Genomic DNA, 72,089 nt, shown 5'->3' with positions numbered 1-72,089 from the left:
TGTATATTGCAAAGATCATGGCTAGTTAGGCATGCTTTTCCCTATTAGTGACGATGCAACTAAAGGTGGCTAATGCAAAGGCTTTCTCAAAGGATGGACATCTAAAGAAACCATTGAACTTGAACTAGTATAATCAGAATATTTTATAAGTGCATGCTTCATTAAATGGATGACTATAATAGCACATGGATGCCCATGTGCTCCTTATGGTAGCATTCAACTGCACAAAAACATCGATCACATGGTTACTACAGTGCACAATATCAAACCTAGCTTAATGTAGATGTGCTCCTATTTAAGCCTGGGGAGAGGGATAGAATCGGATCATAATTCACAAAGAAGCCATGCCGCATACCGACGGTTGAGCAAGGGGTTGAGCTCGACCTTTGTTAGTTTCGTATAAGTATACACCATGAGCGTAGGGTGCATAGATTTTTTTACTTCATTGGAACTGCTTTACTATGCCATTGAAACACACAAATATCCTAGGACTTAGAAGCATCAGGATGTGTGACCGCGATGACCTAGATCTTTGAGCCATGTAACAAGACCATGACGGTTAGGATAAGCATCACCCTTGTACGGACTTCAGGCATTTGTGTACTGCACTGGATAGTATCGGTTGACCTTTAACCAGGATTTCAATCTTTGCTACTATTTTATTGATACATTGCTAAGTAGAAGATGTTAACTTTAATGTTGTATCTTGACCACCCATTGAGTCTGTCAGAGAACATGAAATGGGGCCTATTAAGAGGTTTGCAAAAACTGATGAGCTTTTAGAAAAGATGTCTATTAGTGAATGTGTCATTTAAAATTTTGGAGTGTTAGCTCTTGACTGGCCACCAACAGATTGTGCACTGTGCACCTTCTTCCTTCCTTTCTTCTTCCTCCTGCGCCGCCAACTAATGTCGCCATGTCGGCCTAGTCGTCTGCTCCAACCTCCCACGTCCGGCAATGTTATCGGCCCCACCACATCCTCCTAGAAATTTCCGCCCACCGATGTAATGCTGCCGCTCCAACCATCCCTCTAAAGCCCTGTTCTCCAATAGCAGCGACGACCCTAGCACCGCGGCGTCTGCTCCGGCTTGTTCATAGCTCGCACTGGCCATGGAGTTTGTGGCCCGCCGGTCTTGGGGTCAAGGTAAAATGGAAAATTGACTGACGCGTAAAAAGAAACGTTGGACGCCTTATGTTAAGCGAAGAGAAAATTGAAGGCATGGGTTCAACCATTTGAAAGTTTCCTCCACCTCTTGCAGTCATGCTTACGGATGGCTTGCCAAAGCACCTCTCGCTGCTACGCTATTACTTTTGGGTTTAATACTGTGCTCAGTCGCCTCTAGGCGCCAATTAAGTACATGCTGACTTTAGCGGGCCTAGTGTGTTGTGACCTCATCACTGGCTTTGAGAACGCCGCGGGGGAAAAGACGCCAAATGGCCTCTCTCTTTGGGCGATTGCGTGGCGCCTTCACACTGCTACCTCGTTTTCAGCTTGTACTGATAAACCAGTACACCGGTAATTTTGGTCAGCACATTCTCTCAACCTGCTACTCGTCAGTACACCGGCATTCTCTCAACCCGGAAGCAAAGGGGCACCATTAACTGGACTCTAAAGGGTGATTCCCCTACTGTGTACTTCTTTGCCATAGCTGTTAAATTGTGAGCCAAACTATACCGTATTGGACTAGACGTAGTACAAACGGTGTGGGCTTTTGCGTTGGTACCGGCACGTACGAGTACAACTCGTTTACTTGTCCTACAAGGACTCTCATGTATTGCCCTCATATATACTCCATGTAGTCGCACCTCAGACGATCTGTCGTCTCGTGCTTGTAATACTCCCCCATCATAGTGATTGCGCCTTCGTGCGTCCGTGGTTTTCTCCCGCAAGGGTTTCCATGTAAAAATCTGTGTGCTCTCGTGTCTCGTTTATTCTTGTTATTATCTAACAAGTGGTATACAAAGCCAAGTTGAATATACGAGATTTGAGACGAAAGTTAGGGTTGTGTTCTGTGTGCTATCGCCGCCGCAAGTCGCTGAGACCGACAGGCGGTCGATTTTGACCGGGTCCAGATCAAGTTCGGAGATTCCTCTGCTTGTCCGAGATCGATCGCTACTAGCTGTTCGAGCTGCTGCGCCGCCGTGTTAAAACGCTCAAGACCCGAGGAGGAGCAATATATCTATCCGGTCGCTGTTCCTTCACGTGAAGCCGTCCACACCTTTTGTTTGGCGCTGATCGGCCACGCATCAAGTTCACGTCCTGAGATTTATCGACTCATGGCATCCATGAAGTACGATCTTCCGCTGCTGGATCGTGACACAAGGTTTACCCTATGGCAAGTCAAGATGCGGGCGTTGTTGGCACAGTCCGACTACGATGAAGCACTGGATAGTTTGGGGAAGAATAGAATTCAGGACTGGACTGATGAGGAGAAAAGAATTGATTTTAAGGCTTTGTCACAAATTCAACTCCATTTGCATAATAATATTTTGCAGGTAGTTTTGAGCGAGAAAACTGCCGCCGCTCTATGGTTAAAGCTGGAAGGCATTTGCATGACAAAAGATCTTACCAGCAAGATGCATCTAAAGCAAAAATTATTCCTGCATAGGTTACCCGAGGAAGGTAATGTTTTGAATCATATTTCAGAATTTAAAGAGATCATATCTGAACTAGCTGCAATGGAGGTTAAGTATGAAGAGGAAGATACTGCTTTAATGTTACTTTGTTCACTGTCAAGTTCTTATACCAATTTTAGAGACACCATATTATACAGTCGTGATACTCTCATGCTTAATGAAGTTTATGAAGCTTTGAACTCTAAGGAGAAGATGAAATTAATGGTGCCTCATGATGGTTCAAGTTCATCCCAAGCCGAGAGATTATCTGTTCGTGGCAGGACAAAGGAGAAGAACTCCAATAATGGAAACAGAGGCAAAAGTAAGAACGGCCAAAGGGGCCGGTCGCAATCCAGAGACAAGAAATATTGCACATATTGCAAGAGAGACGGGCATGACATCTCAGAATGTTTCAAATTACAGAATAAAGAAAAGAGGAAAGGTAACAAACAAGGTGAAAATTCTGCTAACGTTGCTCGTGATGATAGTTCCGATGATGCTCTTGTCATTATTGTTGGATGTGCCAAGACCAATGATGAGTGGGTACTTACACCGCATGCACTTTTCATATGTGTCCACATAGAGATTGGTTTAATACTTTTGATTCCACTACTTCTGCTGGTTCCGTTTTGGGTTTTGATAATTCACCATGCAAGATTGAAGGCATAGGTTCTATTCGAATCAAGATGTTTGATGGCATAATCAGAACTTTGACAGATGTTCGGTGTATTCCGAAGATGAAGAGAAATCTTATCTCTGTTAGTGCCCTTGATGCAAAGGGGTACAAGTATTCAGGTGGAGATAGTGTTTTGAAGGTCACCAAAGGCTCTCTTGTTGTGATGAAAGGTGACTTAAGTTCGACCAATGGTCTTTATTACCTTCGAGGTTCTACAGTTTCAGGTAATGCTACTCCAGTTGTTTCAAAGAATTCTGAATGTGATGCTTCTAACCTTTGGCATATGCGTCTTGGACATATGAGTGAACTTGGTTTAGCAGAGTTAAATAAGAGAGGTCTTCTTGATGGATATGAACCTGGTAAATTGAAATTTTGTGAGCATTGTATCTTCGGCAAACACAAGAGGGTGAAGTTCAACACTTCGAGTCATACAACTGAAGATAATCTTGATTATGTGCATTCCGATTTGTGGGGACTATCTCGCAGAAAGTCACTAGGTGGTGCTAGTTACATGCTGACTATTATTGATGATTATTCGAGAAAAGTTTGGCCTTATTTCTTGAAGCATAAATATGAAGCATTCTCAGCATTTAAGGAGTGGAAGATTATGATTGAGAGACAAACTGAAAAGAAGGTAAAGATACTTCGCACTGATAATGGTATGGAATTCTGTTCTAGGCAATTTAATAATTATTGCAAGTCCGAAGGCATTGTCAGACATTACACCGTTCCTTATACTCCTCAACAAAACGGTGTTGCTGAGCGTATGAACAGGGACATTATTTCCAGAGCCCGTTGCATGTTGTCCAATGCAGGTTTGCATAGGCGTTTTTGGGCTGAGGCCACTTCCACTGCTTGTTATCTCATTAACCGTTCACCATCTATTGCTCTTAATAAGAAAACTCCAATTGAGGTATGGTCTGGTTCACCTGCTGATTATTCACAGTTGAGAGTTTTTGGTTGCACTGCTTATGCTCATGTTGATAATGGAAAGTTGGAGCCTAGGGCTGTTAAGTGCATCTTTCTTGGATATAAGTCTGGTGTTAAAGGTTTTAAATTGTGGAATTCTAAAACCCAGAAGGTTGTTATTAGCAGGAATGTTATCTTTAATGAATCTGCTATGTTACATGATGTTTCATCTACTAATGTTCCCGTTGAGAGTGAACAACAGCCTATTGTTCAGGAGCCTACTGTTCAGGTGGAGCATGTTATTGATTTAGGTGATACATCTGGTAATGAAATTGTTGCACATGATTAAGCCATCATTGGTGATGAACATGTCACTCCCACTCCAAATCATCCTATTGTTCCACACAGTTGGAATCTTGCACATGACAGAGTTAGGCGGGGTATTAATAAACCTGACATGTTAATTGAAGAGTGCAATATTGTTTCTTTTGCTTTATCTGTTGTAGAAGAAATTGAAGGTAACACTGAGCCTTCTTCATATTCCGAGGCTATTATTTCTGGTGATAGTAATAAGTGGATGGCCGCTGTCGGTGTCAAAACCGGCGGATCTCGGGTAGGGGGTCCCGAACTGTGCGTCTAGGCTGGATGGTAACAGGAGGCAAGGGGCACGAAGTTTTACCCAGGTTTGGGCCCTCTCGATGGAGGTAAAACCCTACGTCCTGCTTGATTAATATTGATGATATGGGTAGTACAAGAGTAGATCTACCACGAGATCAGAGAGGCCAAATCCTAGAAGCTAGCCTATGGTATGATTGTTGATGTGTATGTTGTCCTACGGACTAAAACCCTCTGGTTTATATAGACACCGGAGAGGGTTAGGGTTACATAGAGTCGGTTACAATGGTAGGAGATCTGAACATCCGTATCGCCAAGCTTGCCTTCCATGCCAAGGAAAGTCCCTTCTGGACACGGGACGGAGTCTTCAATCTTGTATCTTCATAGTCCAGGAGTCCGGCTTGAAGGTATAGTTCGGCTATCCGAACACCCCCTAATCCAGGACTCCCTCAGTAGCCCCCGAACCAGGCTTCAATGACGATAAGTCCGGCGCGCAAATTGTCTTCGGCATTGCAAGGCGGGTTCTCCTCCAAATTCCGTGTACCTGTTTGAATAAAGTACGATTTCTTGTAGATGTTGCGCTCCTTAGCTTCTACGCCCAATAATGGCTGTTTCCCACGTGTCAAACAAATATGAAAAGTCTGAGTGTTTTTTCGTTCACACCCCTAGCCGCATAAATGAGCTGCCCTATTTAAGGGGACGAGGATTTAGATCCAATCCACACCTTCTCCCCTCCACGAGTGTTCATCAGAGCGCATCCGACAAAGGTCCATTCCACCATGGCCAGCCGCCGCAACTCCTCCGCTCACCCTTCCAGCCCTAAGCCTGGATATTGGGAGAGATGTTCCACTCCGCATAGCGAGCTAGTGACGCTCCAGACCAAGGGATTTCTCCCCCCGGCCTATATGGTCCCGGTTCGAGCCGGTCTTGCCGTCTACAACGGCGGAGAGCAAGCAGAGAATGCCCCTAATCCATCCAAAGGAGAGCGGGTGTGCCTTGTCCCTTACTTAATAAGGGGGCTCGGATTTCCCATCCACCCATTTCTCCGAAGGCTGCTGGAGTTCTACGGCCTCCAGCTACATCATCTCACACCTGCCTTAGTATTGCATATCGCGGGCTTTGTAGCCCTTTGCGAGTTGTTCTTGGGTATTGAAGCTCATTTCGGACTATGGAAGGAGCTGTTTTGCCTCGTGCCCCATTCCAAGAAAGGGTCAATATATCAAGTGGGCGGAGCCGAAGTATGGCGCATCGCCGGGGCCGGATATCTGTCCGGAACTCCAAAGAAGGCGTCCGAAGATTGGCCCTCGGAATGGTTCTATATAGAAGATGTCCCGCTGCTGGATCCTATCTGGATCGGCCTCCCAGAATTCGATAGTGCTCCCTTAAAGAAGCGCCTAAGCTAGCGTCCATGGAGCCCTCAAAGGGAAAGTGACAGGAACATCGTTTACCTGATGGGCCGAATAAGATTGTTGGCCCATTCCGGACTAACCATGATCGGAGTTATGGCTGAATGCATCATGCCGGGGGTGCAGCCGCTTCAGTATAGAAGCCACCCCATGTGGGATTTCAACAGGGAGGACGACGCCACCCGCTACGGCCGTAAAGGGCCAGATTTAGTTGCCGCTCTATTAAAGATCTTGTCCACTTTGTACAAGGGAGAAGAGGAGGAATTTCTCCGCGTCAACCCACAAGGTGGATTATCTATGCACAATCCCCCAAGCTGGGTAAGTGGTCGCATCTACTTGCTCATCCGTTTAGTGTTCCCATTGTTAAATACTTAGTCTGATGACCTCAATGCAGGAACTGCGCCGGGCTGTTAAGGAAATAAGCAGCCCGCCTCCACAACCCGAGGACCCAGGACGGTCTCTCGACCCGGCCTCTCAAGAGGATCCGGACATATATGTGGATCTGATTGATGGAGTGTTCCATCAATTGAGCGAGGACGACACCTTGCTGGCCATTACAGCCGATTACCCAGGGCTAATCCCGACGCCCCAGGTACCTGAGATCGAAGTCCCAGTACCCCGGATAGGGGTCCGTCCATGCGTGTTCAATTTCCTGATTGCAACCGAACTTTGCAGGGGAGGTTGTTGAGGCGGAAGGCCGAACCTGCAGCGGCAAGCCAACGAGGGGCCGCAGGGCCCCGTGGGCAGAAAAGAGGTGCAGTCCGGACCGAGGCATCAGCGCAAAGGTATGGTGCGCCCCTCTATCCCAGTTGTTATACCTTCGAGGCACATTTGACACTCGCACCCTCTTCAGGACAAAGAGACCTCGCTGGACTATATCCGGAGAGGCTGCCAATCGCGCCTCCACCAGCCAGGCTCCAAAGCCTGGTCCGGGGGCGAAGGAGAACGCAAGGCGCGTGCCAGACGTTCCTCCGACGGAGGATGCGGACGGGTTGTCTGCCACCAACTCTGAGGTGGAAAGTTCCATGAACCACAGGCGTCGCCGGACAATTCTTCGCGACGCTTGCTTCTCCCAAGAGGCATTAGATGCCTTCAATTCGGGAGATGCGCACCTCCGTGCCGCTCAAAATGGTCTAGCCAGAGCCACGGAGCAATATGTAAAAGACATACGGGTAAGAAAATTTTGGTAAATATATATGTAGCAGTAGCCCCCGAGACTTGAAACAGTTAGAATAACTGGTTTAAGGATCATTTGATATGCAAGTTCTTACAGAAAAGAATTCCCTACTGTCCCAGGAGCTGGAAGAGTGCAAAGCCCAACTGGAGGCCGCACTAGCCGCGGCAGGGGAGCCTAAGGAGGCCCCCTCTGGTAATATACATTTTGAAAGATAAGTATTTTGCGAAGCACGGCTTTGGTGTGAATCTGACAAATAAAATTGCAGATGGCGCCGGATTGAATCCGGAAAAGCAACATCTCCTACGCCAGCTAAATGCTAGTGAGAGGGTGCTATTAAAGGTGATGGGGGAGAAGAACGTTCTCCAAGATGCCAACACCCAGCTGGGCGTCGAGCTGAAAGATGTTCGTGCCCAGCTATCAGACTCCGTGAAGGAGAATCAGCGGCTTCGGCGCGGCATATTTAGTAAGTGCTTGAACGAACCATTTGAAAGAAAGTTCGGCGGGGAAGTCGACTGACAGAGCAATGTCTGTAGGTGTGTTAACAGGTCGTCCGGTGGAGGAGATGCCCAGTTCTACGGGTGACCTTCTTCCCGAGCTCTCGCAACTGCTCGATCGAGTTCGGCAGGAGATGCGAGGCGTCGCCCAGGCCCTGTGGCCATCCGTCTCCATGCCCGAAGGTATTGGAGAGCTTGCGGAGAAGCTAAAGGGAGTACGGCGGCGCTTCCAATTGTGGAAGATATCAGCCTGCCGTCAAGGCGCTACGGAGGCCTGGGCCATGGTGAAGACGCGGTACTCAAAGGCTGACCCCAACCACATGGCCGAGGTCGGTCCTATAGGGCCCGATGGGAAGGAGATCCCTGTAAGCTTAGTGTACGGCCAAGTAGAGTTGGCCGCAAAGTACTCCCAGCAGGACTGTAAATTAGACAGCCTGTTAGATGGTATTGAAGAGGAATATAATCAGTCAAAATGACTATGTAATCGAATTGACATTTATAATGCCTTCTAGCCGGATTGTAGATCATTTGTCATGGCCGACCTTTTCGCTTCAACCTCGGGGCCTGATGGTCCGGAGTGTGTCCGAATTCCCATGCGGTTATATAGGAACCGGGGAATGCGTGGAGACCAGGCGTAGGGGTCATTAGTGCGTGAATAGACAAGTACCCGACTAGTTATGTTATATTACATGGTTAGTAAGAAACATCTTCCAGGGAGAATAGTTCCGTTAGGGGTTCCTTTCCCTGGGGGGCATGCCCTAAAGTGCATATCCATGCTGCGAAAAGAAACGCAGGAAAAACGCCTGGGGGCACATAGATAAAGAAAAAGATCATCTTTATTTCACCAACCAAATATTCTCTTAAGAACGCTAGCTTTCGGCTTCACCCAGTCTGAGGTACACGTCTGGCTGATCTGGCAGTAACAATCACAGAGGTGCTCCCTTTACCACCTAGCCGAATAATCGGGAACGTAGGGGTAAGCACAGGAGCCAGGCAACCCAGCTTGGCCAAAACTTAAGTCATATCAATGAATATAATGGTGAATAAAAGGTACATGCGGAAGTTTGACACATGTGTTAGGCATGAAGCCCGTATAAATAAGCTTCTGTTTAAAGAAGCCCCCAGGTTTACTGAGCGCGGATAGCGCGTCAATTTGTGAGCCTTTAAAGGTTATAAGAGAGAGAAAAAGGGAGGAGAGAAATGTAAGACGGACAGTATATAAAAAATGGACAGAGTAAGGAGACGAACACAGGATCTGGCGCTAGGCATAGAATCTTCGGAGACGGGCTGCGTTCCATGGGTTCGGCTCGAGTCGGTTATCCGATGCGTTTCGCAGGCGATACGCTCCACCAGTCAGGACTTGGTCAATTATGAAGGGACCTCCCCACTTGGGCTTGAGTTTGTCCTTTTTCTTCTCCGGCAGGCGTAGAACTAATTCACCAACATTGTAATTTTTGGCACGTACTTCTCTGCTTTGGTATCTTCGAGCTTGCTGTTGATAGAATGCGGAACGGGCCTTCGCCACATCACGCTCCTCCTCTAATGCGTCCAAAATGTCCTGCCGATTGAGCTAGGCTTCTCTTTCCTCGTACATGCGCACTTGAGGTGAGTCATGAATTATGTCGCAAGGCAGAACTGCCTCTGCGCCGTACACCATGAAGAATGGTGTGTATCCAGTGGTGCGATTCGGCATGGTCCGCAGCCCCCAGAGTACGGAGTCGAGCTCCTCTACCCAGTGCGTGTTAGATTCCTTGAGGGACCGCACTAGTCTGGGTTTGATGCCGCTCATGATAAGACCATTTGCACGTTCGACTTGGCCGTTAGTTTGTGGGTGATAGACGGAAGCATAATCGAGCTTTATGCCCATGTTTTTGCACCAGAGTTTTACCTCGTCGGCCGTAAAGTTCGTGCCATTATCAGTGATGATGCTGTGGGGGACGCCGTAATGGTGTACAACCCCGGATATGAAGTCTATCACAGGTCCGGATTCGGCCGTCTTAACAGGCTTGGCTTCTATCCATTTGGTGAACTTATCCACCATGACCAGTAAGTATTTGTGCTTGTGGGTTCCGCCTTTAAGGGGTCCACCCATATCAAGCCCCCAGACCGCAAAGGGCCAAGTGATGGGGATAGTTTGGAGGGCGGTGGGTGGCATATGGCTTTGGTTTGCAAAGAGCTGGTAGCCGGTGCATCGTTGGACTAAGTCCTGAGCGTCTGCCCGGGCCATCGGCCAATAAAAGCTTGTACGGAAGGCCTTGCTTACCAGGGATCGGGCTGCAGCGTGATGACCGCCGAGTCCGGCATGGATTTCAGCCAGGAGATTCCACCCCTCCTCTTCGGAGATGCACCTTTGAAGGACTCCGGTAGTGCTTTTCTTATAAAGCTCTCCCTTGTGGACTCTGTAGGCTTTGGATCGCCGCACTATGCAGCCTGCCTCATTTTGGTCCTCGGGGAGTTCCTGCCTAGTAAGGTAGGCGAGGAATGGTTCTGTCCTTGGGGCGATGACGACCACTATTACGTGGGCTAAAGGTGTTATTTCAATGGCAGAGCCTCCGATTGTGTCAGAATGTTCGGTGTCGGGCAGTGCGGTTGGGTCCGGGCTGTTATTGTTCGGCTCCCCTTCCCATGCCACGGATGGCTTGAAAAGCCTTTCCAAGAAGATGTTGGGGGGGCTACATCGCGTTTTGCGCCGATGCGTGCCAGGACATCTGCCGCCTGATTATTTTCCCGGGCTATATGGTGAAATTCAAGTCCCTCGAACCGAGCTGACATTTTTAGGACGGCGTTGCAGTAAGCTGCCATTTTCGGATCCTTGGCATCGAAGTCTCCATTTATTTGGGAGATTGCGAGGCTCGAGTCCCCGCGCACCTCTAGGCGTTCGATGCCCATGGATACTGCCATCCGGAGACCATGTAGAAGGGCCTCATATTCGGCTGCATTGTTGGAGTCCGTGTACAAAATCTGTAGTACGTATTGAACTGTGTCTCCTGTGGGGGACGTCAAAACAACGCCAGCCCCCAGTCCAGCCAACATTTTGGAGCCATCGAAATGCATGATCCAATTTGAATATGTGCCGTACTCTCTAGGGAGTTCGGCCTCCGTCCATTCTGCGACGAAGTCGGCCAAAACTTGTGACTTGATGGCTCATCGTGGCTTATAAGTTATGTCGAACAGGAGGAGCTCGATGGCCCATTTCGCAATCCGGCCCATTGCGTCACGGTTGTTTATAATGTCGTTAAGTGGTACTTCCGAGGCTACTGTTATTGAACACTCTTGAAAGTAGTGTCGTAGCTTCCAGGATGCCATGAATACCGCATACGCAATCTTTTGATAATGCGGGTACCGTGATTTGCAGGGAGTGAGGACAGTGGACACATAATAGACCGGCCTTTGAAGGGGGAATTTGTGTCCGTCCGCTTCTCGTTCGACGACGAGATCTGCGCTTACAACCTGATGTGTTGCTGCAATGTACAATAGCATTGGTTCGCCGGTGTTTGGCGCGGCCAGGGCTGGGTTTGTTGCCAGTATGGCTTTTATTTCATCGAGTCCGGCCGTGGCTGAGTCCGTCCATTTGAAGTGTTCAGTGCGCCGAAGGAGGCGGTAAAGGGGAAGGGCCTTTCCTCCCAAGCGGGAGATAAAGCGGCTTAGAGCCGCCACACATCCGATTAACTTTTGTATTTGTTTGAGGTCCTTTGGGATATCCAGTTGTGACAGAGCTCGGATCTTGGCTGGATTTGCTTCAATTCCTCTGCTGGATACAATGAAGCCCAAGAGCTTTCCGGCTGGAACGCCGAAAACGTATTTTTCCGGGTTGAGCTTGATGTCGTATGTTCGAAGATTATCAAATGTGAGCCTCAAGTCGTCTACTAGAGATTCAACATGTCTTGTTTTGACGACCACATCATCTACGTATGCCTCCACTGTTTTACCGATCTAGCTTGCCAAACATGTCTGAATCATGCGCTGATATGTTGCGCCGGCGTTTTTGAGCCCGAAGGGCATCGTGTTGAAGCAGAATGGCCCGTATGGTGTGATAAATGCCGTTGTGGCTTGGTCTGGTTCTACCATCTTGATTTGATGGTAGCCAGAATATGTGTCGAGGAAACACAATGAATCGTGTCCTGCGGTCGCATCAATAATTTGATCGATGCGGGGGAGGGGGAAGGGATCCTTTGGGCAAGCCTTGTTAAGGTCTTTAAAATCAACACACAGGCGCCAGGATTTGTCCTTCTTTGGTACCATCACCAGGTTTGCTAGCCAGTCCGGATGTTTTATATCTCTGATGAATCCGGCCTCTAATAGCTTTGCTAGCTCCTCTCCCATAGCCTGTCTCTTAGGTTCGGAAAAACGCCGGAGAGCCTGTTTGACAGGTTTGAATCCTGTTTGGATATTTAAGCTGTGCTCGGCCAGCCTGCGTGGGATTCCTGGCATGTCTGAAGGGTGCCAGGCGAAAATGTCCCAGTTCTCTCGTAGGAACTCTCGCAATGCGGCGTCGACATCAGGGTTTAACTGTGCCCCGATGGAAGCTGTTTTATTGGGGTCCGTTCGATGGACTTGGAATTTGACTATTTCGTCCACTGGTTTAAAGGAGGTGGATTTGGATCTTTTGTCAAGTACCACATCGTCCCTATTCACCGTAGAGCGCACCGCAGTCAGCTCCTCAGCCGCTAGGGCTTCGGATAGTGCCTCGGGGGCCAGTGCGGCTGTCTTGTTTTCGGCACGGAGTGCTATGTCCGGATCACTAGTGAGACTGATGATCCCGTTAGGCCCAGGCATCTTGAGCTTCATGTACCCGTAATGGGGTATTGCTTGGAAGATTGTGAATGCTTCCCGCCCTAGCAAAGCGTGATAACCGCTGCTGAACGGGGCCACATGGAACGTGACCTCTTCGGACCTGTAATTGTCCGGCGTGCCGAACACCACATCTAGTGTGATTTTTCCTGTACAGCGTGCTTCCCGATTGGGGATTATTCCTCTAAAGGTTGTGCTGCTTCGCATGATGCGGTTCCAGTCTATATCCATTTTTTGAAGAGTTTCCTCATAAATGAGGTTCAATCCGCTGCCACCGTCCATGAGTACCTTAGTAAGACGAAAGCCGTCCACTATTGGACTGAGGACCAATGCAGCTAGTGCTCGGGCTGTTCGGAATTTAGGTTCATCACTAGCGTTAAAGGTGATGGCCGTGTCACTCCATGGGTTTATTGTTGCTACTTGGTAGACTTCGGCAAGGCTGCGGAGTGTCCTTTTTTGCATATTATTTGATGCGAAGGTCTCGAAGACTGTTAATACTGTATTGGTGTCTCTGGGGTGGCTTTCTGTGGCCTCTGAAATTAGGAGGTTTTCGCCAATTTTGGCCACCTGCCGGAGTATCCAACATGCTCTAAGGCTGTGAGTTGGTGTGACGTCCTCTGTACTATGAATTTTATAGGGTCCATTAAGCCATCCTTCCAGTACGGTTCCATGCCCTCTAGAGGGTTTTTGCCTTTTGGTGTTTGACCCGGGTGTCTGGCGATGATGCACCCTTTTATTTCGGAATGGGCTTGCCTTAAGGGCCGGATTGTCCCAAAATTTTGTTTCGGTTTTCCGGGCGCTTTCCATCGCACAGTACTTTCGTACTATGGACGCTAAGTCAGCGAAGCGTGTAATATCACGGCGACTTATGGCGTTGAGTATTCCCTTGTCCGTGCAATTATTGCAGAAGAATGAAATTGCGTCTTCCTCGCGGCAGCCCTTTATCCTGTTCATAACCAGGAGGAATCTGGCCGAGTAATGATGTACTGTTTCTTTGGGCTCTTGCCTGATTTGGGATAGATCGCTAATGTTCGGGTGGGTGGGTGGAATTAAATCCGAAGCCTTACCCCTTCTGAGGCTCAGAGGCCGAGGAGTTTTCGAACTCGAAAATTTGGATTCCTGGATGTCGTCCAATGAATCCAGTCCATCGCCTGATTCTAGGTTCGGGTCTTGAGTGATATCCTCCCCTCCGCGGACATCCGGCTTGGAGGGATCGGGAATCTGGACGTAGCGAGTCCTTAAGATAGATGAAGGGTCGCCGCACTGTCCCTCTACCACGGCAACGTGATGGGTGGCTTGGGGAGAGTTAATCTCTCTCAGATCGGTTTTAGGCCCAACCTGGTCGTAATCCGTAGCGACTCCCAGGGCGGCGAAGCGATCCAAGAGCTCGTTTATGGAGGAAAGCTCTATTGGATCTAACTGCTCGGCAAGTTCCGAGTTGACATGAAGATTGTTTTCGAAGGCTCGAGAGGTCATCGTCGGCGCAGAAGCCGAACAGGGTTTGGCCGACAGCCAAAGCTCCCTTAGCAACGGTGCCGTCTTTAAAGACGGGGCGAGGCATCCTTCCTGATGGCAACGACACAGAGGAACTCTCAATGAAAGCACCAATGTCGGTGTCAAAACCGGCGGATCTCGGGTAGGGGGTCCCGAACTATGCGTCTAGGCCGGATGGTAACAAGAGGCAAGGGACACGAAGTTTTACCCAGGTTCGGGCCCTCTCGATGGAGGTAAAACCCTACGTCCTTCTTGATTAATATTGATGATATGGGTAGTACAAGAGTAGATCTACCACGAGATCAGAGAGGCCAAACCCTAGAAGCTAGCCTATGGTATGATTGTTGATGTGTATGTTGTTCTACGGACTAAAACCCTCCGGTTTATATAGACACTGGAGAGAGTTAGGGTTACATAGAGTCGGTTACAATGGTAGGAGATCTGAACATCTGTATCGCCAAGATTGCCTTCCACACCAAGGAAAGTCCCTTCCGAACACGGGACGGAGTCTTCAATCTTGTATCTTCATAGTCCAGGAGTCCGGCTTGAAGGTATAGTTTGGCTATCTGAACACCCCCTAATCCAGGACTCCCTCAGCCGCTATGCATGATGAGATGGAATCACTTGAAAAGAATGGCACTTGGGATTTAGTAAGATTACCTAGAGAAGAAACCTATTCGTTGCAAGTGGGTTTTCAAGAGGAAAGAAGGTGTTTCTCCTAATGATGAGACAAGATATAAAGCAAGGTTAGTTGCTAAAGGTTATAGCCAGATTCCAGGTATTGACTATAACAAAGTGTTTTCTCCTATTGTGAAGCATAGTTCTATTCGCACTTTACTCAGTATTGTTGCCATGCATGATCTTGAGCTTGAACAATTGGATGTTAAAACTGCATTCTTACATGGAGAATTAGAAGAGGATATTTATATGGAACAACCTGAAGGTTTTGTTATTCCTGGAAAAGAAAAGCTTGTCTGTAAGTTAAAGAAATCTCTTTATGGATTGAAGAAATCCCCTAGACAGTGGTACAAGAGATTTGGCACATTTATGCTCTCTCAAGGTTTCAAAAAGTCTAATTATGATAGTTGTGTTTATTTGAAAACTGTCAATGGTTCAACTATTTATTTGCTCCTTTATGTTGATGATATGCTAATTGCTGCAAAGAGTATGTCAGGTATTGATGAACTAAGGAAGCAATTGAGTAATGAATTTGAGATGAAGAATTTGGGTGTAGCAAAGAAAATACTTGGCATGGAAATATCCAGAGATAGACCATCTGGAAAAGTCTATCTAAGTCAGAGAGGATATATTGATAAAGTTCTTCATTGTTTTAATATGCATAATGCCAAGCCAGTAAGTACTCCGTTAGCTGCACACTTCAAATTATCATCAGCTTTATTTCCTAAGTCAGATGCAGATATTGAGTACATGTCTAGAGTTCCCTATTCGAGTGCAGTTGGTTCACTTATGTATGTCATGGTTTGTTCTCGTCCGAATTTATCTTATGCATTGAGTGTTGTCAGTAAATACATGGCTAATCCTGGAAAAGAGCATTGGAAAGCAGTTCAGTGGATTTTTAGATACCTGCGTGGTACTTCTAATGCTTATTTACAGTTTGGCAAAACTAGAGATGGACTTGTTGGTTTTGTTGATTCTGGTTTTGCTGGTGATTTGGATAAGAGAAGATCACTCACAGGTTATGTTTTCACCATTTGTGGTTGTGTTGTGAGTTGGAGAGCAACTTTGCAGTCTATTGTGGCTTGTTCGACTACTGATGCCGAGTATATGGCTATTTCTGAGGCATGCAAAGAAGCTATCTGGTTGAGAGGTTTATACACTGAGCTTTGTGGAGATTCATCTTGCCCTATCATATTTTCTGACAGTCAAAGTGCCATATATCTCAGAAAGAATCCAATGTATCATGAGAGGACAAAACACATTGATGTCAGATTTCATTATTTTCGAGATGTTGTTGCTAAAGGCGATTTGAAGGTATGCAAGATAAGTACTCATGATAACCCTGCTGATATGATGACAAAGCCAGTTCCTACCAATAAGTTTGAGCTTTACTCAGGCTTAGTTGGTATTTCTCACTAGTCCTATGGACTTTGACGCACAAGGTGTTTATACTGATTTGGATGGGGTTATTCACTTTCTTCGACTACTGGAGAGAATTTGGCTCAAGGTGAAGATTGTTAAATTATGAGCCAAACTATAACGTATTGGACTAGACATAGTACAAACGGTGTGGGCCTTTGCGTTGGTACCGGCGCGTACGAGTACAACTCGTTTACTTGTCCTACAAGGACTCTCATGTATTGCCCTCATATATACTCCATGCAGTCTCACCTCAGACGGTATGTCGTCTCGTGCTTGTAATACTCCTCCATCATAGTGATTGCGCCTCCGTGCGTCCGTGATTTTCTCCCGCAAGGGTTTCCACGTAAAAATCTGTGTGCTCTCGTGTCTCGTTTATTCTCGTTATTATCTTACAATAGCCAGCAGCAGGCGTCGCCGTTGCATGATCGATAGCCTGCTTATTAATAACGCTAGGGTCTCTAAGCCCTCCCAGATTATGTCACATGTGGTTAACTTCTTCTCTTCTCTGCTCTCTGCTAAGCCTGAGGTAGGCGTTAGATTGGCCAATTCTTTCTGGACCTCTCAGGATCAGGTTACGAGTGATGATAACGATGCCTTGCTGATTCCCCTCTCTGCTGAGGGGATTTTCGATACGATATGCACAGCCAACTCAAATGCAGCATCAGGTCCTGATAGTTTCTCCATTCCCTTCTTTAGGCATTTCTGGCCTCAGCTGCGGGGTCTTATCCATGCTATCATTCAAGGCTTCTGGCTGGGAACCGTCGATATTTCTCGACTAAACTATGCGGTGCTTACTCTTATTCCTAAAGTCAAAGGGGATAACTTAATTACTCAGTTTAGGCCTATAGCCTTGATCAATAACTTCACGAAGCTTCCGGCTAAAGGCTTTGCCACTAGGCTAACCCCCATTGACCATCGCTCCCTTAGCCCGTTCCAAACGGCTTTCATTAAGCCAGGTTCATTCTCGATGGTATTCTTTGTCTCCATGACATTGTTCATGATCTGCGAGCCCGTGGCTCCAAGGCGGTGATCCTGAAACTGGATTTCGAAAAAGCTCACTATTCGGTCAATTAGAAATTCCTTCAGCAAGTGCTACTAGCCAAAGGGTTTCATGGTGCGGTAGTTCATAGGCTTATGCAGTTGGTCATGGGTGGCCACACTGCGGTTTCGGTCAATGGAAATGTTAGCCACTTCTTCGCCAACGGTAGGGGCCTGAGGCAAGGTGACCCTGCTTCTCCTCTTCTATTCAACTTTGTCGCAGATGCTTTATCTTATATTTTAACTAGGGCTGCCGCAGCCGGGCACATTACTCCTGTCAGCTCCCACCGTGTTCCTAATGGTATTTCCCACCTACAATATGCGGACGATACCATCATTATGGTTGACTTAAATGAGGAGTGCATTATCCACCTGAAATTCTTGCTCCTCTGCTTCGAAGCGTTGTCGGGTCTCAAAATTAACTTCACCAAGAGTGAAGTCATTGTTACTGGGGTCTCGGATGTTGAGGCCCAAAGAGTTGCTCATCTCCTCAATTGCACTCTAGGATCCTTCCCTTTCAAATACCTTGGCCCCCCGATCTCTCCCCTCAAACTCTTGGCTAGAGATTTTGCTCTAGCTGTCACTAAGGTGAGAAATCGGGTCCTACCTTGGAGAGGTCGGTACAATAACCAAGCGGGCAAGGTTGCCCTTACCAATGCTTGCCTCTCCTCCCTCCCCATGTTCCTGATGGGATTCTATCTTCTCTCTAGAGGGATCCATGCTATCTTTGACAAGCACAGGAGTGCCTTCTATTGGAATTCGACTGATAATAAACACAAATATAGGATGGTGAAATGGAAACTCATCTGCAGACCCAAAAACCTGGGCGGGTTAGGCATTACTAATACGGTTGTCATGAATAAATGTCACATCCTAAAATGGTGGTGGAAAATCATGTCCTCTGTTGAGAGCCCTCTTTGGCTAACCATCCTTAAGGCTAAGTACTTTCCGGGCTCGAGCCCCATGTTTGCTTCGCCCATTGGTGGCTCCCAATTTTGGTGCCAGCTCGTTAAAGTTCGTCCGATTTTCCAGTCTCCGGTCAAATTTGTAGTTCGAAACGGTAAGTCTACTCGTTTCTGGTTAGATTTGTGGTACGGGGAGTCCACCCTCGCTGTAGCCTTCCCGGCTCTTTTTTCTTACTGCCATAATCCGGAGATCTCTATCTTCGATCTCTCCCTGAATAACTGGGACCTAGACCTCCGCAGGACGCTCTCTCCTGTAGAGTTGGAAGATTGGCATCGCCTTACTGCTTGCTTCCCCTTGCTCTCGGAGGAAGAGGCTCAGTCATCTGGCCCCATTCTTCTTCTGGTCGCTTTTTGGTCAAGTCGGTCTATGCTAAACTGATCTCTGGCTCTCCCACGTCTAAGTTCAATTGCATCTGGAGAGCCCGTGTCCCCCCTAAGATCAAGATTTTCTTGTGGCAAGCTTTATGTGGGAAACTTCCTGCGGTGGATCAAATTCGGAAAAGGAACGGCCCGGGCTCTGACAGATGTGCTCTTTGTGGGGAAAACACTGACCATATTTTCTTTCATTGCTCTTTGGCTAAATTCGTGTGGAGTTGTATTCATTTTTGGCTGCAAGTGAACTGGAATCCGTCGTCCTTCGTGGACTTGAGACGGCTTTCCAGCGGCTTATCTGGCACTTCTAAGAGGATTTTCTGGGTTGGGTTTGCGGCGATCTGTTGGTTGTTGTGGACCACACGCAACAAATTTACCATCGAGCATTCCTTCCCGGCTAATCCTATGAGTCGCTTATTTAAAGCTGGTGTATTCCTGCAGCAGTGGAGATTATTGATTAAGGAGGCGGACCTCGAAGCTTTCGACACTATGACATCCAAGATTCGGTCTACGGCTTCTTCCTTGATGCAGCGGAATCGGTCGGCGCCTTAGTTCTGCTTGTTTTTATCCTACCTTTTGATTGTTGGTCTGCGTGCCATGATCGGCTCGTTAGCCATGTACGCTAAACTTCTTTCGGTTGGTTGCTACCTTGTTGGCTTGGCTGTTGGTTGTTGACGGTGATACTCTGCCTGGTGGCTTTATTTATAAAATCGGGCGCATGCCTTTTCTCTAAAAACAAATGGCATCTTGTTATTTTCTTTTTTTTATTCCGAACATCAACACACACAGGCAGACAGCTCCTGCTCCATGTTCATTTATTTTGAACATAAATCTGTAGCTGTTTTAAGCTTTACTTTCCATATTTAGGAGCGAGAGAATGGCACAACTATATAACTCTTGCAAACTAGTGACGTATTATTTGGCCCAACAATAACAATATGGGAGCACTTATGCATCATGTGTCTGAAAAAGATTTATCTTTTGGTCAATTTTTTGAACCATTGGACACCGATCAAATGGCTCTAGTTCATCTTCAACTTCAGCGCCTAATTTTGCCGTCGCCGCGCCTACCTCTCCTCCGACGGTGTTGCTATGGCGAACCACGTCCTCTCAATCTCGAGCGAGGTCCTAGCGAGCCCTCGCCAATGACACCACGATCGGCCGCTTTGTCACTGTATCGAGTTCTGGCTATGCCCATTGCCAAAGGGAGTCAAAACTAAAAGGCACCCACCTGCCCATCCTTTCCTTTCCTTCGCCGACCAAACCACGGCAAGCCAAGTCGCCCCAGTCGTCAGAGAGGTCCCCGCTAGGCCTCGCCGGGGACACCTTCGCCTATGTTTCGGTCTCGGTGCGCCGCTCTCACTCTTGAAAAGAATCAACCTGTCCAAATTTTATTTTCAAGCAACCGGTAAATAGCAGGTCCAGTTAATTATTGATGAAAATATAAATATAAAGGACCGCAATATCTGGTGAACGTTTCGGTGCATTTTTTTAGGTGAATGCTAAAATCGGCATGGCAACTTTGTAGGATTTGCTATGATTGGAGGAGAAAATTGACATCCATCGCAAAAAACAATTACCACGTTTTCATAGAAAAATTGTTGTTCGATCGATCGTGATCATACAGAGGACGTTTGCTGGGAGGCCCAAAAAATCTGACGTTCACCAGGTATAGTTTCCGAATTTAAAACATCTGGGAGTTACCGGTGCGGCGACAGCGATTGCAGTTGTCAAATTGTACTACATTGTAAAGGATTTTCCAAAGTGTGCGCATGTTTCTAACTACATTGTGAATATATGATCAAAACTTCTTTGAAGGAGCTATACTCGCTTGTATATTGCAAAGATCATGGCTAGTTAGGCCTGCTTTTCCCTATTAGTGACGACGCATCTTAAGGTGGCTAATGCAAAGGCTTTCTCAAAAGTTGGAAATCTAAAGAAACTGCACATTGAACTTGAACTAATGTAATCAAAATATTTAACAGGGGCATGCTTCATTAAGTGGATGCCTAGAAGAGCAGATGCCCATGTGCTCCTTATGGTAGCATTCAACTACATGAAAACATCCATCACATGGTTGCTACAGGGCACAATATCAAACCTTAACGTACACGTGATCATATTTAAACCTGGGAAGCGGGATAGAATAGGATCATGATTCACAAAGAAGCCATCCCATCCCGCATACCTAAGGTCGAGCGAGGGATTGAGTTCGGCCTTTCTTAGTTTCATATAAGCAGACACCATGCACACAATGCACAGAAGTTTTTACTTAGTTGGAACTACTTGGCAATTCTGGTGAAAGTGAAACACACAAATATCCTAGGACTTGGAAGCATCAGGATTTATTTGTCACGGCGCTGACCTGGATTTCTTAGCGAAGTAACAAGACCATGACCAACGGATGCTTCCTAAACTCATGAGGAGAAGGAATGTTTCCTCCTCCTCATGCTTACGGACGGCTTGTCGACGCTACGCTGTTCTTTTTGGGTCCCATACTGTGCTCCGTCTCCAGGCACCAAGTACATGCTGACTTTAGCGGGTGGTGCTGTACGCTCCCGTGTAGTGTGTTGTGACCTCGTCACCGGCTTTGAGAACGCCGCGGAGGCAGAGGCGCCAAATGGCCTCTCTGTTTGGGCGACTGCGTAGTGAGTTCACACTTCACACTAACGGGAGATCTGGTGCTACGTCGTTTTCAGCTCATAGTAGTGATGAACTAGTACACAGTTAATTCTCTCAACTTACTACTCGTCGGTTCACAAATGGCATTTTGTTTTTCTCCACTCTGAACATCAACGGACATAAGCAAACTACTCCCTATGCAAAAAATAATATAAAATCTTTTAGATCAAACGATCTTACTTTTTTTTACAGAGGGAGTACTAACTGTTGGAAATATGCCCTAGAGGCAATAATAAATTGATTATTATTATATTTCCTTGTTCATGATAATCGTTTATTATCCATGCTAGAATTGTATTGATAGGAAACTCAGATACATGTGTGGATACATAGACAACACCATGTCCCTAGTAAGCCTCTAGTTGACTAGCTCGTTGATCAATAGATGGTTACGGTTTCCTGACCATGGACATTGGATGTCGTTGATAACGGGATCACATCATTAGGAGAATGATGTGATGGACAAGACCCAATCCTAAGCCTAGCACAAAGATCGTGTAGTTCGTATGCTAAAGATTTTCTAATGTCAAGTATCATTTCCTTAGACCATGAGATTGTGCAACTCCCGGATACCGTAGGAATACTTTGGGTGTGCCAAACATCACAACGTAACTGGGTGGCTATAAAGGTACACTACAGGTATCTCCGAAAGTGTCTGTTGAGTTGGCACGAATCGAGACTGGGATTTGTCACTCCGTGTGATGGAGAGGTATCTCTGGGCCCACACGGTAGGACATCATCATAATGTGCACAATGTGATCAAGGAGTTGATCACGGGATGATGTGTTACGGAACGAGTAAAGAGATTTGCCGGTAACGAGATTGAACAAGGTATCGGGATACCGACGATCGAATCTCGGGCAAGTACAATACCGGTAGACAAAGGGAATTGTATACGGGATTGATCGAATCCTCGACATCGTGGTTCATCCGATGAGATCATCGTGGAACATGTGGGAACCAACATGGGTATCCAGATCCCGCTGTTGGTTATTGACCGGAGAACGTCTCGGTCATGTCTGCATGGTTCCCGAACCCGTAGGGTCTACACACTTAAGGTTCGATGACGCTAGGGTTATAAAGGAAGTTTGTATGTGGTTACCGAATGTTGTTCAGAGTCCCGGATGAGATCCCGGACGTCACGAGGAGTTCCGGAATGGTCCGGAGGTAAAGATTTATATATGGGAAGCCCTGTTTTGGTCACCGGAAAAGTTTCGGGTTTTATCGGTAACATACCGGGACCACCGGGAGGGTCCCGGGGGTCCACCAAGTGGGGCTATAAGCCCCGGAGGGCTGCATGGGCCAAGTGTGGGAGGGGACCAGCCCCAGGTGGGCTGGTGCGCCCCCCCCCCCCCCACCAAGGCCCAAGGCGCAAGGGAGAGTGGAAGGGGGCAAACCCTAGGCTCAGATGGGCCTAAGGCCCACCTAGTGGTGCGCCCCCCTCTCTCCCCCCCTTGGCCGCCCCCCTAGATGGGATCTAGGCTGGCCGCCACCCCTAGGGGTGGAAACCTAGTTGGGGGCGCAGCCCCTCCCCTCCCTCTATATATACTTGAGGTTTGGGCTGCCCAACACACACGAGTTCCTCTCCTTCTTGGCGCAGCCCTACCCCTCTCCCTCCTCGTCTCTTGCGGTGCTTGGCGAAGCCCTGCTGGAGTACCATGCTCCTCCACCACCACCACGCCCTTGTGCTGCTGCTGGATGGAGTCTTCCTCAACCTCTCCCTCTCTCCTTGCTGGATCAAGGCATGGGAGACGTCACCGGGCTGTACGTGTGTTGAACGCGGAGGTGCCGTCCGTTCAGCACTAGGATCTCCGGTGATTTGGATCACGACGAGTACGACTCCTTCAACCCCGTTCTCTTGAACGCTTCCGCATAGCGATCTACAAGGGTATGTAGATGCACTCTCCTTCCCCTCGTTGCTGGTTTCTCCATAGATAGATCTTGGTGACACGTAGGAAAATTTTGAATTTCTGCTACGTTCCCCAACACTAACGATTTATTTTGTCCAACAATAACAATAATATGGGAGCACTTATGCATCATGTGGGTGAAGAAGATTTATCTTTTGGTCAATTTTTTAGCCATTGGACTCCAGCACCTGATTTCTACGTCGCCGCGCCTACCTCTCCTCCGATGGTGATGCTGTAGCGAGCCGCATCTTCCCCATCTCCAGCGAGGTCCTAGCAAGCCCTCGCCAACGATGCCACGGCCGACCACTTTGTCACTGTCTCGAGTTCTGGCTACGTCCAATGCTAGCGGCAGTCGAAACTAAAAGGCCCCCACCTGGCCCATCCTTGCCTTGCCTTCGCTGACCAAACCACGGCAAGCCAAGTCGCCTCAGTCTTCAGAGAGGTCCCAGCTCTGCCTCGCCGGGGACACCGTCGTCCATGTTTCGGCCTCGGTGCACCGCTCTCACTCTTCCAAAGTATCAACTTGTCCAAATTTTATTTTCAGGCAACTGATAAATAGTTAATTATTGATGAAAATATAAATTTAAAGGACTGCAACATCTACTGAATGTTTTGGGGCATTTTTTCAGGCAAATGCTAAACTTGTCATGGCAACTTTGTAGGATTTGCCATAATCGGAGGAGAAAATTGACATGTAGCGCAAAACAAATTACCACATTTTCACAGAAAAATTGTTGTTCGATCGATCGCCATCATATGGAGGACGTTTGCTGGGAGGCCCAAAAAAGTTTGACGTTCACCAAGTATCGTTTCCGAATTTAAAACATTCGGGAGTTACCGGTGCGGCAACAATGACTCCAGCTGCTAAAAACTACATTTTGAACCTAAATTGATATGATCGAAACATCTTTGAGGGAGCTATACTTGCTTGTATATTGCAAAGATCAGGGCTAGTTAGGCTTGCTTTTCCCTGTTAGTGACGACGCAACTTAAGGTGGCAAATGCAAAGGCTTTCTCAAAGGATGGACATCTAAAGAAACTACACCTTGAACTTGAACTAATATAATCAGAATATTTCACAAGGGAATGCCTCATTAAGTGGATGCCTAGAATAGCACATATATGGATGCCCATGTTCTCCTTATGGTAGCATTCAACTACATGAAAACATCCATTGCATGGTTACTATAATGCACAACATCAAACCTAGCTTCATGTAGATTTGCTCTTATTCAAGATTGAGGAGAGGGATAGAACAGGACCATAATTCAGAAAGAAGTCATCCCACATACCTACGGTTGAGCGAGGGGCTGAGCTCGATCTTTGTTAGTTTCATATAAGCATAGACCATGTGCGTAGCGTGCACAATTTTTTTACTTAGTTTGAACTGCTTTATAATGCCATTGAAACACACAAATATCCTAGGACTTAGAGGCATCAGGATTTGTGACCGCACTAGCCTAGATTTGTGAGTGATGTAACAAGACCATGATGGTTAGGGTAAGCATGAGCCTTGTTCGAGCTGCTAGCATTTGCGTTCTTCACTGGATAGTATTTGTTGACCTTTAACCAGGATTTCAATCTTTGCTTCTATTTTGTTGATATGTTGCTAGGTAGAAGATGCTAACTTTAGGCCCCATTTGGTTGTGAGGGATCCCTGCAGGATACATGCCGTTTCCCCGGTTGGATAAACCACGTGTTGAGTTCCCCTGGGCAAGCAAACATCGTCGTTTGGTTTCGCGCGAGGGAGGAAGAACCCTGACCTTTCCACGGCCCATCCCGGGGTAGATCTCCCCTGTAGCGACTAGTCGGGGAGAAAACCCTCTACTCGTTCGCTCGCCCTCCCTCGCAACCCTTCAGCCTCATTCTCCATGCTTCACGCTGCTGAATTGAAAGCGCTGCCCCCGCCCCGCCCCCGACCTCCCCTCTGGCATCTCGTCCAAACTGGGTTGGTGGTCTCCCCATGGTGGGAGAGAGGATCCCCCAAAACCATGTAAATCTCCCCGCGGTGGATTAGTGCCCTGGGAAACTTCACCTTTCCAACCAAATTAGGCCTTAATGTTGTATTTCGACCACCCGTTGATTTTGTTAGAGAACATGAAACAAGGCATACTAAGAGGTTTGCAAAAACTTCGTGAGCTTTTAGAAAAAATGTCTATTAGTGTGTCTAGAAAAAAAAATTGCGTCATTTAAATTTTTGGAGTGTTAGTTCTTCACTCTACCAACAGATTGTGCATCGTTCAGCTTCTTTCTTCATTTCTTCTTCCTCCCACGCCACTAGCATTGTCGGGCTCGCCTCACCCTCCTAGAAATAGTTGCCCATCAATGTGGTTGTGCTGGTGCCGCCCTGACGTCCCTCTAAAGCCCCTATTCTCTAACCATGGCAACGACGCTGATAGGTGGGAACCCGATGAACGAGTTCACGCCCGAGGGTGGCCCGATCTTCATGTTGTAGGATCGAATCGGGAGGGATAACTAGCTGCAAGCAGTTGGATAACTAGCTTTATACCTTCCAAGGTTGGATGCAACTCGTACGTTGGGAATGGCTGACCGAAGCTACAAGAACTCCAACCCGCTGTCCGAACAATCACAGAACCACAAACCGGGACTAATCCACACAAAATGGCTGGAACCGTAGAGCATGAACTAGGGAGAACTAGAGGCTCCTTCTCGCGAATCTGAATGAACTCACAAGAGGAAAGGTAGCAAGATCTCTCGGATCTCTCTAGCAGTCTTGCTGCATAAGCTTGTAGCTAAATGGTTTGACAAAAGGTTCTCTAGAGGATGGGGGAGATGGGGTTTTATAGCAGGGACAACCCCCCTTAGCTAGGTGTGAAAATGGTTTCAAAAGTAAGCAGGTTTGCATGGCTTTCTTGGTGAATAATCAGTCAACTTTGGGAGTTGTTGCAGAGCTCATCGGAAATTCGCGAAGTCTTGACAGCCTGGACACCTTCCACGAGAATGATTAGAAATTTTGACTCACAACTCCAAATGATGTGAGGTTTTTTGCATTGGAAAGATAATTTGATGTAGCTTCTGTTGATGTACCCCTATGGCCCCGTCTCTCCATCACATGGGTGTGCCACACCAAAACATCAGAGGTAAAAACTGACAGCATCAGCTTCACTTGCAACTTGTTTTCTCCAAACTTGTTCCTCCAAAGCAGTTGCTTCAAGAGCTCATAGGTTGTTGGATTGATTCCATGTTATACCTAAGTTCAACCAACAACAATGGAGATGAAAGCATAGTTGTGTCATCAAGGTTACAAGGTAAACTTAAGTTAGCGTTCACCTGGTCACTTATTTGTTTGGTGTGACTTCTTGTGATTGGACCTATAATTGTTGGAGACTTGTCGATGGTTGTGGTGTCCTCATCATCCTCCCCCTCTTCAAGAGGAGTCGTCCTCAACTCTGATGGTCCAAAGTATGGAGAGAGGTCGGACACATTGAAAGTTGGACTAACACCATAATCCATCGGAAGGTCAATCTTGTAGGCATTGTCATTGATCTTCGCAAGAACTTTGAATGGACCATCTCCACGTGGCTGCAACTTGCATTTGCGTTGATCTGAGAAATGATCCTTCCGCAGGTGTACCCACACAAGATCACCTTCTTCAAACAACACCTTCTTTCTTCCCTTTTTTGCTCGTTTTGCATATTGTTCAGTCATCTTCTCAATATTTTCCTTGGTCTTCTCATGAATTTTCTTCATGAAGTCAGCACGCTTACTTGCATCAAGATTGGTTCGCTCCTGCAATGGTAAATGCAAAAGATCTATGGGAGCAGCAGGTTTGAAACCATAAAAATTTTCAAAAGGACAAAATTTAGTGGTCGAATGTACTGCCCTGTTGTATGTAAACTCCACGTGGGGGAGACATTCTTCCCACATCTTCAAATTTTTCTTTAAAACTGCTCTCAGCATCATGGATAGCATGTGGTTGACAACTTCAGTTTGTCCATCTGTTTGTGGGTGGCATGTAGTGGAAAAGAGAAGCTTTGTCCCTAGCTTTGCCCACAATGTTTTCCAAAAATAGCTCAGAAACTTGGTGTCATGATCTGAAACAATGGTGCGTGGTACTCCATGTAGCCGCACGATTTCCCTGAAAAACAAATCAGCAATGTGCAAAGCATCATCGCTCTTATGACACGGGATAAAATGAGCCATCTTGCTAAACCTATCAACCACCATAAAAACTGAATCACTCCCCCTCTTAGTGCATGGTAATCCAAGAACAAAATCCATAGAAATATCTTCCCAAGGTGTACTAGGAATGGATAAGGGCGTATAAAGTCCATGAGGGTTTAAACGTGACTTAACTTTGCGGCAAATCTCACAACGTAGTATGTAGCGCTCAACATCACGCCTCATTCTTGGCCAAAAGAAATGGTCAATCAGCACACTCTCAGTTTTCTTTGCTCCAAAATGTCCCATGAGACCACCATCATGAGCCTCCTGCAAAAGCAACAAACGAATAGAGCAATCTGGGATGCACAATTTGTTAGCTCGAAACAAGAATCCATCATGCAAGTGAAACTTTTCCCAACCTTTCCCCTCACTACACTTTGAGTGTGGTTCAGCAAAATATGGGTCATTGACATACAATTCTTTGATGCTTTGCAGCCCAAGAATTTTAGTATCAAGTTGTGAGAGTAAAATATGGCATCTAGACAAAGCATCAGCAATAACATTATCTTTTCCTTTCTTGTACTTGACAATATAGGGAAAAGATTCTACGAATTCACTCCATTTTGCATGTCTACGGTTCAGTTTTTGTTGACCCCTAAGGTGCTTTAAAGATTCATGGTCGGAATGTATCACAAATTCTTTAGGCCACAAATAATGTTGCCATGTTTCCAAAGATCTCACAAGTGCATATAATTCTTTGTCATAAACTGAATAATTTAGAGTTGAACCACTTAGCTTCTCACTAAAATATGCAATAGGCCTGCCTTCTTGCATTAGTACGCCTCGAATACCAACACCACTTGCATTACATTCAATTTCAAAATCTTACCAAAGTTTGGTAGTGCAAACAATGGTGCAGATGTCAATTTTTCTTTCAGCTCTTGGAATGCCTTTTCTTGTGCATTTGCCCACTTGAAGGGAACATCTTTCTTGGTTAGCTCATCCATTGGGGCAACAATGGTGCTGAAGTCCTTCACAAACCGACGGTAGAAACCAGCAAGGCCAAGAAAGCTTCGTACTTGGCTTACATTTTGTGGAGGCATCCACTCACGGATGGCCTTGACCTTCTCCTCATCTACCTCCACACCTTGACCTGAAACAACAAAGCCAAGAAACACATTTTTTTCTATGCAAAATATGCACTTTTCCTTGTTAGCATATAATTTCTCCTCTCTTAGGACAGCAAGCACACACCGAATGTGTTCAACATGTTCATCCAAAGTTTTGCTATAAATCAGGATGTCATGAAAGTAAACAACCACAAACTTGCCAATGAACATTCTAAGCACATGATTCATTAATCTCATGAAAGTACTAGGTGCATTTGTCAATCCAAATGGCATAACTAACCACTCATACAAATCAGATTTTGTTTTGAAAGCAGTTTTCCATTCATCACCCTCTCTCATTCTAATTTGATGGTAGCCACTTCGCAAGTCAATTTTAGAAAAGATGGTGGCGCCACTAAGTTCATTAAGCATATCATCAAACCTAGGTATGGGGTGCCTATACCTCACGGTGATGTTGTTAATGGGCCTACAATCACAACACATTCGGGAAGATCCATCTTTTTTTGGCACTAAAAGAACAGGTACAGCACAAGGAGAGAGACTTTCCCTTACATAACCTTTGTTTAGTAGGCCTTCAACTTGTCGCTGAATCTCCTTGGTTTCCTCCGGATTTGTGCGGTATGGTGGTCAGTTCGGCAATGGGGCTCCTGAAACCAAATCAATTTGGTGTTCAATGCCTCTTTGTGGTGGCAGCCCTGGTGGTATCTCCTCGGGGAGCACATCTTCATACCCCTGCAAAATTTCAACAACAACACTAGGAGTGGTGGATGTTAATTCATTAGTAGAAAGAAAATTGTCCTTGTACAAAAGTACAAAGAACACGGAATTGGGTTCTCTCAACTCTCTCATGTCACTTTTTCTAGCCATCATAACTAATCCCTGTTTTTCCCATGTCTTGGTCAATTTAAGCTGTGGGGTTTTATTTGGCTTTGGATTCTCCCGCTCACTATGTTGTTGGATGTCACTCAAGTGTTTCTCGCTCACTCTCTCTTTCTTTTTCAGATCATCCATCAATATTTCTTCGGGTGTCAAAGGGAGCAAAGATATGCGCTCTCCCTCGTATTGGAATGAGAGATGATTAGTACGGCCGCTGATTTGCACATCATGATCATACAACCAAGATCTTCCCAACAGCAATTGGCATGCTTGCATTGGCACCACGTCACATTCCACTTGATCCCGGTACTTCCTAATGGAAAACTGAACAGTGACAATGTTGCTTACTCGAAGTGTACCACAATCATTGAGCCATTGCATCTTATATGGACTTGGGTGCATTCTTTGTTTCAGTCCCAACTTCTCTACCAAATCTGAACTCGCAATGTTGTTGCAACCGCCATTGTCAACAATAATTCTGCAAACCTTGTCCTTGATGGTACCACAGGTGTGAAAAATATTATGTCGCTGCCCTTTCTCTTCTCTAGCTGCATTAACACTAAGCACACAACGAGAAACAAAGCAATCTCCCATGTCGACCTGAATATCACAACCACTCTTCTCGCCCTCTTCATCCTCATGATCACCCGATGCTCCGTTATCTTCATGCTCACTCTCAGATTCCCATTCACCTTGTTCATTCACAAAGAGAACTCTCTTGTTTCGACATTCAGAAGAAATGTGACCATGCCCTTTGCACTTCCAACACTCAATATCTCGGCTTCGAGATGATGGTACAGACGTGGGGTTAGAGGTACTTCCAGCAGCAAAAGGAGAACGCTTTTCCACATTCCTAGGGGCTGGTGATGATGCCGATGAAGCCGCTATTCGCCGGGTGGCAGTAGGGTGTGAAGTATGTTGAAACTGAGAACCACCATGAGAGGCACTTGGCTGCAACCTTTGCCATGGTGTGGTGGTGCGGTTATGAGATATCTGTCCATGACCACTCCTCTGCACCTTCCTCTCCGTACGCTTTGCTTGCTCCAAAATATCTTGTAGAGTGTTATAGGGAAACATCTCCACAAAATCAGAAATTTCATTGTCGATACCATGCAAAAATCTTTCCATCTTTGACTCCTCATCTTCATGAATACGAGCACGAACCAACAACAATTCCATCTCTTTATAGTACTCATCCACCGTGCACGTACCTTGGCTGAGACGCTGCAATCTGTTTCGGAGATCTCTTTGATATTGTGAAGGAACAAACCTTCGCCTCATTGCTTGTTTCATCTCTTCCCAAGTGTCAATGTGATCACGGCCTAGTAGCAGTTGATTTTCTTGTAGTTGATCCCACCAAGTGACTGCATAACCAGAAAACTCAACACAAGTAAGGTTTACTCTCTTCGGATCTGCAAGGTTATGGATACGAAAAATCTGATCACACTGCTCTTTCCAATCAAAATATGCATCGGGGTCTTTCTTTCCTGTGAACTTGGGGATATGCAACTTGATTCTTGCTATGTCATCTCGACCATCTCGATCACGACGTTCTGCACGACGCCCATCTTCAGCAGCACGACGGTATGGGACACCATCATAATCATCAAAATCATCTCCATGACCACGAGCAACACGCTCATGAGGGTCATAGTAGTGCCCACGAGGACCATGCCCTCGCCCTCGAAGTTGTCCTCCTCGCTGCCCTCCATGAGCAGCAACACCACGCCCACGAGCAGCAGCCACATGTCCACCATGGCTGTTGTTATCATCCTCCAAGTCACCATCCACAGCAGCATGCACGGAATTTTCATCTCCAACTTTCTCAAGTGGGTCAATAGGGTGTTGTCGGTGTCGAACCCTATCGCCACCTGCTGGAGGTCACTCGTGAAACATCCTTCCAAGGTCTCGAACCATGTTCTGTAATTCCTGAAAATCAGCACGTGTGACCGGGGCATCTTCTTCCCCATGGTTTTCTCCATGAACACTCGATCTAGATCCGGCCATGTTAGTAAGGCCAAAAGTGGAATATGATAATTTTGTGGAATCACACAACCTCACCTCTTACTCACCAAAGTTCTTATGAGTTCACATCAGATTGTGCTTCTCCCGAATGTGTTAAAGCGATTGAAAGACAGGGATCAAAGAACTAGCTTTGGTTTTTGGTGGAGCTCGGTGGGGTAAACAAAAAGAGGCTTGTGCTGAAATCAAGTTGATGCAAACCAAGAAAAATATGTGGATGGATCTGCTGCACTTTGCACCAAGATTGAAAAACACAACACACAAGCTTCTGAAATTTTTTCTATCAAGCTGAAACTTTTGGATCTTACACAAGACTTTCCTTTTCTCTCTTGACTTTTTCTTTTTTTTTCTCTCTTTGATTTTTTTTGCCACTCTTTTTTCTCTCTTTTTCCAAAGCACAACAACCAAATCTGAAAGCAATTATGAAGATGAACTTGGTGCAGATCTAAAAGATGAAGAACATGCAAGGTATGCAACAAGATCTCAGCACCAACAAGGCTTGGATTTATTTTTGGTGGGGCTTTGGACTTCTAAGACAGAAAATATAGCATGAAAAACACTCGATCTAAAGGGATGATAGCAAGATAAAATTGGATAACAGATCCTTCCATGTCAACGAAAGCTCTGATACCAGATGATAGGTGGGAACCCGATGAACGAGTTCACGCCCGAGGGTGGCCCAATCTTCACGTCGTAGGATCGAATCGGGAGGGATAACTAGCTTTATACCTGCCAAGGTTGGATGCAACTCGTACATTGGGGATGGCTGACTGAAGCTACAAGAACTCCAACCTGCTGTCCAAACAATCGCAGAATCACAAACCGGGACTAATCCACACAAAACGGCTGGAACCGTAGAGCACGAACTAGGGTGAACCAGAGGCTCCTTCTCGCGAATCCGAATGAACTCACAAGAGCAAAGGTAGCAAGATCTCTCGGATCTCTCTATCAGTCTTGCTGCATAAGCTTGTAGCTGAATGGTTTGACAAAAGGTTCTCTAGAGGATGTGGGAGATGGGGTTTTATAGCAGGGACAACCCCCCTTAGCTAGGTGTGAAAATGGTTTCAAAAGTAAGCAGGTTTGCATGGCTTTCTTGGTGAATAAGCAGTCAACTTTGGGAGTTGTTGCAGAGCTCCTCGGAAATTCGCGAAGTCTTGACAGCCTGGACACCTTCCACGAGAATGACTAGAACTTTTGACTCACAACTCCAAATGATGTGAGGTTTTTTGCATTGGAAAGATAATTTGATGTAGCTTCTGTTGATGTACCCCTATGGCCCCATCTCTCCATCACATGGGTGTGCCATACCAAAATATCAGAAGTAAAAAACTGACATCATCAACTTCACTTGCAACTTGTTTTCTTCAAACTTGTTCCTCCAAAGCGGTTGCTTCAAGAGCCCATAGGTTGTTGGATTGCTTCCATGTTATACCTAAGTTCAACCAACAACAATGAAGATGAAAGCATAATTGTGTCATTAAGGTTACAAGGTAAACTTAAGTTAGCGTTCACCTGGTCACTTATTTGTTTGGCGCGACTTCTTGTGATTAGACCTATAATTGTTGAAGACTTGTCGATGGTTGTGGTGTCCTCATCAAACACCCCGCACCGCGGTGTCTGCTCCCGCTTGGTCACAGCTCGCACTTGCCAATTTCCCACGGAGTTTGCGGTCGGGGTAAAGCGGAAAATTAACTAACAAAAAACACAGGCTCCTGGTAATTAGACAAAACACCAAATTAATGGTGTAGATTTAACCATTTGAGAGTTTCCTCCTCCTCATGCTTACGGATGGCTTGCCGAAGCACCTCGCCCTACGCTCATACTGTGCTCCGTCTCCCCAGGCATCAGGAATACGCTGACCTTAGAGGGTAGTGCGGTGCGCTCCCGTCTCGTGCATTGTGACCTAGTCACCGGCTTTGAGAACGCCGCGGAGGCAAAGCCGCCAAATGGTCTCTCTGTTTGGGCCGTTGCGTGATGCGTACACACTAGTTGTGTTCTGTTTTTTTTAGCATTAGTACAGACACAAGCGCTCATATACACGCGCATACACTCACCCCTATGAACGCACGCACGCACACCCTATTCCTATGAGCACCTCCGAGAGACTGAGCTGGCATATCATCTTGAGATTTACGAAGTCACCGTAGACGCCTCGTCGTCGACGGGAACGTCTCCTCTCACTGAAAGTACATCGCCGAAAATACTGAAATAAATCCAGAAATACTACCTGTGGTTGAGTTGGTTAGGTGGACAGTGGTATCTCCAACCCACCAGGCAGTCGTGTTCTGTTCATACTGATGAACTAGTACACCGTTAATTCTGGTCGGCCCATTCTCTCAACTTGCTACTCGTCCGTTCACATGGCATCTTGCATTTTTTACCCTAATATTGTACTGTCTCAGTTTCAAAATAAATGTCTTACTTTTGTACTAACTTTAATATAAATTATACTAAAGTCAAAATATTTATTTTGGGAGAGAGAAAATAATATATATAGGGAACGTTAGTATTGAAGCGCCTATCTAGCGAACGATTGGTTCGCTGTGAGAGGCCTCCCCGCCAATATTTTTGTTGGCTACAAGAAGCCTCCGGCACGAACTAAATGGCCCGAATCAACAATACCTTGTACAAAAAAAAAAAGATTTAACAAGATGTATGTATCACCTCTTTTTTGAATAGTGAAACAACACAAACTTGCCTTAATGTACATAATAAAACTGCAAACCAAATTGTGATGCTCGAAAATAAAAAAAATGGCATAACAAATTACAAACCTCGAAATAGACTTTCATCCCGCTTTATAAATAAAGCAACTATCGAACCAAGTACACGGCCGAATGTTACAAGATGGTGAGATAAACCTCACACAATCTCGATCCAAGATAACCGGATCACGCAGAACGCACACGACTACGCTGATGCCGGTTCGTTGAAACCGGCCCCTTGCTCCCGGCCTCAGTTGGTGAGGTTGTTGAGGAGGTTCCGAGGTTGGCGGCGTGGGCGATGCAGACGTTCATGCGTCATTGTCTCATTCCATCGGGCCTTGCGGGCAGAGACCTCCAACGCCTTTTGTTGAAGCGCGAGTTGTGCGTTAAGTTGGGAAACGCGTATTGCCTCCAGCATTCTCGATGTAGGGTCGGTGCCGGCGATGGGCGTCATGAGATAGTTCAGGGTGTATCCTATTACCGGTGGCAGTGTTGACGTAGTGCCTCGCAAAATGGCGGTCATCATGGTGAGGCCTGCCGGTGAAGTCGGGAAGAGGCCCGTGCTGACTTGTGCTTGAGGCATCAGTACGGGGTCTATATGTGGTTGCATCTTGACAGTATCAGTCCTGCCGCCGAAGATCCTGAGGTCGCGGGCTCCATCGACTCCGTTGTGCGTAGCATGTTCGTGGCTGGTTCTGTCATCATGACTTGGTGGAAGGATATCGCCTGCGGGGCCTCAGACAGGATGCCTCTTGATTAGAGGAGGCGTCAGTCTATGAGCCCATGGACGATCCTGCTTCTCCCCAAAGGTCGGAGTACGTGACCTCACGGAAGGGTTGGAGGCCCTCGTTCTCTTCCTCATTGGTATTCCCTCCGGTCTTTTTTAATTCGCATATAAGATTTATTTGAAGTCAAACGTCATAAACTTTGACTAAGTTTATAGAAAAAATACCAACATTCGAATGTGAAATCAACAACATTAGATGCGTCATGACTTTAGTTTTCATACTGCATAAATTTAGCATTGTAGATGTTAATAAATTTTCACATAAATATGGTCAAACTTTACGAAGTTTGACTTCAGACAATTCTTATATGCAGAGTAAAAAAGACCGGAGGGAGTAAGGAAGATCGATGCGTGGTCCCTCTCATCGCCCGAGGCCGAAGCGGTGCTTGCCGTATCGGCGTCTCCATGGACATCTGGGTCGGTGACGAGGCAGCCTTCTGGCGCCTGGTTGAGGCGCCAGGCCCTGCAAACCATCGCGACTAGCTGGATTGCGGCGTGGCCTCCTCTCTGTGGCTGGTGTGAAGGCGGATCGGGGGTTGCATCTGGGTTGATGGCGTGGTGTGTTCGTCAGACTGGGTGAGAGAGCTGCGAGGTCAATTGAGAGGTCTCAGGGCGGCGAGTTAGGTCGATGAGTTGATGTCGACCCGGCCTGCCTCGTCCACGACGAACGTGGGGGAGCCAAAGGTTAGGCTCTCCCCCGGCGATAGGACGCCGGAAGCAGAAAAAGATCCGATCGATGATCAGTCTCCAGCCGGCGCCGCCCATGCCTCGCGCGCCAACTGACGGAGCAGATTTTCGTCAGATCCCTTGGTAGGGGTCCAAGCGCAACTGAAATTCATATGGATCGGAGGTCACACGAGGGGCTTATCCAGGTTCAGGCCTCCAGAGAATAATACCCTACGTCCTGTTGGTTTTGATTATTCATAGTGAAAGGATACCTCGTGCGAGAGGTTATAATGATGTATGATGTTGCTACCGGTAGTTCTCATATCTGAGAATAGATGATCAAGGGGAACCCTAGACCTCCCTTTATATAAACATGAGAGGCCTAGGGTTTACATGCTGGATGCGATCTGCGGCGTCGCGGCCCTCTAGTCTTGGGTGTCAAGAAGGTCAGCCCGCGCCAAGGGTTAGTGTCACGTCGTGGGCCCAGCGCCCGCGCCACGCCCACACCAGAGAGAGCTAGGCCGCGCCGGCCCCAAAATCTCAGGCATCGTCGGCTCCAGTCGGGCTTTGCCCGACCGAGCCTCGTGACGACGACGAGGGAGGGGGAGAGGGGGGGGCTAGCGTCTAGGCTGCCCCCCCCCCCTCAACTACTGTCTCCAATAAATTACAAGTCACCTACAGGAAATTGACATGGTAGCCTACGGGAAAAATTAGTACTACAAGACAAAAGGGCCATAGTAAAGCTAAAAAAGAAGAAACCAACAAAAACAATACCGTGGCCCAAAAATGCAGAAAAAGAAAGATCATACATGTCAAATTTGCATATTAATTAAGTATAAGGAATTTTCCATGCTTTATATTTTCGTTTTCAAAAACATAAAAATTACACACAGCTACCATGATAATAAATAAATAAAATTGCCATGATCTTAATAATAATATTGCCATGCTCTTAGTAAATAAAATTTGACATGTAAGAAAGTAGAAAAGCATTCCCAAAATTGCCATTAATAAAGTGATAAAATTTCCCAAAGCTTGCCATCAGAGCATTACAAAAAGGACCTAAGTTGTCATGTTTGGAAGACAAAAATGTTATGAATTTGCCATGAGGCCAGGAGAAAAAATTCTAAGATTTAAAATGTATACAAAACAACTGGACATGTGAGCATTACAAAAAGTTTAAAACTGCCAGGTGACAAAGTTCAAAATTTTATAAATCTACATTGGCAAATCCTCGTCATGTTCATCCTGCGTTCCAGTAAATTTGAACACTCGGGAGTTACCGGTGCGGCGACAGCGACTGCAGCTGCCAGATTTGTATTACCTCCTGGCTGCACCTCCTCTATAACTCCGTCGATCTCGGGCCGTATACGGGCAGTGCCCGACCGCGGAGCACCATGGCTCCGGAGCTGCACTGTTGCGCGGAGACACGTACGTGAGGACGTAGGCTGTCACCAGCTACATCTCCCGATCAGCCGCGCGCGGCCGGCCGCCGCCGGCCGGCAACAATATTGTTCTTGTCAATGTCACTACCAGCCATCCAGCCTGCAGATACAGATTTTTAGTGTTTATATGTTTGGCGCCACACTCGGGGCTCGTCCCTCTTCCCCTCTATGTTGATGTCTCCATCCCCGTCGCGCCCCTTCCTCCACCTCCCTCTCTTCGTCGGCACCAGCCGCCGCCGAGGCCGCCGTCGCCGTCGCGCGGCTCCGCTGACATGGGCTGCGCGCAAGCCAAGCCGTCCCAGGGCTCCCCCGCCCGCAGCCACGACCGCGGCATCGACCACCTCATGCGCTGCAACGGCTACACGCCCGCCGCCGCCCGCCGCCTCACCGACCCGCTCCCCACCACCGCCGCCGTCGCGGTCGCGAGGGACCAGGCGGACGCCAAGGATGGCGGTCCAGCGGGGACGGAGACCACGGATGCCTCGGGGACGTCGAACCTGACGGCGGCCACGGTTTCCTCTCCGTCGCTGTCGATGCCGCCGCAGGCGCCGGCGGCGCGGCGGGAGGACGACCGCGAGCAGCTGGTGGACGGGTGGCCGACGTGGCTGCTGGAGAACGTGCCGCGCGAGGCGCTGCAGGGGATCGTGCCCCGGAGCGCCGACGCGTTCGACAAGATCGAGAAGGTCGGGCAGGGCACGTACAGCAACGTGTACAAGGCCCGCGAGCGCGGCGCCGACGGCCGGCTCGTCGCGCTCAAGAAGGTCCGGCTCGACACCATGGAGCCGGAGAGCGTCAAGTTCATGGCCCGCGAGATGCGCATCCTCCGCCGGCTCGACCACCCCAACATCATCCGCCTCGACGGCATCGCCACCTCCCGCATGCACCGCAGCATCTACCTCGTCTTCGACTTCATGTACTCCGACCTCGCCCGCCTCATCGCCCGCCCCCTCACCCTGCCACAGGTACCATATATACCACCGGAGCCGGAGACGACGACCCGTAGAACCGAAGAGCAGAACTTATTTTCTTGGTTTCTTGGCATGCAGATCAAGTGCTACATGCAGCAGCTGCTGATGGGGCTGCAGCACTGCCACGAGCGCAACATCCTGCACCGGGACATCAAGGGCTCGAACCTGCTGATCGACCGCGCCGGCGTGCTCAAGATCGGCGACCTGGGCCTGGCCAACTACTTCGGGCCCGGCCGGCGCCGCCCGCTCACCAGCCGCGTGGTCACCCTCTGGTACCGCGCCCCGGAGCTCCTCCTGGGCGCCACCGACTACGGCGTGGGCATCGACCTCTGGAGCGCCGGCTGCCTGCTCGCCGAGATGTTCTCCGGCAAGCCGCTGATGCCCGGAAGGACGGAGGTGGAGCAGCTCTTCAAGATCTTCAGCCTCTGCGGGTCGCCGCCCGACGAGTACTGGCGGAGGATGAAGCTACCCGCCACCATCCGCCCGCCAAAGACGTACAAGTCGACGATGGCGGAGAAGTTCGCCGGCATGCCGGCGTCGGCTTTCCCGCTCCTTACCACGCTCCTCGCCCTCGACCCCGCCGCCCGTGGCACCGCCGCCCAGGCTCTGCAGAGCGACGTACGTGCCCGCGCACACAAGCCAATCCGTCCACACAAGTTTGTCTGACGCTCTTCACCTCACACGACTTTCCATTGCAGTTCTTCAGCACGCCGCCGTTGGCGTGCGACGTCTCCGACCTCCCCTGCGTGTACAAGGAGGAGGCTGCCGATCCGACCACCCCCCACGACGGAAGGAAGTGAGGACTGACCGATCGCATGAACGCTTCTTTGATCTTGCAGAAGCAGAATTCCCTCTCTGTTGGCTTGATGGTTTTCTGCTCTGCCACCATGTGTGCAGGTCCAAGCCGAGGCAGCGTTCACAGAAGCGAAGGAACAGCGGCAAGCAGAGAGCTGATCGGGAGCAGCACGGCGACGAACCAAAGCTCTCCAATGGCGAATCTCCAAATCCTAACAAAGAGGTACACATCACAAGTCCACAGGCGAATCCATCTTCGTGCAGTTCTACCTACGTGAACCGGAATTTTTAGCAGCTTCATACTCTCATTGACTCCTTTGCGCGCGACGACGAATGAATGTAGGAGGAGAACACGGCCTGGCCTGCAAAATCAGGGCCCCTGTGCATGACTCTAAAATTGGGCCTACCATTAGAAGAACAGGTCCTGGCCGAGAGCGCCATCGTCAAGGCCTCCACCAGCACGACCTCGCAACGGTTTGCAGTGAGCCCAATGCGGTCGTTCCTACCTGCGGATGAGCCGCAGCTGCGGAGGGCCAACACCTACCACGCCACCGGCGACGAGCACACGGGCGGCGCCATCGCGCACCGCGGCGTGGCCATCAGATCGGCGACGTGATCGAGGACATTTGTGTGGGTTTCAGCGGATGAAAATGGCAGCAGAACATGTTCAGGATACCACTACTGTTGCCGACTTAGTTTGCTGCGACTGAACTGCTGCTGTTCTGATTGAGAAACTCCTGATTTGTAGACTGCGACGCAGTTCATCTATCAATAAATCTCCATTGCAGAGAAGTGGGAGGATTCATTTATCCCATGATTGATCCCGCTGTGTCTGTTGCTGCTCTATTATTTTGCGTTCAGCGTTGGAAAATGGAATTTCTGTGAAGATGAGTCTTATCCTATAGTCTTAAAATGTTTATCCTCACTATAAGCAATTCTTTTAACATGTGGCCTTCCACCTTACCAAGTGTGTCATGTCAGCATCCACTAACACTATTTTACACGCATATACCACAACCTTTAAATCTTACAACGTGCATTCTCCCATCTCACTAGGTCATGCATGTTGCGACATCATGATTAGCCACATAACTATCCACGTCATGCACCTTATACAAACTCATGTCATCTTATTCACTTGGTACGGAAAATTTTCTGGGATTCCCCGGCATGCTGCTGGCGTGGTTGGCCTCGCCCTAGGGCGTGGCTCCTGGTGCGTCGTCCCGGCTCGCCCCGATCTGGCCATGGCTTGGCGCGGGCCGGATGGCCGCGGTTGCCTTGTTCTCCGACGTGCTGCACGGCGGCATTGGGGCATGCTAGTTTGATTGTCCAAGGGACGTGGTCCTAGCCTTCTTCTTGATCCGAGATGGTGTCCTCCTAGATGTCGGCCCTCTTTGATCTGGCAATTGACGAGTTTCGAAATGCTCTGCCGGAGATCTTTATTGAATGCTTGACGCTTGTAGATTCCTGGGTGGGATGAAATTCGGCCGTGTGCGTCCCTATTTTAGCCCGAGTGGCTTCAGGGGGGTGTGGCGCGAAGCTTCGTTGTTTGTTGACATTATGGGACATGTCGGTATTTCGATTTCCATGATGAAAACAGTGGCAAAGAATGTCATGGTGGCTGAGGCCTATTAATGACGGATCAAGTCTTCAAGGCGATTGGGACTTTGCTAGGTGATTCGTGACTCGTAGAAGCGACATCGGCAAGTGGGGGTGGCAACACAAGCGGAGTACAAAGTCTTAGCTTTCAGGATGAAAACCCAAGGTCCATAATTAATTGGTTGTGCCTGGAGTTCCTTGTTGAAGACATTGTTTTAGAGCGCGGGTTTTTTTAAGGACGAAAACCTAAGAGCATCTCTAGTAGACTCCATATCCCGTCGACCCGCAAAACGCGTTTGCAGTTCGCGAAAAAACGATTTTGCAGGTTGGCGCGGACGGCCGCAGAGGCAGACCCTGCAAAACGGACCCGTATAAAAGATATTCACGGAATATACTCTTTTACGAGTTGGTTTTATCTACGGCAGAATAGACCCCTCAAACTTAACTTGTAAAACGGAATATTCGCTTATATTCTTTCCCCACGTCTTCTTCTTCCTCTCGTCCATGTCCATGGCCAGTTAGCTTGCTCCCACAAAATCGGTGGATAGCACACGAAGCTGTCAAAACTGAAGCCGCACACGACCAAATATGAAGGGCATGAAGCGCCGAGCCAGCAAGCTCCTCCGTCGAGGCTCGAATCGATCCAGGAGCGAGCTAGCTAGCTCAGCTAAAATCCATCCGGGGCGAGCTAGCTAGCTCCTCTGTAGCCGAAGCAAGAAACGCGGCCGGGGCTAGCTAGCTAGCTCGCATCGATCACATCTAGCTAGCGCGGCAGGACGCGGCGGGCAGGCGGCGGACGGGCGCGGCAGCCGGGAGCATGTTAGAATAAATTCAAGCCATACCGTTATTCGAGGACCAAGCAATCACACGAGTACAACATCAAGATTTGTTAACGAGATTCATTGATATGGTTACATCTTCGGGGCTTGACTACGGGCGCTGCTTCCCGTGACATCGTCACAATACCGCACTCTGGCCGTCTGGGCGTCGGCACACGCTGCCGGCTCCCCCGCGTGCCTGTGCTATTATGTTGGCATAGGTTACATCGTGTGTCTACCCCCGCTATATATGAGAGGCCTAGGATACAAGTGTCCTACCAGGACACGACTCCGTACCGTGTAAACACAATACAACTCATAGTCCAACTGTAACCTACCTTATACACAATATTCGACACAGCTCTAACAAACTCCACCTTGGCAAATATTCTCCACCATCTTGAATTCGTCGATGCGTCAAACTTTCATGTACATTGGACTTGAGTTTTCCCATGAGTACCGCTGCTACTCCAAAGACTCCATATGACTCCACCTGCAACTTGTAGTCTCTTCTTTTCTTGATCACTGTCAACACTCGAGCAAAATTAAATTCCTTGTTCCTCTAGTTTGTGCTCCCAACTTTCAGAGTATCCGTCCAACGCCATCACACACCGATCACTGACCTGCGTGAAAGTGAATAACTCACATATTGGGTGTGACACATAAGAGTTACCTGAACTCACCATCACCGTTCCTTTCTTGATCGCCTGTCAGAAACTTGAAGGAATTTCACCATTGCTTGTAGTCATCCCGAGTCAAATTCGCAGGTGTCTCACCACATGTATGACCACCAGAGCCCTGGCCCGTCTCCATGCCCCGTGCGCTCCGCACGCCTCGCCGCTATTACCGCGTCGAGCCTCCGCTGTCCCGGTCGAGTCTCAAGGGTCGCAAAACCACACCACTCAACCCCCACTGCAGAGTACCACCGATCATCACCGACCGATGACGAGTTTCACGCTTCCATCGGACCACTGAGCTCCAGTCCGAACTACGTGTTACTCGCTTTTTCCCGCTGAATAGGCTTCGATTCCCTGGATCCTTACACCGTAGCCCCTCAATCCAGCTCCACCTTCAACATGACTCCATGGTAGATGATCAGTCCACCCTCGCGCATCGTCGACTTCAAGCTCTGTGTGTACATCACCTTGAATCTATCCCGCGCCATAATCTTGTTGAAGCCACACAAGCCCTCAGACCTGCGCCACGTGTTTCCACGCCCCAGAAGTCGATCACCATCAGCATCGCGCTCCTATGTCGTTGTCGCCGATCTCACCACCGTCTTCTGTACCAACCGACTTACGTCGATCCCGTCAGACTGCCTAGTCCGACCCAGCCGAACTCGTTCGACTGCATGACACACTTAAGGCTCCCAAATCGTCTTCCGCGAATTTCCATTCATCACCTGATAATTCCATCTTAGCTGACATGACTTCCTGCAACGCCTTCAAGCATCCATGTTGTGCCAACAAATCTTTCACCTTTGTCTGCCATAACCCAAGGTTTTCAGTTCCATAAACTTCTCCACCTCAAACCCGGAATCCGTTGACGTCCTGGTTCTTCGTACGGCTGACCCTGTGGAAAAAAACTATCTTGGCTTTAACTCCTGATGCAAAGCTAATTGCTTTTGCCTTGCCAACCATCCTTGCTAGTCCCCGATGGATGTACCAATGGATTTTTCCTTCGCGAGATTTGATCTGCCTGTCTGTTGTCTGTGTCACTTGAGGACTCGGTCCTCTTTTTGTCTTCAAACAAAACTCGCGTACGTAGCCCTCCGGTTCCAACTCGCCTTGGCCTGCCAGCGCTGACCCATGGTCTAGCCCACATCTCGACTACGCTGGTCCGCCTAGGCTTCTTGCGCGCACGGTTGCACCGTGTATACCGAGTCAATTAAGACTGCGCTGCCTGCATGTTCCGCCGCCGCCCTTGCCGCAACTCGCCGAGATCACCACGTAGCTCTTCCCATTGCTTTTATCAAACACGATACATGCGTCGTTCAAGAAACTTTCCGCTCCAAGCAACCTCGTCGATCCGCCGACACGACAACTTCCGCTGCCATGTCTCCAATCGAATGTATTGCATCTTGTAAAGTCTCATCGACGACCTCCACGTGTTTTCCTCTAGATCAACACAACTGACTTCCGATCAACCTAACTAGGTCGGCCATCCACTGGATCGCGTCGCTGCTGCCGCAACTCGAGTGCGTCGCATGACGCTCGCCCGATCGATCCACCTGATCGACCGCCGGACGTCTCGCCTCACGCTGCCATGCGCGCATGCGCCTGCCTATACGCTCGCTGTCTGCTGCAAGACCTGCACTCTGATTTGTCTTTTTCAATTTTGTTGAGAACCACACCACAATCGGCCGCGTCTCAAACTCGATACTTCCTCTGCATCAACAATCCACAGCCTTCAAACAACCTAGCTCTGATACCACTTATTAGAATAAATTCGAGACATACCGTTGATCATCTGAGGACCAAGCAATCATACGAGCACAACACCGAGATTTGTTAACGAGGTTCATCGATATGGCTACATCCCCGGAGCTTGACTACGGGCGCTCCTCCCCGTGACACCGTTACAATACCGCACCCCGGCCGTCCGGACGCCGGCACACGCCGCCGGCTCCCCCGCATGCCTGTGCTATTATGTTGGCATAGGTTACATCATGTGTCTACCCCCGCTATATATGAGAGGCCTAGGATACAAGTGTCCTACCAGGACACGACTCCGTACCCTGTAAACACAATACAACTCATAGTCCAACTGTAACCTACCTTGTACACAAGATTCGACACAGCTCTAACAGAGTAGCGGACGAGCGCGGCGGGCAGGTGGCGGACGGGCACGACGGCCGGGCAGTCGAGCGGACGGGCGAGCTTCACGGCGTTGGCGGGAGCAGAGATTCCTCAGACCGCTAACGTTGACCGGTATGCAAGGCCCTAATAAAGTTGCCTTCAAAACTGTAGATATAAGGGTTTTGCCTTCGCGTTTATAGGGCCCCTTAAAAAAATTTAAGGGTCGGACGATTTTAAGGGATCTGTTCGGGCTCATTTTTTTGACTGGAACTGTAAAATGCAGTTATTTTGCGGGTTTGACCACTTATGCGGGGTCTGCTAGAGATGCTCTAAGATCTACGATCGGGCGACAACGGCCCTTGTGCACTGTTTCCTTCTTAGAGACGTCGCTTGTGGAGAACTTGAACTTCGGGTGTTGTCTTGGTGGTGGTTCGTGCTGCAGCTACAAAGATTTTGATCACTGTAGTGGGATCTTTATTATTTTTCTTTCTTTTTTGTTTTTGGTTGTGTGCATCCGTAATATTTTTATGACATTACATTGTTGCAGAGACCGGATGTAATTGATATCTCCGCGATATTAATATATTTCCTTTGTCAAAAAAATTGGTGGTAGACATTGATCATTAAAATGTATTTAAAGATGAAAATATGAATTGAAGAGGGCAATACGTGCATACAAGTATTGGTCACGTGTTGTATATTCGTAAATGCTAAAGCATTTTTCTTGAAAACTCTACAATGTTACTCCCCCGATCAAAGTTAATTGACGTAGCTTAATAATGTGGTGTTATGAAGTGTGTTTTCTTAAGAATATAGTGAATTAAAAAGTTGTATAAGAAAGCTCCTTAAGAAATTGTTGTCCGGTCAAAATCGGATGACCAAATTTCAAATTAAAGACCTCATTGTGAGGCCTTAAAAAGGGAGCATAGTGTCTTTACTAGAAGGTGTGGTGACTTTTGCTGCGTCATTTGTGTTGTTGGGTTTCATAATTTTGTACTCCCTCTGTTTCAAAATAAACATGTATTACTTTTCTGAAAAGTCAAACCTCTTTAAATTTGATAAAAACTATAGAGAAATATATCAATATCCACAGTATCAAATCGATATCTTTAGATTCATCATGAAATGAATTTTCATATTTTTTTTATTTACTATTATGGATGTCGATGCTTTTGACTTTGAAATTGATCAAAGTTAAAGAAACTTGTCTTTTCAAAAAACGAATACACCTTATATTTTTTAAACTAAGTGAATATTTGATTTGGCGAGTGGCGTAGATGATGTAGTGTGTTTTCTTTTTATTTATAATGCGGTATTTTGATAGGCCTTTTGCAATGTGATTTTGTGTTATCTGATAATCAATCCATATTTATGTGCGAACATTTTCTGTGCTGATAGCTGTATGTACTATATATATTGGTGCTACAGTATCACATATTGGCGTTTGTTTTCCCTAGGTGGTGAGAAGATGCGTGGGATTGGTGTCGTTGACCCGCTCAAGATTGTAACTAAAATTAAAATTGAATATCTAAATTGAGTGGAAGAGCTCCAAAATTAGGGAGCATGGTGAATTTTTTAAACGAGAGAGTGAAAAAATGTTGTTGACCCGGTCAAAATCGGGTGATCCAATTCCGTATTGGAGATCTGAATTAACTATGAGGCTTTAAAAAATCTGTGAGCATACTCCTTGAAGAAAAATATTGTTAAAAGAATGAAATGAGAGAGATTCTTGATAAAAAATGTTGACCCGGTCAAAATTGAGTGACTCAATCTGAAATTAGAGACCTCAATTAATTATGAGCCTTTTAAAATAAGGAAGCATAAAGAATTGAATGAGAGGGCTCCTTATAAGAAAGGAAAAAAACATGGTTGACCCCTCAAAATTGGGTGACCAACTCTATATTGGAGACCTCAATTGATTGTGGGCTTAAAAATTAGAAAGCATAATGTAATTAGTATAGATAGGTGGAGTAGATATAGATTGTTTGCAAGACTGTCGGTGGCAATCGATGAGCTCTGCAGTTTATGGTGCCAAGCCAAACTGAAGGCTATGAAAGTTAGGTAGAAACCATTCATAGCTGATCAAATACAAGTTCAAACCACCAAGAAGTTCCACTCCAAATCAAAATAACAGTTTGTGCTACTACACAGGAAGAGAAACAGAGAACTGGAAACACATGACAATCTCTGAACTCCAAGGTTTAAGAGTTTCTGCAGAGTGTGACAGTGTTCGGCGTTCTGTTCACAAAGTTATTACAGATCACGGAGAGATGCACTGCAGTTGCATCTTCAGAAGGAGACGGTGATGCCCAAGAGATCCACGAGGCGAGCGATGAACTCGGCAAGGTCCGGCCAGCTCGCCGCCGTCACGAGCTTCCCGTCGGCGACCGCCCCTTCGGGCTCCACGGCCGCCGCGCCGGCGAGGTTGGAGATCACCCTCATGGGCACTCCGCTCGCGCACCGCTTGCCCTTGAGGAGCCCCGCCGCGGCGAGGACGAGGTGCCCCTGGTCGATGCTGGCCACCACCTTCCCCTTGGCCGCGAACTGCCCCACCAGCGCCACCGCCTTCTCGTTCGTCACCAGCAGCTCCGGCGACCGGCCGCCGGGCACGACCACGCACTCGTAGTCGTCCACGTCGATGCCGGCCCAGTCCACGGTCATCACGAAGTTGTGCCCGCGCTTCTCGTCGCTCACCGCGCCGGCGACGTCGTCGTAGATCGCCGTGACGCACGGCTCGCCCTTGCGCTTCGTCGGGCACGCCGCCTCCACGCGGCAGCCCACGCCGGCCAGCGCGCGGAAGGGCACGTTCGCCTCGTAGTCGTCCACGTAGTCCTGTTGCATCGATCATCAGTTCATCACATCACAGTTAATTCAAGAAGGGAGAGAGGGAGGGGACGGGGGAGAAATGGCTATAGCTCACGGCACAGAGGAAGAGGACGCCCTGGCCGCGCCCGCCGAGGACTCGGCCGCCCAAGGCGCGCAGGAGCTGCGCGATGACCTCCCCGTGCGCGGGCCACCCGATGGCAGTGAGCACGTGGCCATCGGCGACGCAGAGGCTGAGGGGATCGGGCTCGACCCAGGTCCCGCCGGCCAGCTCCACCACGGGGCGCAAGCTAAAGAACGCCGTGCACCGGACGCCGCCCATGGCGCCCGCGGCGGCGAGCAGGACCTGGCTGTGGCACGTGAGCACGACCGGCCGGCGCAGCTCGCCCGCGAACGCCTTAACCAGCGCGACCGCCTCGGGGTCAACGCTGAGCTGCTCCACGAAGCGGCCGCCGGGGACGACGAGCGCGTCGTACGCGGACGGGTCGGCCGCCGCCGCGGCGAAGTCGGCGGTGACGCGGAAGCGGTGGCCGGGGAGCTCCGTGTAGAGCTCGTAGCCGAGGAAGTCGTGCACCGCCGTGAGGCAGGGGTCGCCGGGGGCCTTGCCCGGGGCCGCGCAGTGGACGGCGACGCCCAGGCCGGCCAGCGCGTAGAAGGGCACGGCCGCCTCGTAGTCCTCCATGTAGTCGCCGCACAGCATCAGCACCTTCTTGGACGGCGCCATTGCTCTCCTCCTGGACCAGCTCGCTCGCGAGCGTGACACGGAGTGTGCGCTAGCTGCGTAGGAAGGATCGATCAGAGAGCAAGGGAAACACGAAGACTTCGTTTCTAATTATACGAAAAGGAAAAAACAATGGCCGAACAATAAACAAGATTTAGCATGCAAGGCCGAGGTAATTAATTGCCAATTGTCAGATGCGTTGCACATGGTCGGGCCGGCGAGATGGATCCGCCCCCTGGCAGTATTTACTTTCAAAATTGGCAAAATCTAAAATCCGGGCGTGCGGATTTTTGCGACTGATCCGAACGATCCGGATCTCGCCCATTTTGGATCGGACGATGCTTATTGACCGTGCGATTTTAACTCGAGCGGACACGATTATTCGTTGATTTTTTTTCAATTTTTCTTCATGATCCTGTAATTAATGACGATTGGATTCTGCAATCGGACCGCTTTAACTGTGATCCTAATATACGCATGTGATCCTAATTCTGTGCATGATTATCCGTATCCTTTTTTAGAAAAGGATGATTATCCGTATCGTAATTAATGGGTTGCCTTAATTATCTCGACCCGTTTAACTGCGTCTCCTAATTTGAAACGTAATTAGTGGGTCACCTCCTAATTTTATGCATGAGTTTTTTTTTGCGAGGGAATATTATGCATGAGTTGGTCAATACTCTTCTCATCCTAATTTCCCAGGCAAAAAATAGTGCACAAGATGGATTCAAACTCTCAACTTCAGGCAACTAAGACCACTAAACAAACCACGCTAACCAACTAGCAAGCAGGCAGCTACTTGTGTGAACTAGTAGAACGCCCGTGTGTTGCTACGAGCCATAATGCATATAAATAAATCAAACGAATGATTAAGCAATATGTCTAAAGTCCTTCGAATATATATTCTACTGATTGACCATGCGTTGCAACAGAGGCATACTATATACTTTAGTGATTCAAAAATAATCGTGTCTAACATATACTCTCTTCAAAAGTTTAGAGATTATGGGACAAAATAACCATTGGCTAATTCATTGATTAGCGGCAAGTAAATCAATTAGTAAGCCACAAAAGGAAGAGATTTGGTCAATTTGGAGAGAGATACTTTACTTTTTCTAGAAGGAGATACACATACAATAAGAGCTATATACTTCCCTCATGTTTAGAGGGTTGATATGTCTCCAATGTATCTATAATTTTTTTTTATTTCATGCTATTATATTGTCTGTTTTGGATGTTTTATATGCATTAATAGGCTATTTTATATTATTTTGAGACTAACCTATTAACCTAGAGCCTAGTGTCAGTTTTTGTTTTTTTCTTGTTTTAGAGTTTCACAGAAAAGGAATACCAAATGGAATAAAACTTTCGCGATGATTTTTCTTGGACCAGAAGACATGCAGAGGGCTTGGAGTGCATGTCAGGAAAGCCACGAGGCAGCCACAAGGTCGGGAGGCACGCCTAGGGGGTAGGGCGCCCCACCCTTGTGGGCCCCTCGTGACTCCACCGACCTATTTCTTTCGCCTATATATTCTCAAATATCCCAAAACCTTCCAGGAGAGCCACGAAACCACTTTTCCACCACGCAACCTTCTATACCCGTGAGATCCCATCTAGGGGCCTTTTCCGGCATCCTACCGGAGGGGGATTCGATCACGGAGCGCTTCTACATCAACACCATTGCCTCTCTGATGAAGCGTGAGTAGTTTACCACAGACCTACGTGTCCATAGCTAGTAGCTAGATGGCCTTTTCTCTCTCTTTGATTCTCAATACAAGGTTCTCCTCGATGTTCTTGGAGATCTATTCGATGTAATACTCTTTTGCGGTGTGTTTGCCGAGACCCGATGAATTGTGGATTTATGATCAGCTTATCTATGAATATTATTTGAATATCCTCTGAATTCTTATATGCATAATTTGATATCTTTGCAAGTCTCTTCAAACTATCGATTTGGTTTGGTCAACTAGATTGGTTTTCCTTGCAATGAGAAAAGTGCTTAGCTTTGGGGTCAATCTTGTGGTGCTCGATCCTAGTGACAGAAGGGGAACCAACACGTATTGTATTGTTGCCATCGAGGATAACAAGATGGGGTTTTCATCATATTGCTTGAGTTTATCCCGCTACATCATGTCATCTTACTTAATGTGTTACTCTATTCTTATGAACTTAATACTCTAGATGCAGGCAGGAGTCAATGTGTGAATCTTGCGGTGCTCGATCCTAGTGACAGAAAGGGAACCAACACGTATTGTATTGTTGCCATCGAGGATAACAAGATGGGGTTTTCATCATATTGCTTGAGTTTATCCCGCTACATCATGTCATCTTACTTAATGCGTTACTCTATTCTTATGAACTTAATACTCTAGATGCAGGCAGGAGTCAATGTGTGGAGTAATAGTAGTAGATGCAGGCAGGAGTCGGTCTACTTGATACAGACGTGATGCCTATATTCTGTTGGGGAACGTAGTAATTTCAAAAAATCCTACGCACACACAGGATCATGGTGATGCATAGCAACGAGAGGGGAGAGTGTGTCTACGTACCCTTGTAGACTGAATGCGGAAGCGTTAGCACAACGCAGTTGATGTAGTCGTACGTCTTCGCGATCCGACCGATCCAAGTACCGAACGCACGGCACCTCCGACTGCACACGTTCAACTCGATGACGTCCCGCGAGCTCCGATCCAGCAAAGCTTCATAGGAGAGTTTTGTCAGCACGATGGCGTGGTGACGGTGATGATGATGCTACCGACGCAGGGCTTCGCCTAAGCACCCCTACGATATGATCGAGGTGGATTATGGTGGAGGGGGGCACCGCACACGGCTAAGAGATCAATGATCAATTATTGTGTCTATGGGGTGCCCCCTGCCCCCGTATATAAAGGAGCAAGGGGGAGGAGGCGGCCGACCAGGGAGAGGCGTGCTAAGGGGAGTCCTACTCCCATCGGGAGTAGGATTCCCCCCTTTCCAACTTGGAGTAGGAGAGGGAAGGAAGAGGAAGGAGGGAGGGAGGAAGGAAAGGGGGGCCGGCCCCCCTCCCAATTCGGATTGGGCTTGGGGGGCGCCACCTCCCTTGCTCCTTTCCCCTCCTTTCCACTAAAGCCCAATAAGGCCCATATACCTCCCGGGGGGTTCCGATAACCTCCCGGTGCTCCGGTATATTCCCGATCTCACCCGGAACCATTCCGATATCCAAATATAGTCGTCCAATATATCGATCTTTACGTCTCGACCATTTTGAGACTCCTCGTCATGTCCGTGATCATATCCGGGACTCCGAACTACCTTTGGTACATCAAAACACAAAAACTCATAATACCGATCGTCACTGAACTTTAAGCGTGCGGACCCTATGGGTTCGAGAACTATGTAGACATGACCGAGACACGTCTCCGGTCAATAACCAATAGCGGAACCTGGATGCTCATATTGGTTCCTACATATTCTACGAAGATTTTTATCGGTCAAACCGCATAACAACATACGTTGGTCCCTTTGTCATCGGTATGTTACTTGCCCGAGATTCGATCGTCGGTATCTCAATACCTAGTTCAATCTCGTTACCGGCAAGTCTCTTTACTCGTTCCGTAATACATTATCCCGCAACTAACTCATTAGTTACAATGCTTGCAAGGCTTATAGTGATGTGCATTACCAAGTGGGCCCTGAGATACCTCTCCGACAATCGGAGTGACAAATCCTAATCTCGAAATACGCCAACTCAACAAGTACCTTCAGAGACACCTGTAGAGCACCTTTATAATCACCCAGTTACGTTGTGACGTTTGGTAGCACACAAAGTGTTCCGCGATAAACTGGAGTTGCATAATCTCATAGTCATAGGAACATGTATAAGTCATGAAGAAAGCAATAGCAACATACTGAACGATCAAGTGCTAAGCTAACGGAATGGGTCAAGTCAATCACATCATTCTCCTAATGATGTGATCCCGTTAATCAAATGGCAATGCATGTCTATGGTTAGGAAACATAACCATCTTTGATAAACGAGCTAGTCAAGTAGAGGCATACTAGTGACACTCTGTTTGTCTATGTATTGACACATGTATCATGTTTCCGGTTAATACAATTCTAGCATGAATAATAAACATTTATCATGATATAAGGAAATAAATAGTAACTTTATTATTGCCTCTAGGGCATATTTCCTTCAGTCTCCCACTTGCACTAGAGTCAATAATCTAGTTCACATCGCCATGTGATTTAACATCAATAGTTCACATCACCATGTGATTAACACCCATAGTTCACATCGTCATGTGATCAACACCCAAAGGGTTTACTAGAGTCAATAATCTAGTTCACATCGCTATGTGATTAACACCCAAAGAGTACTAAGGTGTGATCATGTTTTGCTTGTGAGAGAAGTTTAGTCTACGGGTCTGCCACATTCAGATCCGTATGTATTTTGCAAATTTCTATGTCAACAATGCTCTGCACGGAGCTACTCTAGCTAATTGCTCCCACTTTTAAAATGTATCCAGATTGAGACTTAGAGTCATCTGGATCAGTGTCAAAATTTGCATCGACGTAACCCTTTACGACGAATCTTTTGTCACCTCCATAATCGAGAAACATATCCTTATTCCACTAAGGATAATTTTGACGTTGTCCAGTGATCTACTCCTAGATCACTATTGTACTCCCTTGCTAAACTCAGTATAGGGTATACAATAGATCTGGTACACAGCATGGCATACTTTATAGAAACTATGGCTGAGGCATAGGGAATGACTTTCATTCTCTTTCTATCTTCTGTCGTGGTCGAGCTTTGAGTCTTACTCAATTTCACACCTTGTAACACAGGTAATAACTCTTTCTTTGACTGTTCCATTTTGAACTACTTCAAAATCTTGTCAAGGTATGTACTCATTGAAAAAACTTATGAAGCGTCTTGATCTATCTCTATAGATCTTGATGCTCAATATGTAAGTAGCTTCATCGAGGTATTTATTTGAAAAACTCCTTTCAAATACTCCTTTATGCTTTCCAGAAAATTCTACATTATTTCCGATCAACAATATGTCATTCACATATATTTATCAGAAATGATGTAGTGCTCCCACTCACTTTCTCGTAAATACAGACTTCACCACAAGTCTGTATAAAACTATATGCTTTCATCAACTCATCAAAGCGTATATTCTAACTCTGAGATGCTTGCACCAGTCCATAGATGGATCGCTGGAGCTTGCACATTTTGTTAGCACCTTTAGGATCGACAAAACCTTCTGGTTGCATCATATACAACTCTTCTTTAAGAAATCCATTAAGGAATATAGTTTTTTTACATCCATTTGCCAGATTTCATAAAATGTGGCAATTTGCCAACATGATTCGAACAGACTTAAGCATCGCTACGAGTGAGAAAGTCTCATCATAGTCAGCACCTTGAACTTTGTCAAAACCTTTTTTCGACAAGTCTAGCTTTGTAGATAATAACACTACTATCAGCGTCCGTCTTTCTCTTGAAGATACATTTATTTTCTATGGCTTGTCGATCATCGGGCAAGTCAACCAAAGTTCACACTTTGTTCTCATACATGGATCCCATCTCAGATTTCATGGCCTCAAGCCATCTCGCGGAATCTAGGCTCATCATCGCTTCCTCATAGTTCGTAGGTTCGTCATGGTCTAGTAACATGACTTCCAGAAAGGATTTTCGTACCACTCTGGTGCGGACCATACTCTTGTTGTCCTACGAGGTTCGGTAGTAACTTGATCTGAAGTTTCATGATCATCATCATTAGCTTCCTCACTAATTGGTGTAGAGATTGATACGTCTCCAACGTATCTATAATTTTTGATTGCTCCATGCTATGTTATCTACTGTTTTGGGCAATATTGGGCTTTATTATCCACTTTTATATTATTTTTGGGACTAACCTATTAACTGGAGGCCCAGCCCAGAATTGCTATTTTTTTGCCTATTTCAGTGTTTCGAAAAAAAGGAATATCAAACGGAGTCGAAACGGAACGAAATCAACTAGAGAAGTTATTTTTGGAAGGAAAGCTACCGGATGGACTTGGACCCCATGTCAGGAGCCAAGGGAGGTGCTCACGAGGGTGGGGGGGCCCCTAGGGCGCTCCCCCCTGCCTCGTGGGGGCCCCGAAGCTCCATCGACGTACTTCCTGCACCCATATATACTCACGTACCCTAAAACTTCCAGAACAGACAATCGATCGGGAGTTTCGCCGCCAGAAGCCTCCGTAGCCGCCGAAAGCCAATCTAGACCCATTCCGGCACCCTGCTGCTACCTCTTGAGCACTGTGTTGGATTTCCCCGAAGAGGAGAGGATGATGCAGAAAAGTAGCGTAAGTATTTCCCTCAGTTCTTGAGAACCAAGGTATCAATCCAGTAGGAGGCTACGCGCGAGTCCCTCGTACCTACACAAAAACAATAGCTCAACGCAACCAACGCGCTTAGGGGTTGTCAATCCCTTCACGGTCACTTACGAAAGTGAGATCTGATAGAGATGATAAATAATATTTTGGTATTTTTGATATAGAGATGCAAAGTAAAAAGTAAAATCAAAGTAAAAGCAAAGCAATAATAAAGTGATGGAGATTGATATGATGAGAAAGAGACCCGAAGGCCATAGGTTTCACTAGTGGCTTCTCTCAAGAGCATAAGTATTCTACGGTGGGTGAACAAATTACTATTGAGCAATTTACAGAATTGAGCATAGTTATGAGAATATCTAGGTATGATCATGTATATAGGCATCACGTCCGAGACAAGTAGACCGACTCCTGCCTGCATCTACTACTATTACTCCACTCATCGACCGCTATCCAACATGCATCTAGAGTATTAAGTTCAAAACAGAGTAACACCTTAAGCAAGATGACATGATGTAGAGGGATAGTTTCATGCAATATGATAAAAAACCCATCTTGTTATCCTCGATGGCAACAATACAATACGTGCCTTGCTGCCCCTTCTGTCACTGGGAAAGGACACCGCAAGATCGAACCCAAAGCTAAGCACTTCTCCCATGGCTAGAACAACCAATCTAGTAGGCCAAACCAAACTGATAATTCGAAGAGACCTGCAAAGATAACCAATCATACATAAAAGAATTCAGAGAAGATTCAAATATTATTCATAGATAGACTTCATCATAAACCCACAATTCATCGGTCTCAACAAACACACCGCAAAAAGAAGATTACATCGAATAGATCTCCACGAGAGAGGGGGAGAACATTGTATTGAGATCCAAAAAGAGAGAAGAAGCCATCTAGCTACTAACTATGGACCCGTAGGTCTGAAGTAAACTACTCACACTTCATCGGAGAGGCTTGGGTGATGATGTAGAAGCCCTCCGTGATCGATGCCCCCTCCGGCGGAGCTCTGGAACAGGCCCCAAGATGGGATCTCGTGGATACAGAAAGTTGCGGCGGTGGAATTAGGTTTTTGGCTCCGTATCTGATCGTTTGGGGGTACATGGGTATATATAGGAGGAAGAAGTACGTCAGTGGAGCAACAGGGCCCCAACGAGGGTGGGGGCACGCCTGGTAGGGTAGGGCGCGCCCCCTACCTCGTGGCTGTTGGGGAACGTTGCAGAAAACAAAAAATTTCCTACTCGTTTCACCAAGATCATCTAGGAGTTCATCTAGCAACGAGTCATTGGATGCATCTACATACCTTTGTAGATCGCGCACGGAAGCGTTCAAAAGAACGGTGATGATGTAGTCGTACTAGACGTGATCCAAATCACCGATGACCAAGCGCCGAACGGACGGCACCTCCGCGTTCAACACACGTACGGGACGGGAGACGTCTCCTCCTTCTTGATCCAGCAAGGGGGGAAGGAGAGGTTGATGAAGATCCAGCAGCACGACGGCGTGGTGGTGGATGCAGGGCGTCACAGAAGCAGGGCTTCGCCAAGACTACGAGGGGGAGACGTAACGGGGAGAGAGGGAGGCGCCAGGGGCTGGTGTATCAAGTCCCTCCTCTCCCCCACTATATATAGGAGGGCCAAGGGGGGGGGGTGGTGTGCAGCCTAGGAGATCCAATCTCCTAGGTGCGGCTGCCAAGGGGAGGTTTCCCTCCCCCCCAAGGCACCTAGAGGTGCCTTCCACCACTTGGACTCTTCCTTTAAGTGGAACCCTAGGCGCATGGGCTTTTGGGGCTGATGCCCTTGGCCCATCTAGGCCAAGGCGCACCCCCTACAGCCCATGTGGCCCCCCGGGATAGGTGGCCCCACCCGGTGGGCCCGCGGGACCCCTCCGGTGGTCCCGGTACAATACCGATAACCCCGAAACTTGTCCCGATGGCCAAAACAGCACTTCCTATATATAATTCTTTACCTCCGGACCATTCCGGAACTCCTCGTGACGTCCGGGATCTCATCCGGGACTCCGAACAACATTCGGGTTACTGCATATACATATCTTCACAACCCTAGCGTCACCGAACCTTAAGTGTGTAGACCCTACGGGTTCGGGAGACAAGCAGACATGACCGAGACGACTCTACGGTCAATAACCAACAGCGGGATCTGGATACCCATGTTGGCTCCCACATGTTCCACGATGATCTCATCGGATGAACCACGATGTCGAGGATTCAATCAACCCCGTATGCAATTCCCTTTGTCAATCGATATGTTACTTGCCCGAGATTCGATCGTCGGTATCCCAATACCTTGTTCAATCTCGTTACCGGAAAGTCACTTTACTCGTACCGTAATGCATGATCCCGTGACCAGACACTTGGTCACTATGAGCTCATTATGATGATGCATTACCGAGTGGGCCCAGTGATACCTCTCCGTCATACGGAGTGACAAATCCCAGTCTTGGTCCAGGTCAACCCAACAGACACTTTCGGAGATACCCGTAGTCTACCTTTATAGTCACCCAGTTACGTTGTGATGTTTGGTATACCCAAAGAACTCCTACGGTATCCGGGAGTTACACGATCTCATGGTCCTAAGGAAAATATACTTTGACATTGGAAAAACTCCAGCAGACGAACTATACGATCTTGTGCTATGTTTAGGATTGGGTCTTGTCCATCACATCATTCTCCTAATGATGTGATCTCGTTATCAATGACATCCAATGTCCATAGTCAGGAAACCATGACTATCTGTTGATCAACAAGCTAGTCAACTAGAGGCTTACTAGGGACATGTTGGTGTCTGTTATTCACACATGTATTACGATTTCCGGATAACACAATTATAGCATGAATAAAGACAATTATCATGAACAAGGAAATATAATAATAATGCTTTTATTATTGCCTCTAGGGCATATTTCCAACAGTCTCCCACTTGCAATAGAGTCAATAATCTAGTTACATTGTGATGAATCGAACAACCATGGAATTCTGGTGTTGATCATGTTTTGCTCTAGGGAGAGGTTTAGTCAACGGATATGCTACATTCAGGTCCGTGTGCACTTTACAAATCTCTATGTCTCCATCTTGAACATTTTCACGAATGGAGTTGAAGCGACGCTTGATGTGCCTTGTCTTCTTGTGAAACCTGGGCTCCTTGGCAAGAGCAATAGCTCCAGTGTTGTCACAGAAGAGCTTGATCAGCCCCGACGCATTGGGTATGACTCCTAGGTCGGTGATGAACTCCTTCACCCATATTGCTTCATGTGCTGCCTCCGAGGCTGCCATGTACTCCGCTTCACATGTAGATCCCGCCACGACGCTCTGCTTGCATCTGCACCAGCTTACTGCCCCACCATTCAAAATATACACGTATCCGGTTTGTGACTTAGAGTCATCCAGATCTGTGTCGAAGCTAGCGTCGACGTAACCCTTTACGACGAGCTCTTTGTCACCTCCATAAATGAGAAACATTTCCTTAGTCCTTTTCAGGTACTTCAGGATATTCTTGACCGCTGTCCAGTGTTCCTTGCCGGGATTACTTTGGTACCTTCCTACCAAACTTACGGCAAGGTTTACATCAGGTCTGGTACACAGCATGGCATACATAATAGAACCTATGGCTGATGCATAGGGGATGACGCTCATCTCTTCTATATCTTCTGCCGTGGTCGGACATTGAGCTGAGCTCAATTTCATACCTTGTAACACAGGCAAGAACCCCTTCTTAGATTGATCCATATTGAACTTCTTCAATATCTTATCAAGGTATGTACTTTGTGAAAGACCTATGAGGCGTCTCGATCTATCTCTATAGATTTTGATGCCTAATATATAAGCAGCTTCTCCAAGGTCCTTCATTGAAAAACTCTTATTCAAGTAGGCCTTGATGCTGTCCAAGAGTTCTATATCATTTCCCATCAAAAGTATGTCATCTACATATAATATGAGAAATGCTACAGAGCTCCCACTCACTTTGTTGTAAACGCAGGCTTCTCCATAAGTCTGTGTAAACCCAAACGCTTTGATCATCTCATCAAAGCGAATGTTCCAACTCCGAGATGCTTGCACCAGCCCATAAATCGAGCGTTGGAGCTTGCATACCTTGTCAGCATTCTTAGGATCGACAAAACCTTCCGGCTGCATCATATACAATTCTTCCTTAAGGAAACCATTAAGGAATGCCGTTTTGACGTCCATTTGCCATATCTCATAATCGTAGAATGCGGCAATTGCTAACATGATTCGGATGGACTTTAGCTTCGCTACCGGTGAGAAAGTCTCATCGTAGTCAACCCCTTGAACTTGTCGATAACCCTTAGCGACAAGTCGAGCTTTATAGATGGTCACATTACCATCCGCGTCTGTCTTCTTCTTAAAGATCCATTTATTTTCTATGGCTCGCCGTTCAACGGGCAAGTCAGTCAAAGTCCATACTTCGTTTTCATACATGGATCCTATCTCGGATTTCATGGCTTCTAGCCATTTGTCGGAATCAGGGCCCACCATCGCTTCTTCATAGTTTGAAGGTTCACCGTTGTCTAACAACATGATTTCCAAGACAGGGTTGTCGTACCACTCTGGTGCGGAACGTGTCCTTGTGGACCTTCGAATTTCAGTAGGAGCTTGATCAGCAGTATCTTGATCATTATCATTAACTTCCTCTCTAGTCGGTGCAGGCACCTCAGGAACATTTTCTTGAGTTGCGCCAGTTTCCGGTTCAAGAGGTAATACTTCATCAAGCTTTACTTTCCTCCCACTTACTTCTTTCGAGAGAAACTCTTTCTCTAGAAAGGACCCATTCTTGGCAACAAAGATCTTGCCTTCGGATCTTAGGTAGAAGGTATACCCAATCGTTTCTTTAGGGTATCCTATGAAGACGCATTTTTCCGACTTGGGTTCGAGCTTCTCAGGTTGAAGTTTCTTGACATAAGCATCGCATCCCCAAACTTTTAGAAACGACAGCTTAGGTTTCTTCCCAAACCATAATTCATACGGTGTCGTCTCAACGGATTTCGACGGAGCCCTATTTAAAGTGAATGCGGCAGTCTCTAAAGCATAGCCCCAAAAAGATAGCGGTAAATCGGTAAGAGACATCATAGATCGCACCATATCTAATAGAGTGCGATTACGACGTTCGGACACACCGTTACGCTGAGGTGTTCCAGGCGGCGTGAGTTGTGAAACTATTCCACATTTTCTTAAGTGTGTGCCAAATTCATGACTCAAGTATTCTCCTCCACGATCTGATCGTAGAAACTTGATTTTCCTGTCACGTTGATTTTCAACCTCACTCTGAAATTCCTTGAACTTTTCAAAGGTTTCAGACTTGTGTTTCATTAAGTAGATATACCCATACCTACTTAAATCATCAGTGAGAGTGAGAACATAACGATAGCCACCGCGGGCCTCAACACTCATTGGACCGCACACATCAGTATGTATGATTTCCAATAAGTCAGTTGCTCGCTCCATTGTTCCTGAGAACGGAGTCTTGGTCATTTTACCCATAAGGCATGGTTCGCACGTGTCAAATGATTCATAATCAAGAGACTCTAAAAGTCCATCTGCATGGAGCTTCTTCATGCGTTTGACACCTATGTGACCAAGGCGGCAGTGCCACAAGTATGTGGGACTATCATTATCAACCTTACTTCTTTTGGTACTCACATTATGAACATGTGTAGCATCACGTTGGAGATTCATAAAGAATAAACCATTCACCATAGGAGCATGACCATAAAACATGTCTCTCATAAAAATGGAACAACCATTATTCTCGGATTTAAATGAGTAGCCATCTCGAATTAAACGAGATCCCGATACAATGTTCATGCTCAAAGCTGGCACTAAATAACAATTATTAAGGTTTAAAACTAATCCCGAAGGGAGATGCAGAGGCAGCGTGCCGACGGCGATCACATTGACCTTGGAACCATTCCCGACGCGCATCGTCACCTCGTCCTTTGCCAGTTTCCGCTTATTCCGCAGCCCCTGCTTTGAGTTACAAATGTGAGCAACTGCACCGGTATCAAATACCCAGGAGCTACTACGGGCACTAGTAAGGTACACATCAATTACATGTATATCACATATACCTTTTGTTTTGCCGGCCTTCTTATCCGCTAAGTACTTAGGGCAGTTCCGCTTCCAGTGACCGCTTCCCTTGCAATAAAAGCACTCAGTCTCGGGCTTGGGTCCATTCTTTGGCTTCTTCCCAGCAGCTTGCTTGCCGGGCGCGGCAACCTCCTTGCCGTCCTTCTTGAAGTTCTTTTTACCCTTGCCTTTCTTGAACTTAGTGGTTTTATTGACCATCAACACTTGATGTTCCTTCTTGACTTCTACCTCCGCTGATTTCAGCATTGAGAACAACTCAGGAATGGTCTTTTGCATCCCCTGCATGTTGAAGTTCATCACAAAGCTCTTGTAGCTTGGTGGAAGCGACTGGAGGATTCTGTCAATGACCGCGTCATCCGGGAGATTAACTCCCAGCTGAGACAAGAGGTTATGTAACCTAGACATAGTGAGTATGTGCTCACTGACAGAACTATTTTCCTCCATCTTACAGCTGAAGAACTTATCGGAGACTTCATATCTCTCGATCCGGGCATGAGCTTGAAAAACCATTTTCAGCTCTTCGAACATCTCGTATGCTCCATGTCTCTCAAAACGTTTTTGGAGCCCCGGCTCTAAGCTGTAAAGAATGCCGCACTGAACGAGGGAGTAGTCGTCAACACGTGTCTGCCAAGCGTTCATAACGTCTTGGTTCTGTGGGACGGGAGGATCACCTAGCGGTGCTTGTAGGACATAATCTTTCTTGGCAGCTATGAGGATGATCCTCAGGTTCCGGACCCAATCCGTATAGTTGCTGCCATCGTCTTTCAGCTTGGTTTTCTCTAGGAACGCGTTGAAGTTGAGGACTACGTTGGCCATTTGATCTACAAGACATATTGCAAAGATTTTAGACTAAGTTCATGATAATTAAGTTCATCTAATCAAATTATTAATGAACTCCCACTTAGATTAGACATCCCTCCAGTCATCTAAGTATTACATGATCCGAGTTAACTAGACCGTGTCCGATCATCACGTGAGACGGACTAGTCAACGTCGGTGAACATCTTCATGTTGATCGTATCTTCTATACGACTCATGCTCGAACTTTCGGTCTTCTGTGTTCCGAGGCCATGTCTGTACATGCTAGGCTCGTCAAGTCAACCTAAGTGTTTGCATGTGTAAATCTGTCTTACACCTGTTGTATGTGAACGTCTGAATAAAACACCCGATCATCACGTGGTGTTTTGAAACAGCGAACTGTCGCAACGGTGCATAGTTAGGGGGAACACTTCTTGAAATTATTATGAGGGATCATCTTATTTACTACCGTCGTTCTAAGTAAACAAGATGCAAAACATGATAAACATCACATGCAATCAAATAATAAACGTGACATGATATGGCCAATATCACATAGCTCCTTTGATCTCCATCTTGGGGCTCCATGATCAACTTGTCACCGGCTTGACACCATGATCTCCATCATCATGATCTCCATCATCGTGTCTCCATGAAGTTGCTCGCCAACTATTACTTCTACTACTATGGCTAACGCGTTTAGCAATAAAGAAAAGTAATTTACATGGCGTTTCTTAATGACACGCATAAAAGAATAAAGACAACTCCTATGGCTCCTGCCGGTTGTCATACTCATCGACATGCAAGTCGTGATTCCTATTACAATAGCATGAACATCTCATACATCACATATAGATCATTCATCATTCATCACAACTTTGGCCATATCATATCACAAACCACTTGCTGCAAAAACAAGTTAGACGTCCTCTAATTGTTGTTGCAAGTTTTACGTGGCTGAATTAGGGTTCTAGCAAGAACGTCTTCTTACCTACGTTAAAGCCACAACGTGATTTGTCAACTTCTATTTACCCTTCATAAGGACCCTGTTCATCGAATCCGCTCCAACTAAAGTGGGAGAGACAGACACCCGCCAACCACCTTATGCAACTAGTGCATGTTAGTCGGTGGAACTGGTCTCACGTAAGCGTACGTGTAAGGTTGGTCCGGGCCGCTTCATCCCACAATACCGCTGAAGCAAGAAAAGACTAGTAGCGGCAACAAAGTTGACAAATCTACGCCCACAACAAATTGTGTTCTACTCGCGCAAGAAGAACTACGCATAGACCTAGCTCTGATACCACTGTTGGGGAACGTTGCAGAAAACAAAAATTTTCCTACTCGTTTCACCAAGATCATCTAGGAGTTCATCTAGCAACGAGTCATTGGATGCATCTACATACCTTTGTAGATCGCGCACGGAAGCGTTCAAAAGAACGGTGATGATGTAGTCGTACTCGACGTGATCCAAATCACCGATGACCAAGCGCCGAAGGGACGACACCTCCGCGTTCAACACACGTATGGGACGGGAGACGTCTCCTCCTTCTTGATCCAGCAAGGGGGGAAGGAGAGGTTGATGAAGATCTAGCAGCACGACGGCGTGGTGGTGGATGCAGGGCGTCAGAGAAGCAGGGCTTCGCCAAGACTACGAGGGAGAGACGTAACGGGGAGAGAGGGAGGCGCCAGGGGCTGGTGTATCAAGTCCCTCCTCTCCCCCACTATATATAGGAGGGCCAAGGGGGGTGGTGCGCAGCCTAGGAGATCCAATCTCCTAGGTGCGGCTGCCAAGGGGAGGTTTCCCTCCCCCCCAAGGCACCTAGAGGTGCCTTCCACCACTTGGACTCTTCCTTTAAGTGGAACCCTAGGCGCATGGGCTTTTGGGGCTGATGCCCTTGGCCCATCTAGGCCAAGGCGCACCCCCTACAGCCATTGTGGCCCCCCGGGACAGGTGGCCCCACCCGGTGGGCCCGCGGGACCCCTCCGGTGGTCCCGGTACAATACCGATAACCCCGAAACTTGTCCCGATGGCCAAAACAGCACTTCCTATATATAATTCTTTACCTCCGGACCATTCCGGAACTCCTCGTGACGTCCGGGATCTCATCCGGGACTCCGAACAACATTCGGGTTACTGCATATACATATCTTCACAACCCTAGCGTCACCGAACCTTAAGTGTGTAGACCCTACGGGTTCGGGAGACAAGCAGACATGATCGAGACGACTCTCCGGTCAATAACCAACAGCGGGATCTGGATACCCATGTTGGCTCCCACATGTTCCACGATGATCTCATCGGATGAACCACGATGTCGAGGATTCAATCAACCCCGTATGCAATTCCCTTTGTCAATCGATATGTTACTTGCCCGAGATTCGATCGTCGGTATCCCAATACCTCGTTCAATCTCGTTACCGGCAAGTCACTTTACTCGTACCGTAATGCATGATCCCGTGACCAGACACTTGGTCACTATGAGCTCATTATGATGATGCATTACCGAGTGGGCCCAGTGATACCTCTCCGTCATACGGAGTGACAAATCCCAGTCTTGATCCATGTCAACCCAACAGACACTTTCGGAGATACCCGTAGTCTACCTTTATAGTCACCCAGTTACGTTGTGACGTTTGGTATACCCAAAGCACTCCTACGGTATCCGGGAGTTACACGATCTCATGGTCCTAAGGAAAATATGCTTTGACATTGGAAAAACTCTAGCAGACGAACTATACGATCTTGTGCTATGTTTAGGATTGGGTCTTGTCCATCACATCATTCTCCTAATGATGTGATCTCGTTATCAATGACATCCAATGTCCATAGTCAGGAAACCATGACTATCTGTTGATCAACGAGCTAGTCAACTAGAGGCTTACTAGGGACATGTTGGTGTCTGTTATTCACACATGTATTACGATTTCTGGATAACACAATTATAGCATGAATAAAGACAATTATCATGAACAAGGAAATATAATAATAATGCTTTTATTATTGCCTCTAGGGCATATTTCCAACAGTGGCCTCCTATTACATGCCTTGACGTAGGGTCCAAGTCTCCTGAGTTGTATTCGGTGAGAAAATCACGTTCCCGAAGGTTTCATTCCGTTTGGACTCCTTTTGATATTCCTTTTCTTCAAAACCCTAAAACAGGCAAAAAACATCAATTCTGGGCTGGGCCTCCGGTTAGTAGGTTAGTCCCAAAAATAATATAAAAGTGGATAATAAAGCCCAATAATGTCCAAAACAGTAGATAGTATAGCATGGAGCAATCAAAAATTATAGATACGTTGGAGACGTATCACCTGCCGGAGGGGGAATCCTTCTCCGGTGGCCATCTTCATCATCCCGGCGCTCTCCATGACGAGGAGGGAGCAGTTCTCCCTCGGGGCTAAGGGTATGTACCCGTAGCTGATACGTCTCCAACGTATCTATAATTTTTGATTGCTCCATGCTATATTATCTACTGTTTCGACTATATTGGGCTTTATTTTCCACTTTTATATTATTTTTGGGACTAACCTATTAACCGGAGGCCTAGCCCAGAATTGTTGTTTTTTTGCCTATTTCAGTGTTTCGAAGAAATGGAATATCAAACGGAGTCCAAACGGAATAAAATCTTTGGGAGCGTGATTTTATCACCGAACGTGATCCAGGAGACTTGGACCTTGCTCCAAGGAACAAAAGAGGCGATCATGAGGGTGGGGGCGCCCCCCCTAGGGCGCGCCCCCTGCCTCGTGGGCCCCTCGTTGCTCCTCCGGCGTACTTCTTCCTCCTATATATACACACGTACCCCCAAACGATCAGAACAGGAGCCAAAAACCTAATTCCACCGCCGCGACTTTCTGTATCCATGAGATCCCATCTTGGGGCCTGTTCCGGAGCTCCGCCGGAAGAGGGCCGTCATCACGGAGGGCTTCTACATCATCATAGCCTCTCCGATGAAGTCTGAGTAGTTTACTTCAGACCTTCGGGTCCATAGTTAGTAGCTAGATGGCTTCTTCTGTCTCTTTGAATCTCAATACAAAGTTCTCCCCCTCTCTCATGGAGATCTATTCGATGTTATCTTGTTTTTGCGGTGTGTTTGTTGAGACCGATGAATTGTGGGTTTATGAACAAGTCTATCTATGAATAATATTTGAATCTTCTCTGAATTCTTTTATGTATGATTGGTTATCTTTGCAAGTCTCTTCAAATTATCCATTTGGTTTGGCCAACTAGATTGGTAGTTCTTGCCATGGGAGAAGTGCTTAGCTTTGGGTTCGATCTTGCGGTGTCCTTACCCAGTGATAGAAGGGGCAGCAAGGCACGTATTGTATCGTTGCCATCGAGGATAACAAGATGGGGTTTATTTCATATTGCATGAATTTATCTCTCTACATCATGTCATCTTGCTTAAGGCGTTACTCTGTTTTTAACTTAATACTCTAGATGCATGCTGGATAGCGGTCGATGAGTGGAGTAATAGTAGTAGATGCAGAATCGTTTTGATCTACTTGTCACAGACGTGATGCCTATATACATGATCATGCCTAGATATTCTCATAATTATGCACAATTCTATCAATTGCTCAATAGTAATTTGTTCACCCACCGTAGAATACGTATGCTCTTAAGAGAAGCCACTAGTGAAACCTATGGCCCCCGGGTCTATTCTCATCATATCAATCTCCATCACTTTAATATTGTTTTGCTATTTACTTTGCCTTTACTTTTTTACTTTGCATCTTTATATCAAAAATACCAAAAATATTCTATCTATCAGATCTCACTCTCGTAAGTGACCCTGAAGGGCTTGACAACCCCTAATTGCGTAGGTTGCGAGTAGCTATCATTTTGTGCAGGTACGAGGGACTTGAGCGTGGGCTCCTACTGGATTGATACCTTGGTTCTCAAAACCTGAGGGAAATACTTATGCTACTCTGCTGCATCATCCCTTCCTCTTCGGGGAAAACCAACGCAAGCTCAAGACGTAGCAACAAGGATTTCTGGCGCCGTTGCCGGGGAGTCTACGCAAAAAGTCAATATACCAAGTACCCATCACAATCCCTATCTCTCGCATTACATTATTTGCCATTTGCCTCTCGTTTTCCTCTCCCCCCAATTCACCCTTGCCGTTTTATTCGCCCTTTCTCTCCCTATCCTCCCTCTCTATTTGCCTCTTCTGGACCGTTTGCTTTTTGTTTGCTCGTATGGTTGGAATAGTCATTTATTTATTACTAAACAGAGAAGCTAAGATCTATGGATCCTCATCCACTTTCCAATCTTTTTAAGAGATCCAATTATGATGAACCAATTCCTAGTGATTTGGATGCACTAGATTATCTTTATAAGGTTTTTCCTGAAATCCGTAAAGTGACTCATGATAGATCTTTGAATAAAAAGCATGATTGCAATGATTCTATTATAAATTCTTTTGATGTCAATTGTGCTAATAAGATGCAAAACCCTAATCTTGGGGATGCTAGTTTTGTTATGTCCTCTACTTGTTGCAATGATCATGATTGGGGTGATTCTTCTTTTGATCTTGAAAATTTATTTAAACCCCATGACGAATATGAGATTGACTATAATGTTTGAAATAATATTGAAAGTGGGTTTGGAAGAATGTCAACTTTAGATCCCACATATTTGGAGAATGTTCAATCTTATGAAGTTTTTAATAAAAGTGGGTTTGGAAAGGTCATGACTTTAGTTAATGTTAATCCCACTATTTTGGAAGAGTGTCAACTTTGCATGCATGTGGATTGTGTTGAAAATATTTTATGTGATAGCTATTTTGTTGAATTTGCTTATGATCCTACATATAATTATTATGAGAGAGGAAAATATGGTGGTAGAAATTTTCATGTTACTAAATTACCTCTCGTTATGTTGAGATTGCTATTGTTTCATTCCGCTTCCTTGCATATGCTAGTTTTCGCTTGCCTTGATAGTTTGTTTGCCTATAAAATGCCTATGCATAGGAAGTATGTTAGACTTAGATGTGTTTGTCACATGTTTTATGATGCTCTGTTTGTGCTTCAATTCTTGTCTTTCATGTGAGCGTCATTAAAATTATCAATGCCTAGCTTTAAGGATTTAAAGAAAAGCGCTTGTTGGGAGACAACCCAATATTTATCCTTGCTGTTATTAAATAAATAAATTATTTATCCTCTGTTTAAGTTTTTTTTTTGTGTTTAATTAGTGTTTGTGCCAAGTAGAACCGTTGGGAAGACTTGGGGAAAGTCTTGTTGAACTTGCTGTAAAAAACAGAAACTTTAGCACTCACGAGAACTGCTGTCATTTTTATTTGAAGAGTGCTATTTAGTTCATTCTTTTTGCAGATGATTAATAGATAAATTCCTCACGTCCATCAATTTATTTTAGAATTTTTTGGGTTCCAGATCTTGCGCTAGCTACAGATTACTACAGACTGTTCTGTTTGTGACAGATTCTGTTTTTTCGTGTGTTGTTTGCTTATTTTGATGAATCTATGGCTAGTAAAATAGTTTATAATCCATAGAGAAGTTGGAATACAGTAGGTTTAACACCAATATAAATAAATAATGAGTTCATTACAGTACCTTGAAGTGGTCTTTTGTTTTCTTTCGCTAACGGAGCTCACGAGTTTTCTATTTTGAGTTTTGTGTTGTGAAGTTTTCAAGTTTTGCGTGAATTCTTTTGATGGATCATGGAACAAGGAGTGGCAAGAGCCTAAGCTTGGGTATGCCCATGGCACCCCCAAGATAATCCAAGGACACCAAAAAGTTAAAGCTTGGGGATGCCCCGGAAGGCATCCCCTCTTTTCGTCCACTTCCATCGGTAATTTACTTGGAGCTATATTTTTATTCACCAACATGATATGTGTTTTGCTTGGAGCGTCTTGTATTATTTGTGTCTTTGTTTGCTAGTATACCACAATCATCCTTGCTGAACACACCTTTTGAGAGAGCCATACATGAATTAAAATTTGATAGAATACTCTATGTGCTTCACTTATATCTTTTGAGCTAGATAATTTTGCTCTATGTGCTTCACTTATATATTTTGAGCGTCATTGTTTTGCTCTATGTGCTTCACTTATATCTTTTGAGCGTTAAAATTTTGCTCTGTGTGCTTCACTTAGATCTTTTAGAGCACGGTGGTGGATATGTTTTAAAGAAACTATTGATCTCTCATGCTTCACTTAAATTAATTTGAGTCTCTTAATAGCATGGTAATTTGCCTAATAATAATATGCTTGGTATTCAAGATTTGTGAAACTTTCTTTTGAGTGTATTGAATACTAAGAAAAGATTGAAGCATGCTAATTTTTTTGAGATATGGAGGTGATAATATTAAAGTCATGCTAGTTGAGTAGTTGTGAATTTAAAGAATACTTGTGTTGAAGTTTGTGATTCCCGTAGCATGCACGTATGGTGAACCGTTATGTGATGAAGTCGGAGCATGATTTATTTATTGATTGTATTCCTTATGAGTGGTGGTCGGGGACGAGCGATGGTCTTTTCCTACCAATCTATCCCCCTAGGAGCATGCGCGTAGTACTTTGCTTTGATAACTTCTAAATTTTTGCAATAAGTATATGAGTTCTTTATGACTAATGTTGAGTCCATGGATTATACGCACTCTCACCCTTCCACCCTTGCTAGCCTCTCTAATACCGCGCAACTTTCGCCGGCATCATACACCTACCATATACCTTCCTCAAAACAGCCACCATACCTACCTATTATGGCATTTCCATAGCCATTCCGAGATATATTGCCATGCAACTTTCCACCATCTAGTTCATCATGACACATTCATCATTGTCATATTGCATATCCCGGTACACCGCCGGATGCATTCACATAGAGTCATATTTTTTTCTAAGTATCGAGTTGTAATTGTTGAGTTGTAAGAAAAATAAAAGTGTGATGATCATCATTATTAGAGCATTGTCCCAGTGAGGAAAGAATGATGGAGACTATGATTCCCCCACAAGTCGGGATGAGACTCCGGACGAAAAAAAAGAGGCCAAAGAAGCCCAAATAAAAAAAGAGAAAGTCCATAAAAAAAGAGAAAGGCCATATAAAAAATAAAATAAAAATATATAAAAAAATGAGAGAAAAAGAGAGAAGGGACAATGCTACTATCCTTTTTACCACACTTGTGCTTCAAAATAGCACCATGATCTTCATAGTAGAGAGTCTCTCATGTTATCACTTTCATATACTAGTGGGAATTTTACATTATAGAACTTGGCTAGTATATTCCAATGATGGGCTTCCTCAAATTGCCCTAGGTCTTCATGAGCAAGCAAGTTGGATGCACACCCACTTAGTTTCTTTTTGAGCTTTCATATACTTATAGCTCTAGTGCATCCGTTGCATGGCAATCCCTACTCACTCACATTGATATCTATTGATGGGCATCTCCATAGCCCGTTGATACGCCTAGTTGATGTGAGACTATCTTCTCCTTTTTGTCTTCTCCACAACCACCATTCTATTCCACCTATAGTGCTATATCCATGGCTCATGCTCATGTATTGCGTGAAGATTGAAAAAGTTATGAAAAAGTTAGAGTATGAAACAATTGCTTGGCTTGTCATCGGGGTTGTGCATGATTTAAATACTTTGTGTGGGGAAGATGGAGCATAGCTAGACTATATGATTTTGTAGGGATAACTTTCTTTAGCCATGTTATTTTGAGAAGACATAATTGCTTTGTTAGTGTGCTTGAAGTATTATTATTTTCTATGTCAATATAAACCTTTGTCTTGAATCTTTCTAATCTGAATATTCATACCACAATTAAGAAGATTTACATTGAAATTATGCCAAGTAGCACTCCGCATCAAAAATTCTCTTTTTATCATTTACCTACTCGAGGACGAGCAGGAATTAAGCTTGGGGATACCTGATACGTCTCCAACGTATCTATAATTTTTGATTGCTCCATGCTATATTATCTACTGTTTTGGACTATATTGGGCTTTATTTTCCACTTTTATATTATTTTTGGGACTAACCTATTAACCGGAGGCCCAGCCCAGAATTGTTGTTTTTTTGCCTATTTCGGTGTTTCGAAGAAACGGAATATCAAACGGAGTCCAAACGGAATAAAATCTTCGGGAATGTGATTTTATCACCGAACGTGATCTAGGAGACTTGGACCTTGCTCCAAGGAACAAAAGAGGCGTTCACGAGGGTGGGGCGCCCCCCCAGGGCTTGCCCCCGGCCTCATGGGCCCCTTGTTGCTCCTGCGGCGTACTTCTTCCTCCTATATATACACACGTACCCCCAAACAATCAGAACAGGAGCCAAAAACCTAATTCCACCGCCGCAACTTTCTGTATCCACGAGATCCCATCTTGGGGCTGTTCCGGAGCTCCGCCGGAAGAGGGCCGTCATCACGGAGGGCTTCTACATCATCATAGCCTCTCCGATGAAGTGTGAGTAGTTTACTTTAGACCTCCAGGTCCATAGTTAGTAGCTAGATGGCTTCTTCTCTCTCTTTGAATGTCAATACAAAGTTCTCCCCCTCTCTCGTGGATATCTATTCGATGTAATCTTCCTTTTGCGGTGTGTTTGTTGAGACCGATGAATTGTGGGTTTATGATCAAGTCTATCTATGAATAATATTTGAATCTTCTCTGAATTCTTTTATGTATGATTGGTTATCTTTGCAAGTCTCTTCGAATTATCCGTTTGGTTTGGCTAACTAGATTGGTAGTTCTTGCCATGGGAGAAGTTCTTAGCTTTGGGTTCGATCTTGCGTTGTCCTTACCCAGTGACAGAAGGGGCAGCAAGGCACGTATTGTATCGTTGCCATCGAGGATAACAAGATGGGGTTTATTTCATATTGCATGAATTTATCTCTCTACATCATGTCATCTTGCTTAAGGCGTTACTCTATTTTTAACTTAATACTCTAGATTCATGCTGGATAGCGGTCGATGAGTGGAGTAATAGTAGTAGATGCAGAATCATTTCGATCTACTTGTCACGGACGTGATGCCTATATACATGATCATGTTGGGTTTCGTAGTAATTTCAAAAAATTTCCTACGCTCACGCAAGATCATGTGATGCATCGCAACGAGAGGGGAGAGTGTTGTCTACGTACCCATGCAGACCGACTGCGGAAGCGTTGACGCGACGTAGAGGAAGTAGTCGTACGTCTTCACGATCCAACCGATCAAGCACCGAAACTACGGCACCTCCGAGTTCGAGCACACGTTCAGCTCGATGACGATCCCCGGACTCCGATCCAGCAAAGTGTCGGGGAAGAATTCCGTCAGCACGACAGCGTGGTGACGATCTTGATGTACTACAGCAGCGGGCTTCGCCTAAACTCCGCTACAGTATTATCGAGGACTATGGTGGCAGGGGGCACCGCACACGGCTAAGGAATAGATCACGTGGATCAACTTCTGTGTTTCTGGGGTGCCTCTGCCTCAGTATATAAAGGACTAGAGAGGGGGGAGGCTGGCCGGCCATAGGAGGCGCGCCAAGAGAGTCCTACTCCCTCTGGGAGTAGGATTCACCCCCCCCCCCAATCCTAGTTGGAATATGACTCCTTGAGGGGGGAAAGAGAGAGAGGGGGGCCGGCCACCTCTCCTAGTCCTAATAGGACTAGGGGAAGGGGGGAGGCGCGCGGCCACCTTGGGCTGCCCCTTTCTCCTTTCCACTAAGGCCCATCAAGGCCCATATGGTTCCCGGGGGGTTCCGGTAACCTCCCGGTACTCCGATAAAATCCCGATTTCACCCGAAACACTTCCGATATCCAAACATAGGCTTCCAATATATCAATCTTTATGTCTCGACCATTTCGAGACTCCTCGTCATGTCCGTGATCACATCCGGGACTCCGAACAACCTTCGGTATATCAAAATGCATAAACTCATAATATAACTGTCATCGAAACCTTAAGCGTGCGGACCCTACGGGTTCGAGAACAATGTAGACATGACCGAGACACGTCTCCGGTCAATAACCAATAGCGGGACCTGGATGCCCATATTGGCTCCTACATATTCTACGAAGATCTTTATCGGTCAGACCGCATAACAACATACGTTGTTCCCTTTGTCATCGGTATGTTACTTGCCCGAGATTCGATCGTCGGTATTCCAATACCTAGTTCAATCTCATTACCAGCAAGTCTCTTTACTCGTTCTGTAATACATCATCCCACAACTAACTCATTTAGTTGTAATGCTTGCAAGGCTTAAGTGATGTGCATTACCGAGAGGGCCCAGAGATACCTCTCCGACAATCAGAGTGACAAATCCTAAT

The 72,089-nt window shown here is 46.6% G+C and overlaps 2 protein-coding genes and 1 pseudogene across 2 annotated transcripts; 1 reads left to right on the top strand and 2 right to left on the bottom strand.

The window, feature by feature from the left end:
* Positions 1-26,416: 26,416 nt before the first annotated feature.
* Positions 26,417-31,383, bottom strand: LOC147960974 (uncharacterized; annotated as a pseudogene).
* Positions 31,384-36,928: 5,545 nt separating this feature from the next.
* LOC125525152 (putative serine/threonine-protein kinase At1g54610) lies at positions 36,929-39,585 on the top strand. The gene is made up of 5 exons (XM_048690171.2): positions 36,929-37,963; positions 38,048-38,587; positions 38,668-38,765; positions 38,867-38,987; positions 39,108-39,585. Exons 1-5 carry the CDS (start codon positions 37,274-37,276, stop codon positions 39,378-39,380), a joined length of 1,722 nt encoding a protein of 573 aa, XP_048546128.1. The 5' UTR covers positions 36,929-37,273; the 3' UTR covers positions 39,381-39,585.
* Positions 39,586-46,036: 6,451 nt separating this feature from the next.
* On the bottom strand, positions 46,037-47,703 carry LOC125522436 (DJ-1 protein homolog E). Its single transcript, XM_048687498.2, has 2 exons — positions 46,900-47,703; positions 46,037-46,811 (listed from the first exon to the last, which is right to left on the bottom strand). Exons 1-2 carry the CDS (start codon positions 47,524-47,526, stop codon positions 46,269-46,271), a joined length of 1,170 nt encoding a protein of 389 aa, XP_048543455.2. The 5' UTR covers positions 47,527-47,703; the 3' UTR covers positions 46,037-46,268.
* Positions 47,704-72,089: the final 24,386 nt, after the last annotated feature.

The sequence above is a fragment of the Triticum urartu genome, chromosome 7A (assembly GCF_056163025.1).
Source record: "Triticum urartu cultivar PI428250 chromosome 7A, HENAU_Tu73, whole genome shotgun sequence".
Classification (NCBI taxonomy): domain Eukaryota; kingdom Viridiplantae; phylum Streptophyta; class Magnoliopsida; order Poales; family Poaceae; genus Triticum; species Triticum urartu.
The sequence above is the reverse complement of the archived record's forward strand: the minus strand, read 5'-3'. Positions and strand labels throughout refer to the sequence as shown.

What these genes read in the sequence shown, in the direction of transcription:
- LOC125525152 (XM_048690171.2), top strand. Translation starts at nt 37,274, where the DNA reads ATGGGCTGCGCGCAAGCCAAGCCGTCCCAGGGCTCCCCCGCCCGCAGC. An exon ending in ACCCCCCACGACGGAAGGAA is followed by an intron (nt 38,766 to 38,866) that starts GTGAGGACTGAC and finishes CCATGTGTGCAG; the next exon opens with GTCCAAGCCGAGGCAGCGTT. An exon ending in CTCCAAATCCTAACAAAGAG is followed by an intron (nt 38,988 to 39,107) that starts GTACACATCACA and finishes GAATGAATGTAG; the next exon opens with GAGGAGAACACGGCCTGGCC.
- LOC125522436 (XM_048687498.2), bottom strand. Translation starts at nt 47,526, where the DNA reads ATGGCGCCGTCCAAGAAGGTGCTGATGCTGTGCGGCGACTACATGGAG. An exon ending in GCGTCCTCTTCCTCTGTGCC is followed by an intron (nt 46,812 to 46,899) that starts GTGAGCTATAGC and finishes TCGATGCAACAG; the next exon opens with GACTACGTGGACGACTACGA.